The sequence below is a fragment of the Dermacentor variabilis genome, chromosome 5 (assembly GCF_050947875.1).
Source record: "Dermacentor variabilis isolate Ectoservices chromosome 5, ASM5094787v1, whole genome shotgun sequence".
NCBI classification, from domain to species: Eukaryota; Metazoa; Arthropoda; class Arachnida; order Ixodida; family Ixodidae; genus Dermacentor; species Dermacentor variabilis.
Genome location: NC_134572.1, coordinates 28,767,473 through 28,839,561, shown reverse-complemented (window position 1 = coordinate 28,839,561; position 72,089 = coordinate 28,767,473). Strand labels below are relative to the sequence as shown.

General features: G+C 44.6%; 1 protein-coding gene across 1 annotated transcript; it reads left to right on the top strand.

Annotated features, from left to right (window-relative positions):
• The first annotated feature begins 32,455 nt into the window (after positions 1–32,455).
• LOC142583472 (acetylcholinesterase-1-like) lies at positions 32,456–70,081 on the top strand. The gene is made up of 3 exons (XM_075693960.1): positions 32,456–32,884; positions 66,695–68,190; positions 69,940–70,081. The coding sequence occupies exons 1-3, from the start codon at positions 32,456–32,458 to the stop codon at positions 70,079–70,081; spliced, it is 2,067 nt and encodes a 688-aa protein (XP_075550075.1).
• The last annotated feature ends 2,008 nt before the right edge of the window (positions 70,082–72,089 follow it).

Genomic DNA, 72,089 nt, shown 5'->3' with positions numbered 1-72,089 from the left:
GGCCTCTTAATTGAATACCCTATGATATTCAACGGCCTCTTTTACCTTTCTTTTATTATTTGGGCTTCCCCATTCTTGGAGCCCCTGGATATGTGCCACTGGGTACACACGCCTATTTTCGACCAATCCTCCAGCACGGGTGTGTACAACTATGACAAAAGGCGTATACAAAGCTTACATGTGTTAGACATGCGTCGTACTCCTGTGCGGATACACCTCTCATCCCCATCCTTCCCTGGATAAGCGCCATATATCGCCCTCGTTCTCGTAACATCACAGCATCGACGTTACACACTGTGCATCCGCCTGATTTGGTGTTGGCATTTTGGAGTCGCTTCTGAACGGTGTACGGCATAAAAATAACAATTGCGGTAGAATAATCTTATGACCTGTGAGGCACAACACGATGACGTTTGTTCGCCAAAGTACAAGAAAACAGTCGTCAAGCCATCGCCAGCACAGTCACCTCGGTGATGTCGTCACACACGCGCGCACGTCACACACGCCATTTTCTCGTCTTACTCAAACGTGTTGTCTCATAATGCTTTGCAGAGGCCCAAATTGCCAAGGAGATGCTGGCCAATCAGCTGCGTACCTGCAAAGTGCTTCGCTTAACATCGATTGTCACAGTGCGTGAAATCAGCATATTTTTTGCGCATTTCGAGGGTTCCACCTCAGGCCTTCTCGCGAGCTTATCATGCAAGCTCTGCAGTGTACTTTCATTGTATGCCTAACTTAAAATTGAAAAGAGCGCACGGATGTAACATATGCCGCCTCTTCATTTTTATAAGCCGCATCAATATAACCACGATATTATTGAGAAACGTACAATCTGCACTATTGCACAACGGATAACGCACGTTCATCTCCTTATTTCCTTGCGCAGTAATATACGTAGCTATCATCTTTCTTCGTCTAAAGTTTTCACTACAGTGAAGACAATTGATTCCCGGGACACACCCAAAGTGCTTGCTTTGTTCATGGTGGGCCACTACTCAAAAAACATAAACATTATGTGTTCTCTTCTAGGTCTTACTAAATAGGCGGTGCTCCCCTACTTTCGATAAGTGCACACTTACCGCCTTATATTGTTGCGGTAATGTTAAGGTGATTACGTTTCAGCTAATGCTCTGTAATCGTGTCGTGCACGAAGGGACTGACTGATTCAATCTACGAGATTTCTCCAATAGCGGCTCTCTCTATGTCTGCGTCACCAGCTGCAGAACTTGTCCACATATCCAGTATCAACCCATATGACTCGAACGGGCAAACATTGGGCAGCACCGGGCGGTGCTTTTGTGTTCGATAGTTTATGCCATGGTATGGTCTGCACCATGACGTTGAAGAGGACGAAGACCAATAGGGTTTGAATTGTGTGCACGTGCTACTTTGACCTTTTCTGGAGCGTTTATAAGTACGCCAGAGTTGTTGCTCTTGCACACCAAAGCAATATAACTACCAGCTTCTCACATTCGTACGTCGCACCTCCTATAAAGAATGGAACCATTGTTCTTGCAGAGAAAGTGTTGCTTTTCTCCATGATTAGCGCTTTAGAGCAAAAAAAAAGTGAGCCAGAATGTTTTTGACAGGCCCATCAGGTAATCTGCTATGTCTCCGAAGTGCTAATTTTCTATTGTAAAAAAAACTGCGAGTTTGACGGGCTACCTTGTCCACCTAATACGTATATAAACATCACACTGCTGTAATAAATTGCTATGATATCTAAGCAAAACTCAGTTTCTCCTAGCGGTACGCTGTGCAAGAATTTTTTTTTTCAGAAACAGAGTCGTATGGCCGAGAAACATATGGCCGATTCAACCCCAGTTTTCTTTTTCACTTCGGCTTTAATTCCGCGGGAGTTGCAATAGTCTACATGAAGATCGTCAATAATGGAACGCTACTCTGGATGAACTGTTTATAATTAATGCAAAACTGCGTTTTCTATATACTTAGTTGATTATCGTAGCACTCGCTCCTCTCCTCATCTAATCATTATGCGTAAGTCTCCGGTGCCTTCCCACAATCTCGTAAAGACAATTCATATGTACAGGCGTTGTCCCATTATGAAAGGCCTCGGGCAAACTCTTCCGGTATCAGTACACAGATCAGTCAGAGGACCACGTGTATATCTGCAAAACTAGCAGTTGCCTGTCGAATAGTTTTGTTTTATTAAATCAGAGCAGTTTCTGCCGGTTTCCCAACTTCACTCATGTTCGCTGTTTCACGATTAGTCACGAATGGTCGGGGCTGTAGGGGCATGCGCGTACATTATGGCTAACCAGTGGCACGAGCCTGTGGCGCGCTGCTAGGGCGATCGGGTAGCTGCGCTGTCTATAGCCGTTGTAGTTGTTGCCTGGGCACGACATGGCATTGCGGTTCCCTTGTCGGCCTTGTGTTCGTATCCGCTGGGACCTCAGCTGGCAGTCTGGCTCCAGAGCCACGACATTGAGCCCACAGAGCTACAACCTCAATGGTGAGGTGATGGTGGCAATTTGGATAATAGCATCACTTGGAACGCGAGGCGGGTGCACACTTGGTCATAAGCGCGAGACCGGGCACCATCAATACGTAATGATGGGAGAGCAGTGAGATGAGACCGTGTTGCTTACGGGTGCAAACAAATTGTTTGAAAAACACGTCGTGCAGGACGAGTTCGATTCCGCGCGTATAGCTTGTGCGACAGACATTGGTTTCGGTCGGACGTGTCTGCGGTGTCGGAGCGCCGCCATGTTACCTTGAACGAGGGGTTTCCCGCTGAACACATGCGCAGCTTTGTCGTGGGCCGTATATTTGCAAATGGTCACTAAACAAAAACAAAGTTTCTCGCAAGCACTAAAGATAGCTTCGCTTAAACCAATTCCTACAGCGCATTGGAACCGCATAGTTCTTGTTTATTAAGGATCCGAACTAATGTGAATCAGCGACTGCGTATTTATATTCGTTTATCCATTCATTGTATTCTGTAGGAAATAATTCTCCTTCATTTTATTTATGTTATCTTATTCTGTTTTGTAAGAGGAATGCGTATTTGCTTTTATTCTCACCAATCTACGTATACGCTGACCTGATTCCTTCAAAAGCCTGCGCTGTAGAATTACATTAAATTAGTGTGCATAAGTTTTTATCAGTATACGGTACATATTTTGGAGATTAACAATTCCATAGCGATCAGATACAACGTGGAAACGTTCGCACTAATAGCCTTTGCCTGATGCTTCGCTTGTTATTTTGAGGCTTGCTGTATAAGTGCATTGCACCTGCGTGCCCAGACAATAAAAAAAGTGTTTCTACCTGTTTTTCTTTGTTTTTCTCGCGCTGCCTCTCTTTCTCCGCTTTCACACTTTCCTTCGGACATGCCATTGATGCTTATCGCAGCCATACTAAATAAAGCCCAAGTAAGCTCGCAGTCTTCTTTTTTTCAGTCTATTTGTTTTTTTCCCTCTCTCTGGCTCTCGGAGGCGAAAGGCTGGATACGTTATCTGGAGAATGAAATTATCTCTGAAGAAGAAATAAACTAAACCTGTCTTGAGCGTCAGGTGCTACTAATATGGCGAAAGTTTTCGCCAGAAGAGAAATAATTTGTTCGCAAGAATTGATTTCGCTCCGATGCAACAGCTCCACCTTAGGTAGAGTGTCAGAATTCTAATTGGTCGGGAAACAAAATAAATGAACATCGTTTAATATATGCCTCACGGCTTATCGATACCTCCGGCTCACGCGATATCAATTTTCTCAAACCAAGCTCAATCACAGGCTTCGTTTGGTTGCCTGTTTTTTGCTGGAGTATAAAGTAGAGACACGTTGACCTCAAAAACAACGGCACTCAGCTTTACGAGCCACAAACGAATTTCGGCAAACAAGATGGTCGTATTATTTATTTTAGAGGTACGGTAAGTGACTGGGTTGGTGCGCGGCTGGGCTACGCTTCTTTCGTTTCACAATTTTTTTTTCTTACTCTCTCGGTACGCGGCACACGGTGTTCTATTCAGCGCCATAGAGGCTTCCTCCTAACCAGGTTACCGGGAAAATTGGATTGTCATGGTCTCTGGAATCGAGGGCGCCGGTAGGGAACAAAGTGCTTGCTGAATGGAGGCACGGCAAGAATGTCCTGCTGGATTTCCGCTAAGCCAATCGTACCTCGCTTGCACTGACACCTGATAAAGAAAAATTTTTGCCTTTCACGAGGAGCGCGATGTGTCGGGCGTTTAACGAAAATAAGCGGGAAATGTAACGTCATCGTGTGAAGGCCGCCATGCCTTTGCAGGTGCATGAAATATAAGGAGAGCGTTCTGAACGCTTCCGAGGGCGACTGAAAAAGAAATGAGTACATCACCTTCAAACTAACTTCGTTTTCTTCCTTGAGAAGGATGGATAGTGTGTGGGGCAGTAAACTGTCCAAACAATACAGACGCCCTCGTCTGTGATGATTACTGCTATTATTATTTTCGTTATGTATGAAAAAGAGGGTGTACTCGTAATTCAGCTATTACGTAAAAACACGCTCTTCTTGGTAAAAAACCAAGCTAATTGAGCCGGATAGAAAACTAAATAACTGCTGTAAGCAATTCACGCGTAACGTTATTGCATAAAGCCAACTTAGCTTACGCTGAAGTGCCTCTTTCATCTTGTCAAGCTGTGCTTTGGCAAAAACTATTCTATCGCCTGTCGACGTTGTTTATATTTCAGCTTTCGTGCATTGTTTCTTTCTTTCTTTCCTTTTTTCATCCTTTCTTTCTCTCCTTTCTTTCTTTCTTTCTTTCTTTCTTTCTTTCGTTCGTACGTTCGTTCTTTCTTCCGTTCATTCTTTCTCAGCGCATAAAAGCTCTGGAAACTTTCTTGACGATAGTTGTTTTTAGCGGCTCAAAGAATTGCGTGCGCTTCACTGAATATGTTAATGGTGATTTCATAAGTGTTTTTATGTTAAATTAAAAGCACCATTTCGACACCGAAAGTATCCAAGCCGCACGTGCCTTCCATAGCCACACATATTTGCTGAAACGTATTTCAGGAGGACTGATTGCTGTGGTGTTATGGTGGATAGACACAAACACACCAACAAAACAGGCGAGGACGGGCGGTGAAATTCATTAAAATTTTTTTAAAGCGGCGCTATTTGATGGAATTATAAACAGCCTCAAGACATTTCTTTAAGCATCTTAGGTTTACAGCTAAGACCACAACCAACATTAAACCCTGTCTGCCACTCTTAATCGAAGGCTCCTCCAGGTCTGAAATCGCTTTCTCCGGAACCTTGAGACGCCTAATCGCGTTCAATCTTTGTATTGTTTTCTGCAAAGCATCTTTTTTTGTTAATTTACTGATATTGTTTAGCGTATTTAGTCATTGATGAAGATTGTCAAGTATAGTTTCCATCTTACGTAACCGCAGGGAGCAGTTCAAATTTGATTTTTGATGTTCACATAGACGCCACTACATCCGACTGTGCGGCCTACGATGCGCCAAACCTGGTTGTCCTCAGCGACCAGCAGCGCGCTCAGCCAGCAGATTCGTCGCAGCACCCCGCCCCGACAGGGGGTATCTACTCTACGTTGCAGACCGCAGCTACATGCACCTATAGTGTGCATGCGCAGCGTTTGCTGTGTGAACGACAAGGCTTGATGCGTGTTCGCGCTCATATGCTCCAGTCTGGCCGTGCTACGTGGTGAGGAACAGCTTTTTGCTGCACCAACTCGACCTACGGATGGTAGCTACATCCAACTTGCGCTTTTGAAGCGATATCCATAGCTCAATGCGAAGCGAAGTCTGCCAAGGCGTCTAACTAGGAGCGGCCAGAAGTGAGCGTGCGCTGGCAAGCATAAGTGTGGTCTGACCTTAAGTTACATGTGGGTCGAAGCTATTTGAGTATTCGAGACAAGTCGAAATCAGCGAGACCCAACGGCTACGACACCGATAAGCAGGGTGGCCACAGTTTAATTCCTACGCAGGCGGCCGCGGCCGAGCATGAGAGCACACGATAGTCGGCTTCTTCCGGAAGTACGAATTTATTATCGAAATTCGAAAGCAGAATTTCTCTTACTTCAACCTTATATTAAACTGCGTCAATAAATACACGCAGTAACAGTAGGAAGTGCCCTGATCCAAACACCCTTCTCGATTGATGCCATCTATTGTCTAATAGCAGCCGCGTATGGAAATCTATAAAGAGTCCAGAAAGGAGTAAGGAGCAGGCTTTTTGTTAAAGAGAGAGCGTTTGAGAAAAAGTGACCTCGCGCTCGGCTTGCGATCTCCACACCTCGCTCACGACTCCAAAATTTCAGTGAGATTTGCACAACAGCGTATGCTATCCGCGAACTGTGTTTTTACACCAAGCCCGAGGGGTGGTTCAGGACCCCTTCAATAGCTCTGGCAATACCATCATTATATTGTTGGACCGAAATGGCAGCCTTTACGTCTAGTGATGTGTATTAATAAATGTGAACTATGCAGTCCAAGTTGGTGGTAATGAGGAGTTTCATAGTATTTGACACGCGCCGTGACCATGCTTACGTTTTAATAACTTGGTCGAACTCGCACAATGCAGGAGTCTTATAACTGATAAAGCCTTTCATTACCATATTTACTGCCGTTTGTGTACGTCGAGAGCACGCCAAGTGCCGCATTTTAATAGTTAGAACTGTAAACAGCAAATACTACATGAATACCATGGGTATGACGCCTTATGTTAATGCTCCCAAAGTAAGAAATTCACCTATCACACGAGGGGTGTTTTAGACACTCGTTAGTCACCTTTGCTAGATTTACTACAGCGAGACGCGTTTTACAGTCAAGTATTCGTGTCACGCTTTGAGTTTGAGCCTATACGAACGAACAACAAACTTGATCTTTCGCGATTCTCAGTCTACACAAGCCTTGGAAAAATTCGTCTCTATTACAGAAAGCCGTGAGAACCTTTGTGCACTTTTTGAAAATGACTGGCCCAAGCAAACGTCTTTTAATGCACAGTGAACGTTATGAGTCCGCGTGCACTAGTGGTTACCTCTTTCTTTCCTTCTTTCCTTTTTCTTCCAGTTTCACCTCTTGCAGTGTGGGGTAGCAAACCGAGTTCCACCTGGTTGACCTCCCTGCCTTTCATTTTCTCTCTCTCGCGCGTAGCGTTGCACTCCATCAGTCTACCAGTCACTGAACGCCCCGATTGGAAGCTATCGAAACAATTAACAAGATGCCATGCTCCAAATACACAGGCTCACCGTGCAATCACCGGCACTGTTTACTGGATAATTGAAAGATCAGAGGCCGAGAAATCACTACTGGTTTCTGTATCCCCCCCCTCTACAAAGAATGTCTGGAACCCGCATTAGTGGCGATCAACCCAAACTGTTGAACACTATGTTGAAACTGACGCAGTCTAAAAACTAGGAACAGCATGGCAAGAGTAAAGGAGCCGATTTACTCTTCAAAGTATTGTTTTACTCTCGCAAAATGCCGAGTGGAGTGAAATGCATTGCTCACTCCGTCAGCAAGGCGAGAGTGAAATGCTCTTTTCCCTGGTGAAAGAGAGTAGAATGCCCGTTCAACTCTTGCGCCAACAGAGAACAAAGCATAGCGTAAGCTCCTGCTTCAACTGTAGGAGGCTGGCCCTGAGCACGGCGATGTATGACTCACGCAAGCTGAGCAAAGAGCCAACCGTTTTGCTTCTAAGAGAACAGGCAGCCACAATGCAAAGGAAAGCAGAGCCGGCGCGCTACTTTTTCACTCGGAGTTGCCCCACCACGTGCGCGCAAATCGCGGAACAGCACAGCACCGGAGAAAGACGATCCGTCCAGTGGGAAGGACCCAAGGCCTTCCAAGGTAGATAGTGTGTCAGCGATCTCGCGTCGACGCGAGAACAGGACAGTCGTTCGTCATTCGTCGGATATACCAACAAATCCTCCACGGTAAGTGAATTCTAACTTAGGTGCACATTCTGCGCATATGACATGCTGTCGCCAGCCTAGTCGTCGCGACGTTTAGCCGACGCGATTGACAACGGAATAAGCAAGTACGCTGCGTCTCTCGATGTTAATCGAAATAGCCAGTCGTCGCGATAACTGCATGTGATTTTATCCCTTGCCGCTATCCGTAAGAGCTTTGAAAATCGCAAACGCTGCCTGAACCATGGTATGTTCAATAAGACCTGAGGCGAGGGGTCGCATAAAGAAGTTTTGTTTACCAGCCCACGATTCCGAGCCTATGCGGAGCATGCTTAGCGTGCGTTTTATGTGTTCGAATTTATTAAATTTGGCAGTCTACTGTGTACGGGACGCTCTTGAAGTAAGGAGTCACATAAAATAAGGTGTCATTTTGCTGGAGGAATGCTTTCGTTATAATAAGCCGCGCGCTTAACGATGTCTTTCGCCAATAGGTAATCTGCGACCACTGAAGTTACTTGCAGCGCCAGTGCTAGTTAGAAGCATTGCCGCAGGCATTCAGCTGCATGCTGCGTGAGGTCAGTTGGGCGCGTAATCTCGAACTTACTGAAAACGTATGAGGAATTCATATTTTAGGCTGAATAAGACTGAGCTGTTTTTGCTCATGTATTGAAATGATGTGATTTATGTCCGATTTTGTTTCGGGTTGCGGTTTTCGAGCATGGTGCGAATGTGAAAGGGTGCTAATGTGCACAAACTCGCTGAATTGTCAAGCGGCGAACTATGCATCGGAATTGAATATAACGGTTACTGAGTGAAATTACAGTTCCAGGGGCGTTTTGCATATACTTACTGTTTTGGGCATGCCTGCGCACTTGCTGGTATGAGTTGGCGCTTCATAGTTAAGTCCTATGAACAGTTAAATCGCCATTCCTCGGGGGGTTACAAGCATAATCTGTGCATTCTTCTATTGCATGGAAGATCAAAATGTGTTTATCACTTTATTATTTTCAGTGCATAAATAAAGGATCAAGATGAAACTATACCCCTATTCTGTTACTAGTCGTCAGCCGTACACAAAACAAAGAGTTGTTCTAATAAGCTCATAACTGTGGTCTAACTGCAACTTTTACATGCTTTCAAGAATGTAAAATGCTAGATTTGAAACTGCAGCAATAATCAAGTCTGTCAAAAATGAACTCCCCCTCCATCCCCCCCCCCCCCATTGCGTACCTTATAAATTAAAGTAAGTTCATGCCTGTTAGTAAGCTTAGATGCAGGCCGCAGTGAACTGTTTCTTGTTGGTCTTGAAATGTGGGTAGCTTGCCATAACAAGCATTGTTGCCCATTCTTACAGGCACGCCCAGTAATACCCATTGAGCTGAAGGACCATATTTCCATCCCTACTGAGCCTCATGTTTGCAGATATGATCCTCAAATTATGGCTTCAGAAGTGGCACAACCAAAGATAGTGTGAGGGGCACACTGGGCACGTGCGTAGGATTTGTCACAAGTGGCGGTTGTGACACACCAGACTAATGACAGACTTATGACATATGACAATGGCCAATATTCTATTTATTGGTAGGAGTATTCTAACATTGGTGCGGAACGAGGGTGAACTGTTGGTTATTTCTTTTGCTTTTTAAATGTAAAAACTGAAGTTAGTTTAGCAGTTGACTATTGCAGTCATTTAGATGTTTCGCATGCATTTCAGTAGGAAGACTAAGAGCTAAGACTTCCTTTTACTGCAATTACCTTATTTCTTCACTGTCTTGATGTAGTTTTAAGGATGTCCTCAGATTGACTTCTAGACACGATATTTTTCAGGCACCTGCTTTATATAACGCAGCAAGGCAGCTGCAAAGGACACAAGGATGTCAAGAGCCAGCCCAGTATGGCTCCACATGTTGCAGAGGAGCGCACAGCAAAGCACCTAATGCATTGCCATGCGATTTAGGTGACAAAACTAGAATGTGGGTATACTGGAGCTGTCTGTTAGATACTGTCTGTAAAGACAGTATCTTACATCAAGATGAAGATTCTTACGCGCTCTTGGCAGTCACCTTGACATAGAACTCTTTTCTAATGTTTCTGATAGGAAAGTCAAGAATAAGCATGCTCTCAGGAGACAAACACATAGGAGCAAGTTTCATTGAAATGTTGGAAATATGTTTTAAAGAAAAGCTGATTAGTTTTTTGAGAAGTGACGGCTTTTTGTCTTGCCTATCAATATATATATTCATGTGGCAAAAAAGTAGTGGTACAATCACATTGATTTGCTTATTGGCGTAATACATACCTGCAGTGAGCACGGTGCCTGTGTTGACTATAAAAAGCAGCAGCTCATGCTTGGTTAGCTACTGCCATAATTTACCAACACGTAAATGCAAGGGTGCACAAACAAACCACTGTCATTCTGTATTGTAAACGCTGATATGAAGCAGACAGATTTTGATGTCTTCCCTTTTATTTGTTTTTTACACCTAATTTTGGAAGTATGGCTTCTTGTTACGTTCCAGAAAGGGAAAGCATTGAGGGGTAGAGTACCCCAGTTTTAAGAAGTCATTATCGTTTATGCGCATGCTCACGGAACCAGTTCATTAGAACCGCTCGCGGCTTCGTTAGTGAGAGCAAGGAGCAAGGCCTCTAACAGCTGTGTACACCGTGGTATGCACGCACCCTACGTTAATTAGGAGCCACAGAGTCCCTTGTAATTAATAACTTAACTTGGAACATGTAAAATTGGGTTTCTCCTGTGAAATATTCTTATGTGTGCTTCTGGCAGATATTTGCGATTTTGATTAGGGTGACTAAATCTACTTGTCATACAAATATGCTAGTGGAGGCAGGAATGTGTTCAATGCAGAGAACTGTGAAAGCATCTGCGTGGAACACTTGCTCATCAATTGGCGTTTGTGAGCATACAGTGTTAATCAAGCAAAATCCCCTTAGAATGATGGGTTCTGCAGACATAATTTTTGTAAGGCAAAATAAAATTAAAGCATTTTTGCACATAGTAAATTTCTGGACTTAATGTAAGTGCACAGTGAGGCACTGTACTAGTCTTCGCAGACACATATATTCTGGTTTTGAGACGAAGACAAGATTCTGTGAAGTGCGATAATTTTGCTTACTTTAGTGTACCTTAACCACTTCAGTAGGAAAAAAGCTTCGGCTTCAGGTGGTTGGTTCATTGTGCAAGTATATGCACAGCCGCAGGCAATACCCACGGGCATGGAAGGGATATGTAGAACAGGACGCTGCCTTTCCCAATTTATGATTTACTTCTTTGTTTGTCTTTTTCGTGCAGTGCCCTGCCTGTAGTTATGCCTATGTCGCCTTTTATGCTTCACATTCATCACATCTGAAGCCATGCTATACTTCAGTTAGACTGAATTTTCAACTAGTCACGATAGTTGATCATGTAATTATCCAAGCTGCTCCTCAGAAGTATAGCGTTCATACCGTAATGTGGAACAAAAGACTACCATATATGGCAAGAAATTTGATGCGCAAGATTTTAATGCCATTGCTCCTTCCAGTTTTATACTCATTTTGATACATTAAATATTGTAAGTTTAATTTTAGTTATTTGTGAGAAAGTGCAAGGCTCAATCTCAACAGCACCAGGAGTCTACTTTCGTGAGGACGCCAACTGAATAGGAAATATGACAGGCTTCCGTACCGCTTTGAGACCTGGTGGGATATTGATGCAGGACCACTACAACATACATACTCAGAAACAATGAGGTGCAGCCCATACATGAATAAATATTTGTAACCAAAACTAGACCTGCGGCCTCATATGAGAATGTACGACACATTTCTAAATGCACTGTACTCTTATTAGTCAGCAACATCCTTACGTTGTACAGGACGTTATCAAATGAGCTGCTGTCTTAGATTATGACACGAAAAACAGTTTCTTGCCCAATTAATCTGCATTACCAACCTCATGCTTAGCAGCTCATGTGGTAACCTCTGCCATATAAGTGTATGCATTTTGTGCTAGAAATGTGTTTACTGGCTAGCAATGTGGCGTATATTTCTCGTCGATCGTAGTGTCAATATTTCGCGAGTTTGCGCACGTTTTTTTCTATGTTTAACTTTGCAGTTCATACTTTATTTTTGAAACGATAAAGCCAATTGAAAAATAAGGGCTGTTTTTACACTGCAATACTGATGAAACTTTAGAAAATATATTTACTTTTTATGTCAAGATATGTAGTTAAGTTTATGGACATCATCGTAACCTGATTTTATGTGTGTGTATTAGTATGTTTCTCGAAATATTATTCAGTTTGTCTTGTGACTGATCAGTAAAGATATTGAGCTTTTAAGAGAAAAAAATGTTTCATTTGGGTAACTCAGCGACAGCAGAATAAATTAAATTCATCAAGCAGAAGTGCAGGATCTGCTTATGAAAGAATCAAATATTCCCCATATGTAACTATTGGGAATCCCTTCTAACGTGACCATGGCTCTACATCGTGAGTGCTTTCACACTATTGGGAAGAATAGTAGCACTCTGCTGTGAAGGAGTACAATCTCTCTGTTAAGAGTACAAGCACTCTGTTTGGGGGAGTAGAAACATTCGGTTTGGAGGAGTCGAAGCACTCGGTCTGGGGGAGTACTGTATCTCCTGTGAGGGAGAGTATTAGCACTCTGCGGAAGCGTGCTAGCACTCACTTGCGGTGGACTAATAAAATTCCGTCGAGGTGAGTTATTCTGCTCTCTCTCTAAAAGGGGTTGATGTGCTCTGGAAAAGGGAATTAATTATGGAACAAGCAGATAGTCCCTCAAAGAGAATTCCCGGAATTCTCTTTCTTTTTAGAGTGCACTAAAAAGGTATGTGCTATTTTTACAACAAATTTGTTTACCCCTGTGTTTGATTCGACACTATGTGGGACTAAGCACATTAGATTGGAATTGTCTGGGAGATCAGAGCATGGGGTTATAAGCAGGTAGTTCCTGCTCCTGCATTTTATGTCAATAGGAGCTAGTGCGCTGTAAGCGATGAGTACTAAACAAGTAACCGAGCTGACGCAACAGTGCAACCCAACATAACAATTGCAAAAGTCTAATTTAATGCAACGGTGTCCCCGTTTTGATTATGTGAACAGTGTCATTTCTCTGGCTATTACGTATAATGTGACACGCGCTAACTCGGTATAATTTACGGATGCGGATATTAAACTTCTGGAGCCTGTGTGTCCTTGCATTGCTTTCTTTCTATATTTATTGTATGCAAGAAGCCTTCAATTATTCTATGGTGTGTGAGCTGTGCTCAAGAAAACCTGACAATTCCAGGACTTCAGAAAAAGTCAGACTTACTGCCATCTGCACTCAAGCAACTTAGTTGACTCCTCTTTTACAAGAGGAGTCAACTTTTGTGCTCTCTGAGAACGCCTGGCTTGTACAAGCGCCTTTGATTCTGTAGCACTTTTCGTGCACGTTTCTATACCCCCTTTCTCTCTGCCTTCTTTCGCTTTCTCTTCTCCCTTCCCCCAGCGTAGGTTAGCCGACCGAACTCTTGACTGGTTAATATCTCTGCCTTCCTTATATACCTCTCTCTCTCTCTCTCTCGCACGTGCGCGTGCACTTAAAGGCCTACAGCCCCTTTGGCAGCATTCAGGCTTCTCAACAAAGACGGCGTTGAGATCTTCTGCAGCCACGGCCCCAACGACGCATCCTCTTCGGGACGCGTGAGACAGCGATCGATTGACACTGCGTCGGCTCCTAAGATTGCTATCGAAACTGCACGCAAGGGAGTGCTGTGTTCCTGCGATGCTAGATCAGAGAGGCATCTAAATTTATCCGGCAGAAAAGGGTATGTAAGAGACAGTTACGCATTTATAAAACGGCGAAAAATCCGTTGGGATAGCTTCCTGGGATGCTTTGAAGCTGCAAGCCAGCTTTTCAAAGGCAATCCCTAGAGTATGGGAACGCAGAGTAGCACCTTTGTCTTCTACTGCCTGGTTTGACGCTTTTACTCAAAGATATCGCAATGCTTCTTAAAGAGCATCGAAGGGTAACACATCATGCACTTGTTTTTTTTTTGTAATTTTTCTCTCATCTTTGTTTCCTGGTGCGCGCAGCTTTAGAGAAATCAGGTTCAAGGTGATAAATGCTGAGGCAGTATGAAGGTCTAGTAAACGTCAAGAACAGATAAGAAGTGGCCTATAAGACTCTCACTGCGATATATAAATTTATTGTTGTGTTTCGCTTGTCTGTTTATTTGTTTGCTTGCTTGTTTGTTTGTTTGTTTGTTTGTTTGTTTGTTTGTTTGTTCGTTGATACCGTGGAAGCGCGTTTCAATTTCGTTGAGATGTTAATTCTTTCAGTATGAAGTAAGCCACAAAAGAAGAGATGATAACAAAAAAGATAAGGAGGAAAGCTCTCTATAAAGACATAACGACATGAAATCTTCATACCAAGTTTTTCTCATATCTTGGTACTGTGGAATCAGTTACCCCCCATCCTACTGTGATACTGTTGTACTTGGAACTTGTGAATCAATTGCCCTTCATAAAAATAGCCCGCTCTGTCAAAGGCCCTCGGCGGCACCCCTCTCCTTATTTCCTGCGTCTTGGTCTCTCGTTATCATTCATCCACTGCATGGTGTGGGCGTGCGTACAATGAATTTATTGATAGGCAAATCCCATTGGTACATTCATTTTAAAGGTTGGCGGAACACGTTGACTGTTCAACTTACGTCGTAATAATAGTCACCCCTAATAGCAATAAAGCAACAGCAGTAACAGTTATTTTGTCACCACTCTTTAGCCTACTTCAGTGCTGCTGCAGCCCAAACGACTTTGCCAGAGCTCTCCAATTGCACCTGTCCTGCATGAAGTCTTGTGCACCCAATGCTTACAACATTCTTTTGATCATCACTCTATCTGAGTATCTGTCGCTTTCAAGTTATAACTTCTCTGTCCTTAGCGCTCATTCCCTGATCCTGGTGTGTCGTCAATTTTAAGCATTACGTGACCTGCCCAGCTACGGTTCTTATTCTTTATATAAACCAAAACAATATGTAGCTCACATTCACTCCATTTCATCCTGGCTACTTTCATCCTCTCTTGGAACGTTGCGCCTCTACAAGGGCAGAGTTCATAATGCGATGGCCGATTTCACAGAATTGTTCGTTTGTTACAAACGTTTGTCATTGACCGTCCACTTTCGTATGCTTGCGATGCTGATTTCCTGTCTATTTGCTGCAAAACGCTTTCGCGTTGGATGATAGTGTCCGGGAAGAATTGGTGGCTTCGACTGAATCGCACGTTGAAGGTTCAACACCAGCAGTTTATGACTGTCCACGGAGGTAGCCTTGCGGGCTTCTTGGTAACGCATCTTGAATAGGTTTGTGGTAGCGAGATTAAAAGACAGCACAAAAGAAGACATAAAGAGACACGCACAGCGCTACTGTGTCTTCTTGTTTTCAAAGCTCCTGCATAAAGGAACCCGATGTTCTAGAAATAAAGTTCACGAGGGTTGCAATGTGGGCTTGTTGGTAGCGCAGCTTGAATAGTTTGAATAGCGCGATTAAAAGACACGGCAAAAGAAGGCACACAGGGACACACAGCGCTGTGCGCGGCCCTGTGTGTCTTTTTTTGTCCTGTCTTTTAATCGCGCTACCGTAAACCTATTTATTAGGAGTGTCGTTCACAATTACAACAAATAGAGGTTGCGCTGAGTTCTGGTTACTAACTTAAGAGAACACTGGCCACCACCGACACTGAACCCTCGAGAAGCGATAAAGAATAACCGGAAAAGAACTAAGAGAAATCAAGGTCAGCACGATTCAAAGATTGCACAGACCTGACTAAGATATAAGAAAAAGACGCTGAACGACCAGGCAGAAGGGCGCCGATGTGGTCATTTGATCATCGTGTGTTGCAACAAGCTTGTCTATTCTAGATCCAGGAAACCGTCCTTCGGTGAGCAGAATGTCCCTTCTAATTGATACCGAGGCGAATGCTGACGCAAGCGACTTCATGGGAATATTAGGACGAACTATCCTCTAATGGCCTTGACCAAATGTTCATTCTTTTTTTCACTTCATGTTTAGCAGTCGTGTCCCTTACGATCGACAGCACTACAATGCCATCAGTCACTGCTAATGAGCCAGCGACAGGATACCAAGATTTACTGAAGAAGGAAAGGAAATAACAGTACATGGGGCCATGATGAACGTTTGGTCCCAGATTGGCGTTACTTGCTTGTGGTGCGAACAGTATGCCCATTCCTCTGGGAAGAGTGATCGGACCGAGCACGATGCAATGTTTCCTATATCTGACAAAGAATAGGAAAGCTATTGATCTGCTTCTTTATTTTTAGCACTCTGCATTCTTCTTGGCATTCTTATGTTTCCTATATCACGAACATAGCACGTTTGGAATCTCACGATCGTTTGTCGAGTACTGCGCAATATGCAATGCCCCACAGGCATCTCATTTCTGTGATCTTCGAGTTAACTTATAAGCAAACTGAATAAATCTAGCATTGTTATAGCAGTGAATGTTAGCTACGAAAGTCACAACCAGTGCTGACTACTAATATCCGAAAAGCTAATGCTCCAGCGGGTAAACTGTGGTAGAAATCACGATGTACAAAGTTCCTTGTAAATGAGGCCTCCTTGCGACTGGCCGGCCGCTTTCGCTAATAATGTGTCCAGCATCACGAGTGTCTGAAAGTTTTTTCTCCCGAACAATGCTAGCGCAAGAACGTTTTGGTAATTAGGCGCCAGGGATCGAACTCACGAAGCTTTTCGTTCGCAAGTGCGCTTTGTCATTGGCTGCCCGCCTTCGCCAATGATAAGTCCAGCACCAGGATTGCCTGTAGTTTTCCCTTACGAACAATTCTTGCGTAAGAAGTGTTTGTGAATATGGGCCCAGATGCTTTTTCTCGAGGAAACTGTACTATTTCTTTGTTTCTTGACTTCAATTTATTTGCCACCGCATTTGGAGCGAAGCTTTCTTTCGGAATTCTCCCAGGGTTACATGACCATGGCTGCTGCTTGCTGCTGCTGTCTCCCCGAGTAGCTCATACTTAAAAAAAAACAATTGTAATACGTTCCCTGTGGCGTGATTGAACCTCTGTCACGTAGCAGAGCACCCAGAGACTTTAACCAGTAGTCCGGAATCACTCGTGCGCTTCTATCGCGCCAACACGCCGACAACTAGTTCATTGATATGATCGCTGCGAGTGTCACATTGCGTAGCACGTGTGCCCGAGAGCGCATATACGCGCACCAGTTTCTTTTTTACGCCAATGACGCAGAAATTAAAAGTGTTTGAGTAAGCATGTCGCGAAATGTTCGCTTCACATCGATTATGGTATTTTCCTTTGGATTTGTGTATTTTTGTATCATAAAATAAAAAAAACAAGAGAAAAACAAAACGACAGAGCAACAAATATTGTAACCGAATTTGAGAGCCCGGAGAAGCGATGAGTAAGTTTGTGTTTTTTTCGATTTGACTAGCCACGTGTTTCGAAGGGTTTCTTTGGAGTGGATTCGAGGAGTTGACGCAGAGGACCAATTTTAGGTTGCAAGTTCACCGTGCACAGTTATATAGTTGTATGAATTCTGCTTGGAGGCTCATTTCTTGTACGCTAAGCCCGAAAACGCTGGGCATATTCTGGCGCAGACGCGCAGCATTGCACAAAGCAGCGTCTTCCACGAGGCTCTATTGGTTTTTCCGCGCAAGTTACTTGAAACTAGGTTTCAGCCCGAGTGGAGCTGCATGTTGAGAAGAATGTGCGAGCATTCCATGAGAACGATGCAACAGCTGATTATGCAAGCTCGGTTCCCAATGCGAATGGAGCAACGTGCGTTCCAATTTTTTGGTCGGAGACGTCTTTCGCGTGAGGAGCTTTGCGAACAGCGCAGCGGCGCATTGCTAACGTATGTAGAAGAACGTCGGAGGACAATATTCGAGACGGATTCTAAGAAAACGGGTTTGTGGCGCGTTCCAAACATAAGCTGACTGAGCAAAAAAAAAAAAAAGCGAAGAGGAGCAAGATCAGACGAACTTAAATTGCGCCAGAACCAATATTAGAAAAGTGTGTCCTGAACATCATGAGGATTGTTTGTACCTAAGATATTATACAGGGTGTTTTCGTTAGCTGTACCACTCTTTTTTAAAGATTTCCTATGGCAGATAGCATAATTCTAACCCTCGATGTAAATTACTCGATCAGGCGGCCATTACTTCTACGATAAACCAAGATGTTCCATTGAATAATTAACAGAATTAGGCTAACTACCTTTTTAATAAATTACTTTACGCAACATATTTAAATGTACGAGGTACAGCACCTGAGTTCGCCCGGCGTGTCCACTTGGAACGAATTCTCTGGACAGCACGAATTCCGAGCTCTGCAGCGCAGTCTTAAACTTAGTTGAAATTGCCGAGGAACCGCCTGAAGACCGTCTAAAACAAATAAGCCGGATATATTTGCGTCCTACGCTAAAACTCGATTTCGTACCCGACGCGTGCGGCTCATGCCATACGAGCTAAGTGCATCGCAATAGATTGCGTTTTCCTAAATTCCAAGTGCCCGTGTAGCCGGAACATGTGGTATTCGTAAATCAGGCACAAGTGTATAATGTTGTCGCGTAGGCAAGTGTGGAAGAGCTTCCTAGCGCGAATTAGCGAGCGCCGAGTTTTGTCCCTCCCCTGCGGCGGAAGGAGACAAATCTTACGACGCCACTTATAAAGGGCGCCTCATAAGAGAGCGAAAGGTATCTACGCTCCTTCCTCGCTCCTTCATATTGTTTTATTTTTTAAGAGAGAGAGAGAGAGAGAGAGAGAGAGAGAGAGAGAGAGAGAGAGAGAGAAAGAGGCTCCTTAATGAATACTGGAGTGGTTTGCCTAGCGATGCTCTAAGCATGCTACTCCAGACGGGAACGACGACAAATGAGATGACGTCTACGCACACACCACGAAACAGACACATAACATACACTAAACACACCCCAAAACACAGCATAAGGAATCAAAATATCCCGTTAAGGCTAATGTCTCCCAGAAAGGTTATAAGGCTAATGCATCCAACAATTCGATAATCGTGCATTGCGGGGCATCGAAATTGCGAAATTGCGTGCTTCAGTGCATGATACAACGTTTTGTTAACAAATTAACTGGAGCGCCAATGCATTTCTCCGCAATGTTCCGGAATTAATATAACGAAACTGGTGTCATGCTAAAAATTCCTTCCAAGTGAATCCGCCTGGCGAACTCCACGGCTATACTTTGTAAATTGCAATATGCGCCATAATGTAATTGGTTAAACACTTAATTACTGAATGTTTATTAATTAGTCGATTTTGCATTCAACTTTTTGTGCAAGTATTGTCCGCCGCTTCGAGTAGACCAGCTCATGAAGTAGAATTGTGATGTCTACCACAGGCAACCTTGAAACATTTTCGAAAGTGTCGCTGAAACACACTGTATATGTGGAGTAACGTCCTAACATAAAACGAGTTGCTTTATTGGAGCACTTACAATTTCGGGATAAGATACAATTGATGATGGCTCCATATAGACCAAGTATATTTTATTTTTGAGTATATAATGGAAGCTTAGGCAAAAAGTTTCGTGTTTTTGTTAGCGCGACCCGCCGTGGTTGCTTAGTGGCTATGGCGTTGGGCTGCTGAGCACGAGATCGCGGTATCGAATCCCGGCCACAGCGGCGCATTTCAATGGGGGCGAAATGCGAAAACACACATGTGCTTAGATTTAGGTGCACGTTAAAGAACCCCTTGTGGTCCAAATTTCCAGAGTACCCCACTACGGTGTGCGTCATAATCAGAAAGTAATTTCGGCACGCAAAACCCCATAATTTCTTTTTCGTTAGCGCGAGGCAAGGAAAAACTAATGAATTCAAACTTTCGACAGTTATTAGAAATATAATGTCTGCATGCACTATTCTATGAAAGGTTTCCAGGTAAATGTACTCCAAAGTAACTTTGAAAAATCGACTGCCTGTGTAGGCTCAGAGAGAGAGGGAGAATAAACATCTTTATTATGTAAATGTAGCTTTGGAGAGGCATCCTCATTTCAGAACGCCCTGAGCTCGGGCCGCGTCTTGTGCTCTCGCGATCAGCTGTTGCTGATCCTCGAGGCCGGAGCTGGCCAAGGCTTTCTCCCAAAGCTCGTTGGTGCGATAAAGGTCCGGAAGATTTAGTGATGCCCATCTGCTGCCCCATACTATGCGCCTAGTGGACCCGGGTTTTCCCCAGAAGCGGCATTGGGCCGAGAATTGTGTAGGGACTATGAGATGATTTGTGGTTGGATGGAGGAATGTATTATCTTGTAGAGGTCAGAGGAATCTCTCCTGCTCTATATGTAGTGACGTGTGTGTGTGTGTGTGTGTGTGTGTGTGTGTGTGTGTGTGTGTGTGTGTGTGTGTGTGTGTGTGTGTGTGTGTGTGTGTGTGTGTGTGTGTGTGTGTGTGTGTGTGTGTGTGTGTGTGTGTGTGTGTGTGTGTGTGTGTGTGTGTGTGTGTGTGTGTGGTAGGTTCCGTGGGTTAGCTTTTAATGTTGTGTGATGTCTTGGTACGAGACTACTGGGTGCGTGCGCTCGGGTGCGTGGCTTCCTCGGCTTCCGCTTGGCGTGTCAAATCTTGAGCCGCGAAGTTGGCGATATCGTTGCCTGTAATGTCCTGGTGAGCTGGCGCCCAGATGACCATGACTGGTCTCTTTGGCGTCTTTTACAACGAAGCTGTTAACCTCTGTTGCCCGTATGCATCCCCCGAATGCGTTCCCAGGGGGAAGGGGGGGAGGAGGGAGGCTGGCTTACGTTCGTCCCACGGCGTATGGATGGCGCATGCGTTGGCCGATTCCGGAGATAGTACAATACCGCACTGACCCTCAGCGGACGAAAAGCAAGCTTCAAGCACTCTGCCGACTTCCAAAAATAAGTATAATATCTTGGGTTTAAATAGAACCACATAAATTCGGCGTTGTAAGAGAGACACTATATATATTATAAGAAAGCTCGAGAATTCGAGAGATCTTTATTTTGCATAATAATAAGGTTACAAATGGGCATTATACATGCATACATAAGGGCACTTAACTTGGCAAGTTGGCCTTCGTGCGCTTTATTGATTTTAAATCCTGTTTGACGAATAATGAGAGAGGGAATGAGTGTGATGACGACGCCTGTGCACGTGGCCTGCGCTTCTGTGGTTATAACGTGACGCGCGTCGGAGGCGCCGGCGCGGCTGCAGCAGCGGTGGCGGCAGGCGGTATGGGAGGTGGTGCGGTGACCGCGGCGATGCTTGTGTCGGGGTAGTGAGGTGCCATATTTACATTTTTGTATGATTTCATAACGTATGCAGCCCATGTATGCAGCCCATCTATGTAGCCTAAGCAACTTCGCTGATAATCCGTCCCAATAGGAATGTTGTGGTGCCACAAATACTTATCGATGATTCTGAGCAATAATTCTGCCACTTGCGAAGCTGCGACACGCCTGTTGAAAGTCGGTCACTTTGACTTCAACCCCTGTTTGGGAGAGCGCGAGGGCTATAGCCACTTCCTCGGCTTGGAGGTGATTGTTTCGGGGGAGTGAAACGCTGCTCCGATGTTCTTCGTTCACGATTGCGGCCGCTGTTTGGGCAGCTCGCCCGGGCTAAGACGCCGCATCCGTGTAGGCTGTAGTAGGTTGACTCCCGTATTGCTTGTGTATGGCCCGGGCCTCCCTTCGCTGCGCGTGGTGCACCGGGCGCATGTAGGCTTGGAATCTATGGTATATGCATAAGAAGATATTCGTGTGCTAAATCTCGCGAGTTCGGTTTTTGTCTGCGTTCATTTTCATTTGCAATTGAGCTCACCGTTTATTCAGCTAATCCAGGTCACTTTATATTGTTAGATGGTCACTAGGAAGAATTATAGGCCGATAGATGACACAATTGGCTGCGAAAGCTTAAGATGTTGAATTCCTGTCGATGCAAATTTTGTTTACATAGCGCAAAAACAATCAGACCCTTGCGGAACACCGGATATGACAGATTGAAAGGAGGATTCATCTTTTCCTGTAATGACGATCGCACGTCTACTCTTCAGGCGTTCTTCAACCCACTGAATAATGTTTATTCATTAGTGTTTTTTTAATTCATCTTTTAAGTGACACGCGAGGAACTGCCCTCGCGAAATGTGCGACAATGACGTCACATTGTTGAGCTTTATGTAGGTATTGATGAATGATTGTTGTTAATTCAAATAGCTGTTCATTCATTCAATTGTTTGTTAGTTCACTTTCCATAGCTCTTCTAAATGTCAGCATAATTAGATCATGGTTTTGGCACACAAAACACCATAAATTAATTTAGCTAAATCTCGAAGAGTTCTGTTTTATAGTAACGACCATATTGGAATTCATGTTTATTAGTAAAGAAAATGTTATTACTTGCAATGTAATTGATAACCTGCGATGATGAGATATTTTTGAGAACTTAGAGACAACTGATGGTAGTGATAGAGGTCGGTAGTTACTTAGTTCATTTCTATCTTTGGCGTACTTGCTCTAGTATCGTTCAAATCATATTAGCTACCGTTAGGTACAGTTAAACACTTTAAAACACTAGTAAGCCAAATCAACTAATTAGCGCAGTATCACTTCGCAGTGAGTATAAACAGGTTATAAAGTGCCTGTTCAAAAAAACATTTCACTTTCCAAAGCTGCTTCTTGTGATCCCAGTGGAACGACAATCTGACACCTTGTATGCTATCGCGACTATCACAAACGCGCAGCGATATCTTCAGTAGCCGGTCTCACGAAACGTCTCGTTCGATGGGCAAAAACAAAATTAATCAGGCAACGTGATTGTGCGAGAAATGTCAAAGCGTTGGTACTCTTATCAAAAATTTATAGCAATCGTAAACTGACAGTGGGGAGCCTTCATCAAGGCTGTTCTTGTTATTTATCTTTATTAAGTCGCAGGCTGCAGGTCATCACAGGTATACGATTAATGTTACGCCTTTTATGCCGATCGACGCAGAATATTGTAACCGCTTTCTTATGCCGGATACTACTTTGTTTTCTATGTTCTCTTGTCGAAAAAACTTTTCAAGCACTTGTAAATTGCTTTAAACTTCTAGATTTTTCTCCCGAAAGCACACGAAAAGGATGAAATTAGCATCTTAGAGGACAGTGTTTTCATTGGTGATGCTCCTGGCTCTTGAGACCTGTACTATATACCCACAAGAGGTCTTGTACTTTACCCTTACGGCTGCAAAGACAAACTTATTCTTCGACTGACGTCTACAAGAGCTCCTCAAGACGGCTGAAATCCTACATTCTTGAGAACGAATAAATTCAGGGAAATATGGCCTAATGAAAACCTACAACAATGCAAAGATGAAGGCTTGCTCACAACAAAGAACGGAGCCCTCGTACCTACTTTTGTGTGTGTTTCCTCGCCTCCTGCGCTTCTCTTTCTGCTTGCATTTTCTTACAAGGACACTGTGCAGATCCCAGGAAGTGCAAGAGTTCGGCGAAAAAGCTTTCTTGGAAACAAAAAGAACCTGCAAATGACAACAGTGCCCTTCACAAAAACAAATATTCTAACATCGTCTTCCGGCAATTGTCTCCGGGGGTCGCAATGTAGAAAGCTTCGGTCAACCGTCATCAATTCTGGGGGAAAGTGTCCTAACCTCCTCCAGCAGATACAGCATACTTTCGCTCAATTTCTTTTTTTGTTTTCTTTTTGTCTTTTTTCATTTCTCGGCGTCAGCACATAGTGCAGGGATGTGCCCAGGATAAGTGTGCGCAGCTGCTTTCTCCTCCTTCAGCTACACATTTTCTTTTAAGCGCCTTCGCAAAGTTGTGACGAGGTCCTTATGCCCTCATACGACCAGTACAAGACAAAAATCCTGTTTCTTTTATTGTTATCCTTCACTTCTTGCTGTGCAAAAATTGTCGTCGTCGTAGTTGTCGTTGTCGTTGTTGTTTTCCGCGCCGTTCAAACCCTTTCATTTGGTTTTATTTAACTCAGTAATAGTTTTCTTCTTTTGTTTTTATCTACAGACATAAATTGCCTCCTGATGCCACAGCAAGCCATAGGCTACTCATATCCTTGGACCTGCGCCCAAGTCTAGAGGTCCTATGTCGCGCTAAAGTGCCCATACTGCCTTGAAAAGAGGTCGCGCCCACTCTTTTTATCTTTTTTTGCTGTTTTATTCTTCCTTTCTTTGAGTACATACTTCTCCCAACCTAAAGGCCGTGTACGACTCGTTTTCGGCTGTATGTGATATCAAGCAAGCACTTCTTCGTATACTCTCTTTTGGACACCGTGTGTGAAGCAGCCACGATGCCTGTTGTTGTTCCATACCGCAAACAAAGTAGAAAACGGCGATGCAAGAAGGGTCGGCTGTGCAGGCGAGCGCCTAATTGCTTTTTCGGCCATGTCCGTCCGGACGCAGCGCTGAGTAGGCTGGACGTGCAGCCAGCGACCTCTGCTGACGTTGGAACCAAAGGGCAAGAGTCGGTGCCACAAAATGTTCGCTTGAATGGCCATCGTCATAGTTAGCCAGTTTTGGTCCAGAAACAACGAAAGTGGTCATTCACGCCCAAGGCGTCAGCACAGTGTTTTGCCAGCACGTTCTGCAAGAAAAAAAAGGAAAATAAAAATCACAGGTCGTTGAGTATTATTGCAAACACACTTTGCCTTCGTATGGTCATATGGCCTAATCCATACGGTTAAGCCGTATACAGTTGACGACATCCGCCACGCGAGTCATTCGCTACAGCTGCAAATTGAAGGTGCTAACTGTAAATTGCGACGCATGGTTTCGAAACAATTTATTTTCAACTATTCTACTAATGTGTTCGTTGTCAACAAGTTTACTTCAATCAGGCATCGCAAGAGCACTAACACTCTTGCGTCAGAGTCTTCATTTGTTCCAGGCACGTACAGTCTTTGTTGATAGTATAAGTGCTATGTTGCCTGCCACCGCCATGCATACTATGTAGGCCGCTTAAAGTTATTTCTGTGGCATGCCGTAAGTATAAACACGCTGGAGTATAAAAAAGAATTTTAGTACTCAACACCCGGAAGTATGAAGGGTCAGTAGAGCCACGGGAACTATATATTTCACGCAGCCGAAGGAAATATGTGAGAAAGGCGCAGAGTACCCGGCATAGTTTCGACAAAGGCTGTACATGGCATGAAAAATAAAGAAAGCCAATTTATCGCGGCTTGACGAAGCTCCTAGCTCCCGAAAAAAGGTCTTGTTGTGGTGTACAGCCAGATGATTCATTCGACAAGTGTATAACAAACCATACTTACAGGTAATACGACTAGAATACGAACAGATTAAGCGTAAATGCAAAATGAACCTAAAAACAGCTTTTGGTAAATAATATTGTATTTAATGCCGAAAATGCAATCGCAGAAAGGTTAGGACATAAATGCAGGAAACAGCTCATCCTGTGTTTATGCCCGCCCCTCTCTGCGATCGTGTTTTTAGCACTAAATCCATTAGGGTGAAAGCTTAAGTGGCTCGTTGTGCAATGACCTTTAAAAAAACGCGGCGTTTAGTCGAGTGATACAGAAAAAGAACCAGGTGACCTTCTCCGAGCGTGCGGCGGGTAGACAGGGAGAACGAGCGGTGCGTCCAGACATAAAAAAAAAAGAAAGGTGTTGCGTCGCGTTGTTGCCGCGCCGGCGGCGGCGGCGGTGATGGTTGTGGCGACAGTCGACTGCGAAGTGAGAGAGATGGCCGTGGAGGCAGTGTTTCCAGGTCGGACAAAGCAGCGTAGCCGAAAGCTACAGAAATTGTAGCCCAAATGTAGCCAAGCACAAGAACAAGCAAAAAAAAAGATGTAGCCAAATATAGTAATTTTTGTTTGCAGTTTTGTCTATTTATGCATTTTCACATTCCACTACGGCGATCTCTTTTTGCACAGCCTGTCGTAACGAAATGTCTGTGACGCCATGACTGTCGACCCTTTACATCAACAACAGCGACATCATGCTTGCACACAGAACCCTTTTTGGTTGGCCCCGGAAACTCAAGTTCCAGCGAATCGTTCTTCTCGAACGTAGGTACGAGCAAAAAAACTTGGAAGACGCTTAAAGGGACTGACAACGGGTGAGGATGTGCTGTGAGACGTTGATGGAAAGGAAATGACAATAATTTATAGTGATAGAATCCAGCATGGATGTTCGCGATTTAAGTAGGCATGATCATTCTAAATTGCCAAATAAGATCTCAGAAACCAGCAAGTGGCGAAAACTGGTGGTGAAATCTCGGTACTTCGGATGTAGTCTATGAGATCCCTCTACGTGAGTCGGTTTTCATTAAGTACAACATTTCTATTGGTTAAAAATTCAGTTGCTATAATATTCGACACATGCGCTTTACTCTATGCTTCGGTAATCAAAAGCGCACGCATGGGTACGGAAACACTCTGAACTGCGTAAAAAAGCGTCGTTTCGTTTTCGATTTGATTGGTTCGTTTGGCTGGTTAAATACCAAAGCGTTTGGACAGGAAACCACGAAAACCCGTAGCTATTATCGCAGAAATAGTTTAACAGGTCGGAAAACATTATTCGCCGGAACATCGACTTGATAAAGAAAATAATATTTTCTCACAGTTACGGCCGCCCTTGTCGTCCGCCTCTCACTAATGCCGGCGTATAATTGCGATCGTGCTCTCCTATCACCATTTTCAACATGCTTCCATAGAACGACTACATCCTGACTCCAGATCGAAATATTGGGATAGTAAATGTTCCACGGTGTTTTCCGCGTTACCACTTCATGGTTAGACACTGACCGGTAAGCTTTCCACTGCATTAAAAAAATAGGTACCATGAAAATTGGTTGTCAGTGCCTATAAGCTCCGCCTTTAAGAGGGGAACACAATAGCATTAAAAGATCCCTGACTGCTTCGCACGCTTCCCAGCAACTGCAGCTTATGTAGCCGTAATGTGTACCTGCAAACGCTGGCGATAAAAGCTATGCACGAAGGCGATCTTTCTGGTGCTTTTCTTTCTTTTCCCCGCACTGCGGGCGCCATCGCTGCCGTGCAAGCGAGCTTCATCTCGATGGTGTTGCAAGGAACCGAGCTGGGCGCGCCGTTTCCTTTAAGACAGACCTCAAACGCCAGCTGGAAAAGGAATTCGCGTTTGAATTCCGCATAACAGGAATGTGTTCTCTCGTATACTCAAATTACAATCCACGCCTATGTGCCAGGCGTAGTTCGGTATAATTTTTCTCATACAGACAACGGCGGTGACACTGTTCACCCACACCGGATATTCTGCGACACGGGGCCCTTAACGTTCTCGCGTTAAAATTCATCTCGCAGGTAAAGGAAGGGAAGGAAGGAAGTAAAATGTGGAGAAGGAAAAAGAAAGGCAGGGAGGTTAACCAGTTTAGCTCAACTGGTTTGCTACCCTACGCATGGGAGCGGGATGGGGGGGGGGATGAAAGATGGGGAGGAGAGAGAGAGAAAGAGCACATAGCGCAGCACACACATCGTCAGTTACAGTCCGTCATACTTGCGTGGTACGTGCCATCACTGTCACAGCCGCTTGTCCAAGCCCGCCTCTTTCAAAAGCCGAAGTAGTCCCTTCGTCGCCTTCAGCTGCGATGTCTTCGGTTGGCGACATGTGAAAAGCGTTTCAACTGACAATGTTCTACTGTCAAGGTGCACCACAAGGGACGCCAGGGACTGTCTCTGAACATTATATTAAGGACAGTCGCACAGAATGTGTTCTAGCGTCTCCTCGCAAGGACAGGCATTGCAGAGAGCGTTGTCGGCCATTCCAATGCGAAATGAGTAAGATTTCATGAATGCCACCCCTAGCCATAAGTGATAAAGCAGAGTGGCTTCTCCCGTGTGTCCATGGCCATGGACACACTGGAGCGTGTCGTCTACCCGTGCTTCTCTTCTTTCATGCCGGCGCCCCGATCGTCCGACCCTATTTTATTGTTCTCGGTTTCTGAGCATAGCAATGTCAGTAGTGTACCGTGAAACACCCTCTACTTCCATGCTCATCCCGATGCCGGCCTGCGTATCCACTGAAACCGATAAGACGTAGAGGATATTATCATATCAGCATGGTGAAGCGCAGTGTAAGTTGAAGTGCTTTAAGGGCATCAAAGATCGAAGCCATCAGCTCAAACACTTGCGCACTGAGGGGACGGGGAGAGGCATTTCGCGTACGCACACACGCATAGCCGCGGTGCCGGTTTAGCCAGCCAAAACATAGCCTAAGAGATTTGTTTCCACTAGATGAGAGCCACCACTGAAGCGTGGATTAGGGCGCCACTTATAAGCCAAACAAAGCCAAGTCGCAAATTTTCAGTAGAACAAATATAGCCACATAGCAAACTCGCCCAAGTAGACGCCGAAAATTTTTCTTCTGCAGCCCAATTTGGATATATAGCCAAACCTGGCAACACTGGATGGAAGACGCTCACCCGGGGCCTACCGGATTGCACGATAGGTTTTGAAAGTACTCTACAGCTGAGGATGCTCACCACGAGAAAAACGAGGTGCGACGTGCGAAGCGGTGAGGGCAGGGCGTTCAACCGTGAGTGCTGTTTTCTCCTCCTGCGAGGATGCAAAGTAATTGTCTTCGGCTTGTGTTACACATTTGTAATACTTACTGGCGACAAGCATGCTGTACCTTTAGGTGGTGCATTAAGTGATCGCACGTGTCGTTGAGGAGGTCGACCTAATACACGACACGTGTACTTCACACTGCGGCTCGTTATGTCTTGCAAGAAGTCTCACCCCTCCGATCGTATAGCTAATGCATTAGCAAGTGTACAGCAGGCTCTCGCCTCCACTTGTTACAGGGGAGTAACATGCTGCTGGACATTTTATTTAAGATGCACCAACTAGCCAACCGCAAGTACAACTATAGGTACTGCTTTTTTGTACATGCGTTTTTTTCCATCAATTTCAAAAAAGAACAGTATTTGAATGGCGCTGTTATTTTTGAAACCTGTACGATTGATCGTCTACCTTCCTAATAGTCAATTAGTGCTTTCGTAGAATATTCGGGCGACCACTGAACTCACTATTGGTTTCTTTTTCCAAAATCACGTGAGCGAAATGTATCCAATTCGCAGCTTACTCGCGTGCAATTACTTTCCCCTCTACCGAGCGAGTAACTTTCCATGCAGCAGCAGAGGAGACAGGGGGCTGTAAACTTTTTCTGGCTTACACCGAGTTCGGGAACTGCAATTACGAAAACGTGCAGCCTCGATGAATGACAGAGAAAAGCAAAATGATCGTGGTTTTATAAATGCATGTTTCTCTTCAGTATAGATTTCTGCGTTCTATCGTTTCACTAAACAGACACCAAAAGCAAGGGCCTTCTGCAAACTGAATTCTCTTTTGTCTGTTTGAGGTGATGCTTCTCTCCATAAATGCAAGCCACCCTTTGATCGATTAATTGATTAAAGGCGGGAGACTAACCAGGTCAAACATTTTAGCTGACGCCCATCCACTTTATTTTCCGGGGGGTAAGAAGCGTGACGCGTGCAATACAGCGAGCTTGTAGGCTCGACAATATACATAGTTTCGCTAGAGAAATATAAAACATCCTGATTAGCGTCAATGTAGCTGAGTGCAACGAGATAACGGAATAGCTTTAACCGAAAGCAGCGGTGTTGATCTTTTTCGGAAATGAACCTTGCTAGAGAATATTGTTGTGATGATTTTGACGGCGAATGACAATTACGAAAGCGGATAAGTGTTCTATTACAGCGCAGCCCACAAGATTTGATGCTGTAGGTATATAGTCGTGAGACATACAGAAGGCAACAGCGATTTCTTTGTTTTTTAACGACGATAACGGTAATGCATGCGTTCACATCTAGGAACTTGATACATAACAATTAGTTTTCCTCTGGAGCATTTAGTGTCATTGAACCCTTTTCTGAAGGGCATGTGTGTTTAGCCGCCACCCGATGTCTGAAAAAAAATATTAATGTGCCCTTGCATACTGTTGACGGCTGTATGTGGAATAAATTATAGTGCTGGCTGCTTTCATTATACTTCTCAAAATACCTATCCTTTTGGAGCTGCCCACTGGCCGCCAAAACGCAGCTACAACTATCCGTGAAGACCAGTAAATTTTTATCCTTGAATTTTGAAGTGACGCAAAATAACATTCCAATGTATGCGCTTATTGATATGTAACAACCAGATAACATGTCTGGTTATTATACTAATGCAGTTTAGTGTTTGGTAGATATCCAGTGGGACGTCACAGATTCCATACTGAAGGTTTTCGCATTAATTTCTACTATTTCGTGTTTAAGGTTGCTTTTGAAATGTGACTGTTTAGTACGCTTACGAAGCCCTGCATTGTAGCGTAAGTGCAGTACTCTTCACCGGCACGCGCCTACAGCATTGGATCAGTTCAGGACGGCATAACGACGCCGGCCTGTGTCGAACGAACCTAGAGAACTGCGTCAATTATTTCGCGGAAAACGTTCGTAGGGTGAACCGGTCTGCTTCATTATTGTTGCAGCAGTAGGTGCTGCCTGAAGACTATTCCAAAAAATATTCCTTGTCGAAAATTCAAGGATGCTGCCGTAGCGTAAGCCTAAACTCAATAATAGTACATTACAGGAGGCTACGTGACACACGTCCTGTCCATAAATTTCGATGGTTCGCTACAGTGATCATGATCCAACAAGATCGGATGAAACCGCCGTTGACGTGCCAAAGATTTGTGGGCAACCACTCCAAACACTACCTTTCCAAGCGAAGCGTTCGGAAGATAAGACTACAGAAATTGAGCTGTAGATTCGAAGCAGAGCTTTCTCTAAATGATTCTCAGAGAAACTCATAAAGAAAAGAAAAGCCTTGGCTCCACTGTTCTAGTTCTGTGCGAGCAGACGCAAAGCTGAAAACTTCGTCTGCGTCAACGCGTGGAAACGCGCGCGATGCGTTTATAGGAGGGTGGGTGCCTCGAACGCCATGCGTTGCCGTTGCATCCGTTCGTGACTAATGGACGGGGACCGCGCGGGAACACCCGGTAAGGCTGCCGCTCGGAGGGAGTGAGACCAGATAGCGGAATCGGGCGGCCGATGTTGGATGTGGCATGGCGCACCGACGCAAGTAAAAAATAACGGCTTGTCGCGGAAACGGGGCTCAAGCCGAGCTCATTGCTGCGCCCTAGCCCGGGCGGGGCGTGTGGGGTTGTCCGCGCTCCGTGACCGGATTCGACTCGCGCCGGGTTTGACACCCGCTCTCGCAGTCAGCATTATTTAAGGGGACGCTATGCGTAATATCAGCCGGGCTCCAGCTCAGGCGAAACGAAGAGGTGCCCTCTTAAGGGAAGCGCAGAAATGGCTAGAATTTGCTGAACTTGAAGCGTCAACTGCTGCTCCTCTGTTTGAATGTTTTCTTTTTCCTTTATGTTTCGGAATTCAGGAACCGGCTTCTCGAAGCTTTAGCGTTCGTTACCATTGTCAGGCCGCCCGTGGATAATTATATGTCCAACATAACTCTTGCATGCCAGCTGGTCTTAGGAATTATGCGGTAATAACTTTTTTGATGAATTTTAACATTGCTTTTTTCGACAAAGGTCTTAAAGCCGAGGAATAAACTTTTATTTTTAAAACAGTATCCCGGGGTAAGCCCCGGTTCTACTCTCGGTGGGAGGTCTCCTCATTCCAGCAACCCTGTGGCCTTCACTGCCTCCTTGGCCCTGGCTTAAAAAAATGTTTTTGATAGAAGCCTCTAAATTTCTTAACTCACTCTACAAGAGCGGAACCATATTCTTACAATATAGTTCAGGTTTAAACACTATATAAGCCACCGAAAATAATGTTTCATTTAATTGCTGAGAAAAAAATACTTTCAACTGCAAGAGTTTTAGGAGCACGGCGATATTTAAAGCATTCTTTTTTCGTATCGCAACCAACGTGTCCTGTCTGAAATTGAAACATACGCCAAATAAATCGTTGAGATGCCGCGACATGCCACACATAAATATTTAGTCGGTGAGAAAAGCCGCGCGAAAATTAAATCTTTTCGCGACTTCCATGCTATTGCAGCCGTACACGAGTATTTCCATGTACGTTCCTTATCTGTTCTCTTTTTTTCTTTCTCCGATTGCACTTATGTTAAACGTCCTTTAGATTTTCTGAAATCATCACAGCACTTATGCGAAGAAAACAGGCAATGACGCCAGAGAAAGCATAAGGGCATCAAAGAGAGAACCGTCGTGAGGCTCGTCGAGGCCTTCACGATCAGCCACGTCGCGTACGTGGCGGCATTCGACAACCAGAATCACTAGAACGAGACTGAGAAAGACAAGGTCGATGCGCTCATTAGAAAATCGTACAGAAAAGAACTGGGTCTCCCGCAATACACAAGAAATGAAAAGCTACGACAACTCGGGCTACAAAACGCGCTCGACCAAATCGCGAAGCACAAAGGATAGCGCAACTCGAAAGACTCTCCGGGACCAAAGCGGACGGAGAAATCATGGAAAAAATCGGCATAAACTACTAACTAATGAAGCGCCCCAAGACGCAGATTCACCCTGACGTCCAAGCGAAAATAAACACGAAAAACATCCCGAAGAACATGCACACCGTGAACAATGTCGAGCGAGGACAATGCCGCTCGAAAACGATCCTCAAAAAACACGCCACGTGGAAGGGGGTGCTCTTCGTAGACGCCGCCCGGTACCCCCGAAACCGGGACGATAATGGTGGTGTCAGCGGTGACGAGGGTGCCTCTCTCTTCGCAATGGCGATAGCAGACACGAGAGGACAGACCGTGACTGCAGACTCCGTAAGGACCAAATTGTCGGAGGCAGCGGAAGAAATGACAATCGCATTGGCTGTAATCAAAGGTCGGCAACAAGACAGGACAATAATCAGCAACTCCAAAACTGTCATTAGCAACTTCACAAAGGCGTGGGTCTCTACCAAGGAGGCGAAAATCCTGAACCACAGGGCAGAAGACTTCAAGAACGGCAAAATCGCACCCAAGTACTTCAAGTGGATCCCGGTACATATGGGAGAAGCAACTACAGAATGCCCCTCCCAACCTCAACGACAAGGCCCACCGAGCCGCGCGAGAACTAACCCACCACGGCTCGGACAGTGAGGGCCCAGCAGCCCGCACCCCCCGCGGAGAGGGGGAGGAGTGCGGCGAAGGCAGTGGAGAACACGAAGGAGGCGACAACGACGAAGCAGCGATAGGACAAGGACAGACTGGTCCCGTACCAAGACATACTGGCACACTATACGAAACAAAGAGAAGCATACCCACAACCACACAAACAACTCGACAGGTCTCAAGAAACAGACTGGAGTAGGTTGCAAACCAGAACATTCCGAAACCCAGCACACTTAAACAGAGTAAATTCCAGATAATATCCAGACGCGAGCTGCACGCTCTGCGAGCACGAAAACGCAGACATGGCACACATATGAAAATGCACAGAGATCAGAGCAATATACGTAGAGGGCAACATAGAACCGAACCTTCTCGAGGAGCGATGACCAAGCGCTCTGACTAGCTCGGATCTACACGACCAACTATATATGGGCAATCCAGCTGGCTCGGGCAGCGGTGAAAAGGCTACGCCTCACCGCAACAAATGCCCGGATGGCCTGAGCGTGGAATTGCAACCTCGCAGGTGCTTTTCTCAATAAAGTTTTTTCCGTCCGTCCACAGGAGAAATTATTAACTCTTAAGTTTTAACTGCAATACACAATAATAATGAGAAGGTAAAAGTGGACGAAAAGAGAAGTTGCAGCAGGTTGGAACCAAACCCACGCCTTCCGCACGGCACTTTCTGTGCATGCATTACCAAATAAGCTGCTGCTGCGGCAGCCATCTTCCCATCCACTTTTCTTGGTGTTTGTGCGGAAAGTTCTCTTTTCATTTGCTTTTATTCCCGTTAACGTGATTTTATATTCCAACTGAACGAAACATTTAATTTCCCCTATGCTTTTTTGGCTTGATTGCCTGTTTTCTTCGCATGATTGTAACTAACAAAAAAGGACTTCAAATTTCCTTGTTCTCCAAGCTAACTACAACATTTTATGTTATTCTGCTGTCTTTCATATTCAACCATTCTCACAAACCAAGCACCGTCTGAGTGAGTTAGCGCACTGGACAAATGGCAAAATTTTCAAAATTTCCAGTCTAAACTTCCCGCAAAGTGCGTGTTCACATGCATTCGCCAGCGAAGTGCGAAAAAAGAAGGAAAAGATTGGGCAAGAGTAAGATCTTACGCAGAGTGCCTAATGCGTTTCCTGGTGAGAATATATGGCTCGCGCTCCCAGACCACGTTTAACTCTCCGGCACGAGCAAAATGCAAAAAAAGGTCTCAGTGGTGACGCAAACGGAAATAATACAAGCCATGTGCTTTTAGTCTTCGACGTCTCACACTGGTAAAAATATAAGCACTCAAGGATGAAATCTGCTCAAGAGGCGTAAGAATTACTTGAAGCCGGTTTACGCAAAGACAAAGTATCGCGAAGAAGAGAAGAAAAAAGCGAAAGTGGAAAATAGTGCAGAGCTACATAGAGAATGGGCGATATAATTGGTCTCTGGAGCAAACGGCGCCTTAAAGACGTTGCCTTTTCTGTGCCGTACCGCACTCATTATGATCGTGATAGTTTTGTTTTTATTAGTATATGTTTTTGTGGGCCTCCTGTAAGGCATTTTGAATGAGATAAGAAACGTCCCTGGGAGTTCAAAGAAAGCTCTTACGGTTTAGCAACGCTCTTTGTAACGGTCTTCTGGCCTCCTTAATTTATTGTATCTGACATCACCCACGCAGAGTGATGACGTATTCATTTTTATTGCTTTTATTTTTTTTAGTAGCACAGCTCTTGGGTGAAATTAATCTTGTCTCTGAGAAGCAAGACGTGTTATTCTCTAAAAAACGTGCCTGTATAGTTGGTTCATTTAACAAGGACTCTGAAAATTTGCTGTCAATAAAACTACAATTAAATTCCATTATTTCTGGTCGCACCATTACCAATACATACATATACAGAGCACCAAGCTGCGGTTAGATGGTTTGTGTGCAGTTGTCAGGAGTCACTCTGCAATTCAAACTTCTTTCGGGATATTTTCAGACATTTAATTAATTGTCGATACCCTTAAAGGCAAAACAACGCATAGCGGTTTCCCTTGCATCAAATCATTTTGTCATCGCCAGCATTTGGATGGCCCTTCCCAACACTTGTGATAGCGAGCAGTGTGAAAACCCTAAGGTAGTCCGGCAATAGCCGATAGTCGCGAAGGGCTGGGGTGTAAGAGAACTTTCGCCACTATGGGTCCTGAAAATCTCATGCAGGAAAGTTCGGAGCACTAGACGTTCTTGTCAAATTACTGAACTTGTAGTATTATTGCTTCTGAACACGATGTGAATTACTTCTCCATTATTCAGTGTGTGCTTAACGATCTTCGATACCATGCTTGAAGCCTGACGCTGCTGTTTTATTTTTATTTTATTTTTTTTAATGTAGACGTGACATGTGCTATCATGGGCATGAGAAATATGACGCGTTCGCTTTAATACAAACACCCGTATCCAGAAGATTCTTCCTTTCTTTCTCTTTCTTTCCCTGTTTTTTTTTCTGTTTACTGCACCTGCATGTACTATAGTTAAAATAATGTGTGCGCGCCTTCTTTCCAAATAAGCTGCGTAAGTGGCCTATGGGACTTATTGGCAATATGTTAACTCTTTGTAGTCTGTGGGCTGGTTTGTCCATATCCCGGCACATCTGAGAACCTTTGAGAAGCAATTTACAAGCTGCGAAGAACGGTGCATCAAGCGCATAGTGTTTAGCCAATCACACCAATGTTGCTGATCTGGCCCAGTAATCACAAAAAGAGAACTGTTCGCAAGAAAAGATGCCAGCCCAGGATAACATTTGGTATATCATTAGCGAAAGCTGCCGGCGAATGGCAGAAAAAAAAACGTTTACGACCGGAAAGCTTTGTGAATTTGGCCCTTATTCACGTGTTCCCAAAACGTCACTCACGTAAATGCCGCTCTTTATAACAGCGATCACAAACATGACTGCAGGCTGGCCCTCGAACGCTGGCCTTTAGTCCGTTCGCCCTTAACTTTAGTGATATTTATACGATTACTTCGGCTTTCTTGGTACCAGGGTCGTGTTTAGATGGTGTTTATAGTATTATAATGTGAGAACAGTACCACCGCCGGGTTGCCTATAGCTGAAAAAAAGGGCGAGGTGGTTTCAATCTGCGGTCCGCCAAGGTTCGTAGCAAGATTTTGTTTTACTTGCTGTAAGTGAGCAAATATAAACGCAGGACATATTTACAAGAAAACCAGTAGTCGTTGTGAAGACTTCGTTTCAAAAGAATATTTACTTGATCAGGCGTGCCATGTTTCTTGACAAACGAAGTTCAGGCAAGGGTGTATTTTGAATAGTCAGAGTTTCTTTTACGTCGCTTCGTAAGTGACTACGCTTGCCAATCACCCAAATGCACTATATTTGACCAGGGAGCCTCAGTGACGCCCCACGCTTTTAGTTGTAGCAAATAGCATAAAACTTTTAATGCAAGAAATAAAGAACACCAAACCTCCGACTGAAAGGAAGCTTCGTCTTCATTTTCTTTTTGAATCCACCCATCCCACTCTACGGAGCCATACTTCTGGCTCCAATGTTCAATAATCGCCCTAAAATGTTCGTTTCAACGTGGCTCTTCAAGGCGCAGACGTGAGTCACTCATCGACCTCCCTGCAAGCGCCGAAAATGAATATATATATATATATATATATATATATATATATATATACACACACACACACACACACATATATATATATATATATATATATATATATATATATATATATATATATATATATATATATATATATATATATATATATGTATATATAAGAACCATGAACCTTTCTTTTTTATGCTTTTCACATCATAGCAAAGTGGCTGATCGGGCGTGCATGCGTGTGTGTGGGGGGGAAGGGGTTCTGCGGGCGTCACCGAGTGTGCGCACATACCACATGTGCAGTAGCTAAAACATGCGATAAGAGCGGGGAAACAAAAGGTTGCGGTTTTAAATGGAGAAGCACGACGAAAATATAAAAGGAAAGGGGGAAAGCAGCATTGTCGCTGAGAATTTGTGAGAAGCTGATGCCAAGACACGCCATAAACAATGGGGACGTAACGAAAGCTCGCGATAAGGAAAAAAAAAGAAAGCGCAACTCTGAAACGCTCCATCGCTTCACTGGTTTTGCGCCTCTCCGCAGCCCTCGATCGCTTCCACAAGAGCACGCTTCCGCGCGCAGCTCGCGTGTCGCACATCCTCTGTATGCTCCTTAGCGTGCTGTGGATACATATCGTGACATTGTAATTGGCGATTGCTGAGGGAGTATCTTCCTTGTAACTTCTTGTAGTGGCCTAGCTGCTGCTTTAGTGTTTCTGCCGCATCGCGCAGCCAAGAAAGGAAATTCCGTACAGTAGAGCGTATTTCTAAACCAAATGCATGCTTTTGCCAAATTAATTGCTAAAGCAAATCTTCCCTCGCCAGAGGGAAGAGACCTGGAAACGTTCGCATTGACTTTGGAGCGTTGGACACGATTGCTTTGCTTTTCCCAATGACACCATTTTTTTGCTCAAACGCTATTCACTAAGGTGAAGCTGATGATCTCCGTGCATTTTATCAAGAACAGCAGCACCACACGCCATATAAACAGCAAGTATCCCTGCCACAAAGCTGCTGTGCTGCGACGTTGTCGCCACACCGACTCCATGCTGAGGCAGCCAGTTATGTTTCCTGCAGCGCCTCTTCTACACTGCTCTTTGTGTGCTGCACTACTGGCAGGGAATCAGCACCTCTATTCACGAGGAGTTCTTACGCTACGACTGTTCGTAAGAGTGGATGCCACCCTAACGGGATGCTGCGCGTATAATTATTGAATGTGAATGGTCCTTGGCAAAGGGCACTTACGAATAAAAAGTTTTGCGGACTTGGCCCCTGGGTCGCATTTTAGCCGCCGTGTTGCCAATATAAACCCTTTTGCCAGTCCGGCCGCAGTTCATTAGTTTGTAGCGTATCTTAGTTTTTACGCTTGTTTATCGTTTGAGTTTGTAAGAGTCCGGCAAATACAAACGTGCACGAAAATTAAACGTTCCGATCATGAGATTGAAGCGGTTTAATTGGTGAGCAAATGTTTCGCACATCTAGTAAGCCTATGTATGACAAGCAATTCGCTCCACTCATTACTTATTCGTTGCGCACTTTCCACTACCATAGAAAGACAGCGAATGCCAACAAATCGATCTCTCTTTTACACTGTGTGGATAGTGTCACGCTTTCATAGTGCCACCGTCACTGCCCCATTCTGGCTCTTTCGATTTCTGTTTTCGTAACGCGACGGAGTGGTACTGCAGTTAGAAACGGTAACTTACCTGATTGATATCGTTCTCTCAGACGCTGCCACAGATAACTTCGAACAGGTGCCGAATCAGTTTGTGAAGAAAGCGAGCAGGAAAAGACCGATGCCGCTGTATATCTAAAATAAGTACTAAAGGAAATTATTTGAAAAGAACCGTCTGCAATCATTGTATCTTACCGGGGCTAACATAGGGGGCAGAAACGTGAAGGGTAAGAAAGAACTGAGGTTTTTAGCACATGAAAAGGGACGAGAGACAGAGGCAAGACGTGAACACAGTCTTGCCTCTGTCTCTCGTCCCTTTTCGTGCGCTAAAAACCTCAGTTATGGAATACCAACACGCCCTAACCTACGCTCTTTAAGAAAGAAGCTTGGGAACAAGTTAAGAACCCCGCAAAGAGTGATGGAACGAAAAATGTTAGGCGTGACATTAAGGGCGGGAAGAGAACGGTGTGGATGGGAATGGAGAGCGAATGGGGATAGCCGATATTCTAGTTGACATTAACATTTAAAATGTCAAAAAATGGAGCTGCGTGGGCCATGTAATGCGTGGGTAGATAACTAGTCGACCATTATAGTTACAGAACGGGTGCCAAGGGAACAGACGTGCAATTAAGGATGGCAGAAAATTAGGTGGGTTGGCGAAATTAGGAAATTCGCAGGAGCACGTTGAAATCAGCTAGCGCAAGGCAGGGATAAATGGAGATCGTTGGAAGAGGCGTTCATCGTGCAGTGCACAATAAAAATGGCTGATGATTAAAGGAAAGTACTAAGTTGAGCTAGATAGAAAGATTAGGCTTCTGTAATAACAAATTCATAATTAATAGGGAGAACGCAGTTTTTTAAGCGATAACATGACAAAAAGGAGAAATTGGACTGGCGCCCCTTGTTGTCAATTATGGTACCTCTCACTTGACATCAGCACTGGCTTATTCATTGACAGTGTCATATAAAAATGTCACGTGGAGAGTGCCTGAACTCGTCCATTTTGGCGTGGGCCATTCAAGTTGGGGAGCGGCAGTGGGACCTTCGGCGACAATTTTCTACGCAAAGGAATAATATATTGGCATGCAGAAAAGGATGATAGACTTTTAGGTGAATAATCTATCTATTTGTCCTAATATTTTTCTTTAGTGTCCCTTTAAGCACGTAGGGACCTTCGGTAATCACACATCCATACGCTAGTCATTGTGGCCATACTACGGACAAGACCCACTCTATACGCATACGCTTTCGTTCTTTTTACAAGACTACACCATCTAATTTTTTCAGAAGGGAGGTCTACAATTGCAAACATAAGCATAGAGCCATTCTTCGAAGTGCAATGACTCCGTCCTCTATTACGCAAGCTCCAATTACCTTTACACCAGTGACACTGTAACGAAATGGACAAATATAGTATTTGATTTATTAACTGCTTCATCAAACCACATATGTTCCAAGATGTGCGTTGGATTTATTTTTTATGTATTTATTTATATATTTTTTTGCTTTAGGCTATGCCAAGTTGGGGAGAGAACCCTGTACGAGGCGTGAAACAATAGTGGCATTGATGAACGCCTCTGAAGTAATCTAAATAATGCATAATACGCTTTAACTGATGTATAAAATCCCGCAGTTACGTTGTCATGGTACGGCCAGTATATGCTAATTGAGGGCAAGTTTGCATTAAAAGCCCTCTTTTATAAAGACTATCCACTTTAGGTTCTTTGTCATTTTTGCTGAAGCTGCGGTCTAGTTACACGAGCGCCAGTAGTTCAACCCTCGCCACTGGGCTCACTAAACAACGCTGGCGTGGCAACCTTATAATTCAGGTATTGTGGGAATAGAAGTGAACAGCAGACCCATGTTCTCTATGTCATCGATTAGGAAGAAATTGGTAGCAGAAAGTACAACGCCGTCTTTCCGGAAAGGCGCGGGCCTTAATTCTTTTCATTCTCGGCTCTCTTTGTGCACGTAACTACGCCTATTATTTGGAAAGAGCATCAAGAGTCAGATATTTCTTTAATGTCTTACCGATACAAGAAACTAAACAGGCGAAACAGATTTTTTTAAATAGGTGTGGATAAGGAAGGGGACGAACAGACGAGGATACTATTCAACCACAGGAAGCGAATTTAGTTGAGCCCAGTGAGAGTAGCTTAGCAGACAAAGTTGGCAGAATAGGGGTACAGGCATTCTTCTGCCCAACCTTCTTCATCCCAGCGTGCATGCCGATAGGCCGTCGGCACTACTTACAAAGAACGTACCGGCGTAGCAAAACAGGACAATCATAATAAATGCAGTGCTATATTGCAGGACACATTCTTCGATTGTGCGCCTATTCAGAAGACGCGCCGTGCGTTTTCAATAGCTCTAAAATGTGCTATTTTCTCCCTTCTTTCTTCTTTCCACCACGGAGAAACTTCCACTTCTTTCTTCTTTCCACAATCGCTACCTATCATGTTTTTGCTTAAACGATGCGTTCTTTTCTTTCTTTTCCCCGTAGTTCTCTTCCCCAAGCTTCACGGGTAGGCCATAGTATTGCCACGTTAGCAGGCTTTCCGCACCTTATTCGTTGTCATTCAAGCGCGATTCAATATTGACGGGTTGATTCTCTTCTCGCAGGATTTTTTTTTTTTTTGCAACGGTTCCTTTAAGGGAATACGGGCTCATTTAAAATTCAAGCGCAGCTAAATAAATGTTCTGCAAAAGAAGTTATACCTATCAATCAGAACAAAGCAACTGAATAACAGTGTTCAGTTCACGTTCATCTTCCAAAGAGAACATAAGCTTTTGAAACGGGCATACCCGGTCAAAACGCTTTCGGACAACTTGGTGTAAGGCGAAGATAATGCTATAAGGGGCTTCAGCAAGGGGCGAATTATGATTTTCTTATTGAAATTTACGTGAAACTCACAAATAAGCTCGCTAAGAAATTGCTTAACCGACTGCAGAGAAATGTAATGTTTCTGTGAAGAGTCCCCAGGAAAGATTTAGTTTGTTTTCATTATATTGGGAACGTGCCACACGTATTCTTTGTTTAGTTCACAGTGGTATATGACAAAGAAGTTTTGTCGGCTGCAGACGTTCTAATAAACTAGCCTGCCTAATATCAATGTGTGTTTTCATTTGAGCATTTTCTCAGATGAAGATTTCATGCTTTTCTTTTCTTAACAGCAGCTTTATAAAAACTATAAAGCAGTAGTGGGACAATGCGCTCTTTGTCACTTGCAAGTTGACTTGCGCGCTCCGCAATGGCTATAGCAGTTACAACATTCTTCTGTGAGTGCAAGGTCGCTGGTTCAACTACAGAGCGTAACGGACGCACTTTTTAACCTGTATCGTACAATATCAGCTCTGAGATGGCACGAACTGACACGGAGATGGTCCATATTCACAAAAACGTTCGTATGCTAAAACATTTCGTAACAGCATATTCCAGCCCATACGGACGCTGGGCTATTATTAGTGAAGGTAGCCAATCGATGGATCGACATACAAATGAGAAAACTTGGGAATTCTGCCACAGTTCTGTGCGTTTTGCACGTGAACAGCACGGAAAACTCAACTATCGTGGCATTATTGCAATTCATGAGGGAAAAGGAAACAAGGGCAAATTAAGTAATATAAAAGCAGTTTACCAACATAGGCTTCTTGGTGTTTGGGAATTTGACGTCAGGGGCGTTGTCACCAATGCTTTTTCCTTGATAAGAACTGCGTCACTTAGCGGTTGCCTTCGCAAACAGGCTTACTTTCTCGACTGTGCAGTGTACGCTCTTGTATATGAAAGACTCTATTGCAGAAAACTGCGTTGTTACTGCGGCGCCAGTAGACAAATCTATGAAACTTCTCTCTCGTAGGAACACCTCACGATATTATTAATGCCCTTCACAACCTTTATACACCACGTTCCACACTCCTATGAGCCTAATTTGCAATGGCGGCATGCTCAATAGATGCGCACGGAAATATTATGTAAACAAATATTTGTAACTCCAAAATACGCACTTACAGGAAGCATCAGTATAGAAGCTGTAGGATTTGTTGCGCACGAGCACACGGAAGTGCGCGATGTTGAACGCTGATTCAAGGCTTGTCCATTATAAGATAGCAGCGCTCTCGTTTGCAGCCCTTTTAGCCCCACTCGCAGCATGTATCACGTCTTAGTTAAGCCAACAGACCCCCTAATCAACTTCGGCGGCGCTCCTTTCTGAAATAGCTGCCTACAAGTTCATAGCGACATAGATCGGTCGAGTGGAAGGCTCCTCTTTCAGAATGCACAACCTTTGCAGGAATGTGTGGGAGAGCCGACAGCTGCTCCTGCAGGCCCTTTGAAGCTTCGCGACTCATATGCGCTTCAGATTGGGTTTATAATCACACCGTGTAAAAGCTGTCTTTTACATGGTGCCGGAGCGCAACGTTAGACTCCTCAAATACTTGAGGGTTAATTTTCTTGTAATTTGGCAGTTTCGCCCGAAGGGCGATGTACTGGCAGCGATAGCAAGGTCTAGCGTTTCGCTTTGACTCTTGAAACAGTACAGTCGGCGCCACCCTTGTGTAGAGCGCGGGAACGGCGGCCTCCGTGGCCCTCAGGAGCCAGCCAGCGACGTCTAACGGTAGCTGCCGGGCCCAAACGTGCCCAAGAGCTACCATTAGATGTCGTGCCCAGCAGCTCGCGATCCATTGGCATTGGCGTTCCAGTTACTTGTGTGCTTCAGTGCATGAAACGACATTTGTTAACAAATGAACTGGAACGCCAATGCATTTCTCCGCAATGTTCCGGAATTTATATCTCGAAAGTGGTGTCATATTGGAAATTCGTTCCAAATGGATGCGCCTTGCGAACTCCACGGCTAGAATTTGTAATTTGCAATATGGGGCATAATGGAATTAGTTAAAACTTAGTTAGTGAATTTTTTAACTAGTCAATTTTGCATCTCAAATTTTTGTGCAAGTACTGTCCGCCGCTTCAAGTAGACCAGCTCATGAAGTACAATTGTGATATCTGCCACAGGGCAACCTTTAAAGATTTTGGAAAGTGTCCGTTGAAACATCCCGTATGTATGTATATATATATATATATATATATATATATATATATATATATATATATATATAGTGCAGCTGCCGGTTGCCTTCTCTGAACCTGCCTCATTGCTGCACTTAGCACTGTGGTGAGCAAACGTGGTTTACGTCATAGATCCGGGCTCTCAATGGGGCGGGACATAATTCTCACGCATTTTTTATTCTTGAATTTGCCGCTCAATCGTCATTGAATTCTTTTACGGTCAAACGCACTCCGCGTCTTTGAATACCATCTAACCTGACGTGCGGGAACGTACCGCGCATGCGCTGTCGAGCGATACAACTTGATAACGGTGCTAGCAACGGCAACGGTGGCACCAAAGGCGTTTTTTGCGCTCCTATCCGTGCATTCTCTATCGGCATCACACTTGGCTGTTTCGCTTGAAGAGTGAGTGAGTTAGAAATTTATTTAGGCCCTGAGGGGAAAGAAAATCAAGCCGGCGGCTCCACCCAGGTCGGGGCCGGTAGACAGAGTCCTTCGGCGACGGTCCGGGCCCTCTGGACAGTCTTGAGCTGAGCGATGAGCTCTGTGCTTCTAAGCGCTGAGTCCCAGGAAGGCTGGTCGGGAAAGTCCGTGCTCGCGTTGGCAGGGCGCAGCCAGAGCATGTGTTCGAAGTTGTTGTATTCGTGGCCGCAGTGTGGGCATTCAGTAGGAAGGTCAGGATTGATCCTGCTTAGTGTTGTTGGTGTGATGTATGTCCTAGTCTGCAACTGTCTGTAAGTGATGGCCTTCGCTTGTGGCCACGGGTTGAAGAATAAAGCAATGAAAGTGATAGAAAGGTTTAGCGTTGCTCTAGCATAGTGTTCCGAAATAACCGGTGGCCACATGTTATCGCGGTGCAGCACGTTGGGCAACATTTGTTGTGCAGCGTAAACAGCGTGCTGGCACTGGTACGATGAGGAGTGCCGCGAACGGCATTGTAGATGTCGCAACTCGGCGATGCACGAGACTAATGGAAGACCGTCGACTTCGTAGTATAACGTTGGTTGGTATAGCTTGAACTTTGCCGTCTAATTTCCGCTCAGGACACTGTACACAGTCGTACAGCAGGTACGTCACTGTTTCTGCTCACAACACTCAAGCCAGCAGCGGAAGGTGCAATCCTGCCCTGGCTCAGCCAATTGGGCAGACGTTGGCGGTGCGTGCACTTTGCTTCGTCATTTTTTTTTGTCAAACTAACTATGTGTCTGTGGCACGCCGCTGGAGACCTTCTAACCCCTCGTGCGTGAGCCACACATCCGCCGTCGGTACCATCACAGCAGGGCGGCAATGACGACAATGACGAAAGCGCGCCATGAGCGTCGGTGTATAATTCCTATCGCTATGAAAGGGGATCACATATGCTCGGTATGCTTAAGAAACGAGCCACGCGATTGGGTTACCACCCGATGCGTTCGTCGGTGGTTGCATAAGTTTGACGTCAGGAAATTGGAATAAAAACGGATTGGAATATATTTTTACCTTATAGGGCCCCAGGGGTAGAAGCAGGACTCGATGGCAACCAAAGACCAGTGGGACGTCTCGCACTGGGCGCTCACGGGAAGACTAAAAATGACACTGTGCAGGGTGATATGGGCTGGACAAGTTTTGAAATGAGGGAAGCTCACCGTAATATTGGTTGTGAAGAACGACTGAGGAATATGGAAGAAATTAAATCGGCTGGAAGAGTTTTCAGGTACTTTTACAGGTAAAACATTGATTCACAGTGGAGGAAAAGATCTAGGAAGCTTACCAGCAAGTATGCGTCCTGTAGGGTAGGCAACACAGTAACAAAGAACGTCGACCGGAAAGTCAGAGAGGCTGAAATAATGTCATGGGTGGCCGCAATAGAAAAGAAACCTGCTATGAGTAACTACTTAAGAGGAAATAACGAAATCAGGAAAAAAAAAATTGATAACTCAAAGGGAAGCTCATTACTTTTCGAAGCGAGATCAGTATGCCTTAGAACACGCGCTTACAAAGCGATATACGAGAAGGAAGAAGCATGTACTTGCTGCGATAGAGCTAGGGAAACGGTGAAGCATGTTTTATTAGAATGTGAAGCCCAGCGGTCGATTTAGGCACCTCTGGCCTCCTTGAAGTCCTTGCGATCAGCGAGATCAAGGGGACAGTAAACATATGTCCGCAATAGAGATTAGTAAGAGGCAATTGAAAGATAGGTGGAAGAAAAGTACAGAAAAGGCGTACAAAGAAAAAGACGTGCAAAAACAAAGTTCCCAATATGGGTTCAGGAAGTTTGGTTCTGGGAATTTGTCGTGCGTTCTTTTTTTCCGTCTCTTTTTTTTTTAACATAGGACATTAGGCAATATGATAACGAGAGCTTGGTGGCGCATTCCACCACCCTGTTACAAAGGAGACGCTCACAGCATCCATCCATTCATTCACTGCGCGTTCGCGCCGAGAGCCTCGACAGCCTCTAAAGTTCCTAGCTGTTCTGAAAAATATCTTGGGACTTTAACGGCGCCATAGGAGCGTCTTTGTGTTCTCTTGAGGCGCAATTGTAGATGCGGTAATTGCTGCTACAAAAAATTACAGTGACGTTTCACTTCATGAACACTGGTTACGTGCAAGCGTATGGACACCACGAACATGTCCAGCGAGCACCACGGCGTTGACAACACCGCCGATTTGAAGAGCTGGCTAGTTACGTTTGCGCGTGGAATCTCTGCAAAGCAATGGCCTCGTTCTTTCCAAATTCAAACAAAAGCCTGCAATCGCTCGACAAACTGGGTTTAACCGCGCTCAACCACGGCAATTTTATTACCAGCGAGCCCGCCGCCAGAAGCTCGCCGTCACGGGCGTATTCGTGCAAATGGTATTTTCTCCCATTTACTTCCCTGTCATTGATTTGCTTCAGCAACCTGACCCATTTCACGCTTCATCACTTACGCTTCTATTTAGCGCGGGCCGCATACCATAAAATGCACGCCTTCCTTCTACGTTTACACTGACTTTACGTTTAACGAAATGCGCGTGGTGCTGCCTAATAAGGCGTCTTTTCAAGAAATGTAGCTGTTCATTAGAGTTGTTGACGACGATGAGATCTCTTTTTCTGACATTACTCAAATGAATAACAAACCAAATGAAATGTTATTTTATTAAAATAGGACTCTATGATGACTACTGTGACGCGGTTCATGGCATACCGTTAAAGAAGCGTGTAACTTGGAAGCGTCGTAAAAGCGTGGTTGTTTATATTCCGTTCAACACATAGCAGTGAACGCCGTGGAGGCTACTCAAGGAGTTCGGTCAAAAAAAGTTACCACTCTGCGCATTCACTCTGTGCATCGCTGGGCGTTTCATCCATGCTTCGCTGCGCACCAACCGCACTCGCTCGCACGAGCATGCACGTGAGGCTCCTCGCGACGGCTTGAAAATAATAAAATTCGAAAAGAGCAACAAAAAGAAAAATAATCTAATACAACGCATTAGCAGCCGTATACCACAGCGTGTTCGTTTCTAAAGATTAAAACTTGTTTCATTCAATACTGAGCCTATATCAAAGACAGCTGCGCACAATTACAGTAAAAAAACATCCAACTATCCTAGTATGAACGAAGCCTGAATGGAACGGAATGGAACGGAATTATAGTATACTGTCAAGGCCGTCAGCCAAACAATAGTGGTTATGAGTGTCACAATTGTTTTGTTGCGATAGGAATTATAAGGACACTTGAAGTTTGTTTGCGCCGTCGTCGTTGGACTTTGTCGTGCTTTTACAGTATTCATGCGTACAGGAGCGCCCTGCGCGTGTACAATTGGAATATCTCCAGAGTAGCGCAGTGCGTTTGGCTGCAAACTCGATGCACGATCGTGTTGCGCTCAATCGTCTCTACCTGAAAGCGTTCTGGCTTCTGCTGCTGGCATGAGCGCTGTGGGTACACACTTTAACATCCCTGTTGAGCAGCGGAGTGCAAACCACACCGTCTTTCATACACTGGTCTCAGCTGAACGTCAAGGTATAAATCTATCTAATTCTTTCCTTGGGCGCTAAGGAACGCAGATGGTTTTCCTTCGGTCTCATTTCGTGCACCATCGAGGTGCGACGTTTGCGACGCCGTTGGCGGTGTTCCTCATCCCGGCAGCTTCCTGAGAAGCCTGCAGTACGACACCAGACATTGCTGTCGCTTTCAGTGCTTCGCCACAAGGTGAAAATGCGAATTTCTATGCGTGAATTGTTTCCTTCCGAAACGATTTGGCGAGGCTAAGTTAGACCTACAGAGAATATAGGTACATGTTCGGCGACGTCATTACTTCAAACCTCGAAGCACGCCCTCTTCTTGTATAGATATTTGATTCCTCATTAATGTATACTTGTCACTCTAATAAACGTGAATGTCATAATTACACAATTTTCCCATGCGTGGTCGTTTAGATGTTTCTTATATTGGCGATAGCAATTATATGGACACTCCAGGCATGTCCTTGCCGTCGCCGTTGGCGTCGTCGTGATGTCCTATATAAGGTCCAAGGGCGATAACACCGTGGCCGCGCGTCGTATGCTGCGTGTGCGAGTGAAATCACGCGAGGGAAGCCGACGATCGCGGTTCAATCTGGTGCGCGCGAAGGAAGAAAGCGGGGAGCAAACGCGCCGTCTTCCGTCGCGCGAAAGGCCGTGGGGGGATGGCTGGAAGGAAGGGCGGCGTTGTGCTCCGGCAGCAACTGCGAATTTCGCAACCAGGTGCAAAGAAAACTGACGATCGCGGCTCAATCTGGCGTGCCTATATGGAGGAAAGCGAGGAGGCAGCGAGGGAGGGGGAGGGGCGGCTTTGACTGCGCCAACAAGTGCTTGCTTTGCACAGCCGCGCGCGGTTGCGGCCGTGCGCGTGTGCGGGGCGCCCTTTGGGACGAAACTGAGCCTTCTTAAATTTATGCGAAAACATTATATGCCCTATTGCGTTAAAAATCCGTCGGTATAGTCAGCCTGGCCGAAAGATGGTACCAAAAATTGCCGATGGTGCAAAGAGTATAAACACGTCAAAAATGCTCGGATTGTCCATTTTCTCTGGGTGGTTCCTGTAAACAAAGTGAAACAATGAGTTCGAAAAGAAAAGTTGGTCAATTTCGATCAAGATGGAAATCAAGCCCCACCCTCCGGGACGCGCGACGACCGCGCTACCCCGACGCCACGGCGGCTCCACGGTTCTTGTTGACTAAATGTATACCCAATGCTTGCGTCATTGCACATGTCACGTCGAAGTGTGTTACCTAGTGCGTGCGTCATTCGGTACGTGATGGCGCAGCCAATGGGGAGGAGGGGGCGTCACGTCATGAGCGTATAAAATGAGTGTATAAAACAAAAAGTCGTCGCCCCGTCCAGTCCGAGAAGATGGTCAAACAGCGATCCCTGTGCTAGTTGCACCGAGTGTCACACCATGCAAGTCCAACTTTGTAAATAGTCTATATTGCAAATCCTTGTTTCACCATTCTTTCACCTCATTTTCCCTTTTGCGTGCTTCGCGTGGTGCGCATGCTTTAGGAGCGCTTTTTGTGTGTGTGTGTGTGTGGTATATCTGTCGTGGAATCAGACATCGCTGGCGCGCAGCTCGGGGTCGGCCCTACGATGACGAGCCCGTTCACGAGCCAACTCTCGCTGATGCTCGCGGTAGACAGCTTCTTTCTCAGGGGTAAGCACTACTCGTGGCCTTCCCATAGTTGTAGCTGTGGTGGAATGTGCGGAACCACTAATCCAAAGCTCCGTATATTGAGGGCAAGGCCCACCACTGCAGATGCGCGCGCTGCAATCATTTTGACGATTGGCTTGATTAGTTTGGCAATTGACGCGGGTGCCGGCACTTCTTGCTGGCGCGAATCAGTCGTCGATAAATTCGATGCCGCTCTGCCTCGATCAATGAAAACGCGCCGTGTGACAGTGAGTGACGGCACTTCTTGCTGGCGCAAGGAGTGCCGGCAGACACGCAGTCCTGGCATCGCGTCTCAACCGCTGGGCGCTGTTCGTTGGCCGCAAACCGCCAGCATAACATTTGTTTCTTTCGCGGCAGGGTGGAACAACTGTCGATGAATTGATCTGCCTCGACCGCCGAAAATGCACCGTGTGACAACCGTATAAGATTCGCGTATAAGACAAGGCTTGTATAAGATAGCATTCTCATAGGGGGAAAGGGCTCACTCCAACCCCTTTCCCCTTGTTGAGCTCGTCTTTTCCTCTCCCGCTAGGTCCCGTGGCATCCTTTAGCGAAGTCCGACAACGGCGGCACAGGGTCCACATAAACAACTTCGCTGTAAAAGCAATAGATGTCTTATTCTACGTCACGGAGCGGTCGTTCGAGTTAAGAAGACTTCGCGGGCGAGCGAGCAGGTTGAAATGCTTGGCGCATTTTGATTTGGCCTTACCGAGACGCAGTTAGGACGCATGCGATGGCTTGCGCGGAGAAGGAACGCGCGGAGAAACATTTCACCAAAGGGACTATAATGCTTTCGCATTCCCACGCGTCAGCACTCTTAAGTGTCTCTGCGGAAATTAATTTTATTCCAACAAAGACATCAATTGAACTCGAGAGAATCTTCAGCAAATTTCGCTTGAATTAGCGGATATTTTCGTGCTATCCACCTCATAAGGTCCTCAATCTTTTTATGCTTTGAGGAAAAGAGGAAGTTCTTCCTTCTATGGAACGTCACTGTGACTTTTCTTTCACCTGCATGAACACATACATGTAAATATATGTAAAACATTTAAAGCTAGGATTTGTATTAAAATCAACTTTACTTACGGAAGAACCACCGAAATACTGGCCAATGATGAAACGATCTGGGTGAGAGCAGCTTAGTGATAAAATCTCTGAGGTCGCGTTTTGCATTTCCCTTCTTTTTTACCCTTCACCATTGGCCTGCACAAAAAAACGTCCCCACAATCGCTAGAATCGGTCACTCATCGGAATCTATTATAAGTGAATATATATATATAGAATCGAAATAACCGAATTCATGCATTATACTACCCCTGTTGTACGTACTTGGCCCTGTTTATTACGCTACCGCTAAGCTAATACTGCAAAATAAAAACTTCCGGAATGACAACAATGGTGAAATATATTTTAGTGTGTCACAAAAAGGGGGAAAAACCAGGGACGAAGTAAAAAAATAAGGACCCACCGGTGCTTAAATCAAATTATCACAAAATTGTTGATCAATGTATGTTGACGCCACTTAACCACCGCATGAAGTGTATAGATTGATGCAACGGTTGTAGGAGATGTTTTTGACGGGGAGAAACATTTGAATATATTTACGTGCCGCACATAGATTTTGTGATTTTCTTCTCAAAACGACATCTTCGGATAAATTTGTATGTATATTTTGAGACCCTCTTGAGTGTCTCATTTTCCCTATCTTTACTTTTGAACAAATGTTATGAAAAACACCGCATTAAATATTTCATTTCTCTACATGTGCAACACGCAGCAAAAAATTAAGTCATACCATCTGACTCGAATTTATTTCTACGTATTATTTCCTTAGCGTAGATTGAGGTTTTACATTTCGCTTGCATGTTTGAACCACCTGACATCTACAGAGCGCTACCCTGTTCACACCGTGCGTCCCAGCTCGAGCTCACGTACTGCGGTTGTTTGACGGAAGGATGGACCCGTATGTCTACACTGCCCACAATTTCGACGGCAACCGCGCGCGACGCAGTCACGTCACGAACAGCGCCAGCGCACATCGCCGGCAAGAGATGGACGTTTGCGCGGAGAGCAGGCGAAACAAACGCCGGTGGCTGCCGTACAAACACTGTCCGGGCTAATTTCCCTAAATGGGTTAATGACCACGGGCCGTGTTCGGCAGCGCTGTCGCTTGCGAGAAGTCACACGCTATACGTCTATACTGTAGAAGCACGTTCGGTACAGGTCTCAATGCACGCCTACATCTATGCACAAACAAGCACACAAGGGCGTACGAAAAGGAGAGAACCGCAGCCGTACACAGCGAGTCTCAGCCCACCCTCTGCAGGTCTCGGTTTCGGTTCAGCCACTCCTCGGTAAAGAGCGCGGGCACTGTTTTCTGAGGTGAAGCGTTGGCACTATTTCTTTTTTTTTTCTTTTTTGGAGGACCCGCCCAGAGGGAGGAGTGCGGGCAATAAACGGAGTGGCTCTGTCGGCGCATGGCGGGTGGGCCTTGTCGTTGCCGCGCTCATCGTTTGCCGTACGTGACGGTGGCGGCAGTGGTGCATGTCCGCCCAACCGGCTGCACCTCTTTCTTCACTCTCGCCGCCGCGTTTCCCGTCTTCGCTCTTTAGATTAACGCGATGCATAAAAGCACACGACCGCGCTTTCACTGCACAATCGTTCGCCCAGCTTGTTTTTGGGGCGGGGGCTGAGAGATACGCGGTGCGAATGCCTGCGCACTGTGTATGCACATCTTCTCTCCAAAACCGTGCAGCGCGAGAAAAGCTCTTGTGCCTGAGTCAGCTAATCGCGGCCCAAATTAGTGAGGCTGTTCTTCTCTCGTGGGATCGCTTCGTTTAGGGCCGAGACCTGTAACATTGCGATTTTGACCGTCGTCGCAACCGTGGTGACGTGCATGCGCAGGAGACAGCTGTGAAATCTCTCTTTGACCGCCGTATTCGTGAATTCTGTCTTTGACGAGTTGGAGGGATCTTTAACTGCCTCAGCAGGTGATGTTCCCTCCCTCTCTTTTTTTTTTCGAAGATGTAACAAATTATGGGGTTTTAGGTGTCAAAACCATTTCCTGATTATGAGGCACGCCATAGCGGAGGACTCCGGATGTTTCGACCACCTGGGGTTCTTTAACGCGAACCTAAATCTACGTACACTGATGTGTTCGCATCTCGCCCCCATCGAAATGCGGCCGTCGTGGCCGGGATTCGATCCCGCGACCTCGTGCTCAGCAGCCTAACGCCATAGCCACTGAGCAACCACGGCTGGTGTTTGAAAATTTAGCGCGTCATCTGGCGACATTTACGTATAAGGCCTTTATTTGTCTGATATATTTTAGTAAATGGCATAGTCATTTCGGCGTCAGAACAACTACACACCGGGTTATCACTTTTACGTATCATGGGATGTTTAGAAATGGTCCGTTGCAGGTAACATAATTGTGTTCCTTGAGCTGGATTGTTCAGAGAAGTGGACATTACTTGCAAGAGAAATTAAAACACAAATTCAAATGGTTTACAAGTATCCACAAATTGTATTTTGAATTATTTACTTTACGGCATATATTGCAGTTTACGAATTATAGCCGGTGCGTTTGCAAGGCGTATCCACATTGAATGAATTTAAAGAATGACGCCAGTTTGGAGAGATGCTCCATCAAAGTTGCCGTAAAAAACACACTGTTTTTCCACTCAATTCTTTAACAAAACGCTCATTTATGCTTTGAAGCACAAGATTAAGTGGAACGCCTATCTATTTCGCCCCACACTTTGGGAAATAACATCTCGGCACTGGTATGGTATGGTATGAAGAACTTTATTTAGGTCCTGAGGGATCAGTCTGGGACTGATGCGGGCCGCTCCCACGTCGGTACAGAGAGGCCGAGCCCCTCTGCCATCACACGGGCCCTCTGGATAGCCCTGAGTTGGTCCGCCAGCACTTCACTGTGCAGCATTCGTTGCCACCACTGTTCACCTCGAGAACCATCACCGGCCAACGCCAAGCAGCGCCACAGCATGTGTTGTAAATCGAGCAAACCCCCACACTTACTACAATAGACTGAAACCCCGCAGTCCGGATTAATTTTATTCATGATGACCGGGTTAGGGTATGTCCGTGTCTGCAGAAGCCTTAATGTAACCGCCTGCGGCCTACTTAATTTAGGATGTGGCAACGGGAATGCCCTGCGCCCTAAGTAATAGTGTCATGCTGTAAATTAATTTCAAGTGGAGACGCCGTGTAATTTACCGGCTACATTTCGTAAATTTCAGTGGGTGTCGTACAGTAATTAATTACGAACTTAATTAGGGAATTTTGTTACTTAGTTGAACATGTGTTTCAATTTACCGTGCTTGTAATGTCCACCTCTTCGAATAATCCAACTCAAGGACAAGAATTACGATATCTGCCACAGGAAAACTTATAGATGTCATAGAATTTAAAAAGGATCAGCCTACGTACAATGTGTATGTTTTTATTGACACTAATAGCCGTGTTAGGTCATCAATAAAATTATAATGAGTAAGGAGGCATTCTGTAGGCATATGTAAGACAACATAAGGTGAAAGGAATGGCCCCACTAGCGGTGAAACGCAGGAGACTCGCAGCTGGCGGTACAAAGTGAGCGCGTATAACAGGCAAGCAGCAAAATTTTTCTACGATCAGTACATAGAATGCTTCTCGCAGCTATTGATTACGCCGCCCATTGAAGTGACCATTGAGAAGCGACCGATACATTCGTAGCAGTGGTCTTCCCTGCAAGAAACTACTGCCCTCTTACAGCTCCTTCAGGAATCGACGCTAATTCGAGCCCCAGTGATTCCATCACGGGGCAAACCAACCACGTGACTTACATGGGCCAATAGGGTCATGCCGATGCAGGCGCATTTTGATGGCAATGGTTTGCCACCCGCCTCTTTCCACTAGTGCCGTCGTACCACAAAAGTATTTCCGCGAGTCCGATATATTAAATTAACTATTAAGCTATTAAGAAGAAACGTTCGACGGCTACATACAGGGTTAATTGCAAAAATCATTGCGAACAAAAAAGCTTTGTGAATCTACGAAACAGTGTTTTTACTTATGAAGATACGCATTTAAATTTTTTCATAGTTATGCGCTATTTCTTAAGAGCAGTCGGGAATTAAATTTTCTGAAAGACTAGAAGAGAACGACTCTTTTTGCCAAAAAGATACGTTTGAAGGAAGACGCCGCAAACACGGGCGGTTTAAATGACTATAGAAAGCTCCAAGATTGGTGCGAACGACAGCTGAATTCTTTTTAAAACGACTCGGAGAGAAAGCTATCACACCAGAAACTAATACCGCAAGTTCAGCTCTTCTACAGCTAAAATGTCACGCCCTCTCACAGAAGTAAAAGTTCGCAAGAACGATGAAAAGGCGGGCTTATTGCTGGCGAATAATAACGTGAAGTGAGATAAAGAAGCTCGACACGTGAATGCATTTAGCATAATGAAACGAAAAAAAAATCTGCGACGAGCGACAGCTTGATCTGCTACAAGGGACTGACGCTAAGTTCCTCGCAGCTCCCAGATATGGCACGAAATGCTAGCCACTTTCCGGGATTTCTTTTTTTGTTTCATATTACTTACAAATTTCACGCGAGACGTGCTAGAAGGCAAAATAATAGATCTGATGACTCTCCGCGCATGCAGTAAGCCTTACCGTCTTAAAGATCATTCCATGATGTAGCCTCAGGCACCCGGATTTTCCAGAACAATGGCCTTCGATTTTCTCCATGACTCGCAGGTGCAAAAAAGAAAAAGAAAGAAAGGAAGGAAGAAAACATGAAAGGATTACGCTATACGTGTGGTTGAAGTATGGTTTCAAACACGACACCACGAAATCATTTTCGTGCGCTTTCCAGGAAACAAAAAAAAAAGTACAGTACGTTTCCGCGCCGGTCATTACGGGCAACATCGGCGATCTCTTTCCGACCCCGTCGCTCACTGCCTCTTTCTCAAGTCCCGAGATCCAACATGCTGCCCCCCCTCCGTTCCAGAAAAATAAAAAAATAAATCTCAAAAATTATTTCGCTTTTTCCAAATCGCTGATCGACCGCAATTTGTTATTTTTCTTGAAACACGCGATATTTACGGGCTCCGGCCACGTTTCGAAAGCGTGTGGTGTGATACCCTTTGCTCGGAGAGTTCACCTCTGCTACGGCTTCGCAAGGGAGCGTTGCATTCTCACTCTCTTCAGTCTCTGCCTTCTCGCTCGAGGTAATCAACCATGTCGCAATCTCGCGTGTGCCGCGGGGCAGGAGCAGGCAGCCAGCGGAGCGACTAAACAACGCTGCATGACATTGCAACATCCGCGACACATCATGGAGTGCCCCCCCCCCCCCCCGACACCCCGACGATTTGACTTTTTCCTGTTCTTTGGATGCTACAGGGAGGAATAATGTATGCGTGACGGGCCAGGCGAAACGTGTTGAGTTTGCTGCTGCGGCTTTCGTAAAGTGCGCCTTCCGCAACAACTTGACGGATGAAAACCACGTCGTTATTTATCAGCAGAGCGTTCGCATTCATACGGGAATAGCTGACGTGGATCCTGAAGTACTTTTTTCTTGAAGCCAATAAATTCTGATTCGGTCGGGGCATTTGTGATTCCGGTCTTCACCCAGTCGACAGAGCGCAACCAATTTGTCACTTTGCTGGCGGCTATTCCCGTGACTGTGATTGGGAGTGGGCTTCACTGTCACAAAAAAAAGAAAACGTCGTTTCTGACTTTCATGCTCTGTGACGCAACTGAAAGCGTCTTAGCACTCCAGAATCGACAAATGGATATAAGGCTGAAATAAAAGTAATAAAGGATACGAGTTTCATCCCACCTCAAAGCTGTCTAATCCATTTGCGATTCTTGTTTGAAAAAAATAGCACGCTTTATTATTATTTTTTTTAGATGTAACGACGGAAGTATAGACAAATCTGCGTACTCGCCCGCTGTTAGTAATATATGGTGTCCCATATAACGTCAGCCAGGACGTTCAACGAAAAAAGTAAATAAATAAATTATGGTGCAAGGTACAATTATCAAACCTACAGTGCACGTGTTAGGTCGTCGGAGGTGTGACGATCGAACACCATAGTTCTTAAAATAGTATCTTGCAGCATATTTTTATCATTCTTTTTGTATTTTTGAACAGCTTGGCTAACGTTGCTAATAGCTAACGTTGCTTGGCTAACAGCTTGGCTAAACATAGAGCTCTTTGGGGCCACAATAAATGTTAGGTGGTCCGTGGAATCCAGAAAAGCGTAATGGGGCCAGCGCTAACGTTCGCAAATGCGATTCTGTGCTTCAAATCGGATATCCTGTCGGGGCTAGAAGTCAACCAAAGATCGGTAGGCCGGTTGGCTTTGGCAGCCTACGGCAAAACCACAAGTGAGGCCACTGCAGGGTGACATGGGGTGGACATCATTTGGAAGTAGGGACGCGCAGAAAAGAATTAGTTTGGATAAAAACTCCGGAACATGGATCAAAATGAATGGGCGGCTAAAGTGCACAGGTATCTGCACCTAAACAACTTGGACACAGAATGGAGGAAGAGGTCAAGAAAGTTGGCAGCCAAGGACAAGGTTTTGTATATAGGCAAACAGGAGTCATCAAAAAGCAAGTGATAGAAACAAAGACAGTGCATTGGATGCAACGAATGGAAACAAAAATATCACGGAGATTTAGAAGAATACGAAGAAAGAAATGAGAGGGGAAAATCTGTACGATAACTCGAAGTGGCTTGCTTTTTGACGTTCTAGCTGGTTGCCTAAGAAGAAATAGATCAGGCATGTGCACGCTATAGCAAAAATTCGGAGACCTTTCAGCACATCCCAATGGAATCCGGAGGGTTTCAACAAGTGAGACCCGTAGGTAACGTACACCTTCCAGAAGCGCTTGGATTTAAAGTGCACAGAAGCATCAACCGGTCAGCAGTCGAGATAATCAAGAGACGTTTGCAGTGTTGGCGAAAAAGGAGCAGGGAAGAGGTTCATATGACTGGATCCATTACAGGCATAGATAGCGGTACAAGGTAGATAGAGAACTTCTGAGGAATAGAAAAAAGATTAAAGAAATGTATACCAACATGCTGGAATTAAAAGCATACATAGCATACATGAGAAACTCAAGCAGGCTAGGTGACTATATGTCACCCCCCCCCCCCCCATTTGAAAGGGGATGCCATTAAGTCATCATCATCATCACTGCGGCAGCGGTGGCGCCAGCCGTGCCGGTGAAAGAAAGAAAAGAACCAATAAGCTCGTCTTCCCGCATAACATTCGCAGCAAACGTTTCCCGGCAAAGATTACGCTTGCATAAGCTGCAGTTGCCGGGAAGCGGTAAGTGTAGTATACGCAGCAGGGAGTGACCTAACTACACTTTCGTATATAAAATAACAACCAACCTCGTAATTTGAGTTGTGACAGAGTGCATAGAAGGCGCGGCGAATTTCTGTTCTCTCTGGTCTATTATATTATAGGTGCATGAAGTAGCAGCGCAAGCCAAGTCGCAGACTGCGTTGAAACGTCTTGGGCTAATAAATAAGTCAAGTACTTGTGAATTTCGTCTGAATAATTTAAAGCTACGTCGCAATGGGTAATCGTTCTAATTACCGTTTACAGCTTCGCTGTTCAGCCACATTCACAGTGTGATTGGAGACCAATTTTTTTTTTTTCAAATTGCGATAATGTTGGTGAGTTGTGCGTAGTGAGCTATAAAACAAGGACGTTCTGACATTCGCTGCTGCCATCTGCACATGAAACACTGAAGCAGGTCCCGTCTTTCTACATAAATGTTATGTTTACGCCATTCCTCTTATGCGCGAATTTCGCAACGTCGCATTCGAAAAAAACTTGCGATTTTGCTGCTCTACAGGATATTTCGTAGTTTGGCCGCATTGGCTATAACACACAGTATTAAAATACTGCATAGAAAATCGCTACGAGCCCTTGACAATGACAAAATACCAAGAATATACTAGAACTTGTATGAAATCTGAAAATTACATATATATTACTTTTATTTCGCATCTGAGCCGCGATAAACATGTATTTCAAGTGATTCCCTTCTATTATGTTATTGGTATAAGAGGAAATTCAGTCATATAGTACCTCGAGGCGCTCCTGCATTTCTCTATATTTTATAGAAAAAATACAGTTCAACAATATTACTGCTGCTACTACTACTACTACTACTACTAATAATAATAATAACAATAATAATAATAATAATAATAATAATTATTATTATTATTATTATTATTATTATTATTACTATTATTATTACTATTATATAATTATTAATTATACATATATATATATATATATATATATATATATATATATACACAGTTCCCAGGCCATTGCTGAGCAATGGCCTTGCTCCAGCATCGGCCATCTCATTAGCATTGAGCCCACAGTGTTCCGGGATCCATTGGAACACTATGCGGTGGTGTTTTTCTTGAGCGCATGAAAGTAGCTCGGTGATCATCTGCAGTGCCAGAACTTGATATGCGGTGTGGCGCAGGAAGCATCCCAAAATTTGCAGCGCGGGTTTTGAGTCCGTGAAAATGCACCACTCTTGAGGTCTTTCCCCGCAGATGTGGCGAATCGCTTCCCGAATACCCACAAGCTCTGCAGTGGTTCATGTAGAATTATGATCTATAATGAAACCTCAAGTCATCCGTTGGGCTGGTATCACCACAGCTGCTGTCGATGCGTTTGGTGACGCGGAGCCGTCTGTGTAAACATGAACATATGTCTGGTATTCTGACCAGATGTATGCCAGAGCAAGTTATTGTAGTCCGCTAACAGAAACCAATGATTTCTTTAGTATGCCGGGGACATGCACGCATACTGAAGGTTGAACCATCACCCACGGTGGTTTGACGGGGTGATATAGAAGGGCATAGCCTGATGTTATGTGGGGTAGATGGTAGCAGAGTGCACTTGTGAAACTGCTGTCCCGCCGCTCATGTAGAATTGACGTCAATGGATGGCAATGGTGTCGTGTAAGTAAGCGTAAATATACACGAAGTGGTTCGTGGGACAGGTATACCGATAATGGGCATACGCGGGCTTTCTCAATGTGCCTTTGTTGGAGGCACGCCGTGGCAAGCCAAGGCATAATTTGAGTGCCAGCGCTTGAACGCTCTCTAATGTTCGTAAGAAGGAAATGCTCAAGTTTGAGAGTATCGGGAAGCTGTATCGAATGTAGCCTACGAATAGAGATTGATAAAGTCGTAGTAATCAGCCTTCTGTGGGACCCCATTTCATGCCTGCTACGAAGTGAAGAACATGGCAAAACAGATTAAGTTTTTGCTTAAACATATTACCATGCCTCCACCAATGCAAACCGCGGTCAATGATAATGCCCAACAATCTGTGGTGGGAGACATAAGGTATTATATCGCCGTTAATTGAGATCGGGTAGCGGCAGACGGATTTGCGCGTGAATGCAACCACAGCACATTTTTCAGCAGCTAAGAGCAAACCCTGATGCTGTATGTATTGTGAAGTAGATGACACAGCACGTTGTAATTTCGCACGTAGTTGTGGGCGTGTTGTACCAGAAGCCCAGATGCAGATGTCATCTGCATATGCACTGATGTGGATGTGAGCTGGAAGTTCGCTCCCTAGGCCAATCAGTGCCACATTAAATCATGTTTGGCTGAGAACTCCTCCTCAAAGAACTCCGCGGCATACCTGATGACGATTAGTCTCTCCGTCAGGCGTGGACATGTAAACGAAACAGCCGCTGAGGTAGCTCACAATCCACAGGTAGAGCCGGCCGCCAATACCCAAGTCATCTAGGACATCGACAATGGCTTCATGAAGGATGTTGTCGTAGATGTCTTTGATCTCTAAAAAAACGGCGGTGACGAGTTGACGTCGACGTTTTTCATGTTCCACTGTCGTAATGAGGTGAGTGACGCTGTCAATCGAAGAACGACCCCGCCGAAAACCTGTCATCATGTTCGGATAAAGATCATTTCTCTCCAGAAACCATTCGAGCCTCGCCAGGACCATTCGTTCCATAACTTTTCCAACACAGCTGGCTAATGCAACTGGCCAGTATGAGGTAAGCTCATAAGGAGTCTTTCCAGGCTTCAAGAGAGCAACCAGATGGCTGATCTTCCACTGCTCCGGAACAATACCGGAGACCCATGTGTCAATGTAATAATTGAGCAGCGCACTGCGACCAGCCCTGCCAAGGTGAGAGAGAGACGAGTACGAGATCCCGTCAGGGCCAGGGCAAATGTATGCCGACACAACGCAGGAGCAGCCTCCTTTTCAGGCATCGTAAAGGGTAATCCGTAGTGGCCACTGGGGGAGGGTGGCGCAAAAACTTCGAATTGGATTGTGGCTGGCTGAGTTGTGCCCACAACCATTCTGCAGAAGTCGTCCGCTACCTCTACATCAGTGCGGCGTTGGTAAAGGTCAAGAGTGCTGAAAGGGTACCTTTCTTGAGGGGGAAAACGTAGGCTCCTAACTACCTGCAAAATACGTGACAGCGGCTTGCGAGGATCCAGTGATGAGCAGAACTTTCTCCAGCGCTTCTTTCCTAATTTCTCAAGATGGCGCTTTATTTATCGTTGAGCTCGTCGACAAAGGGTGAGATCATACGGGGATTTCGTCCTTCTGTATTTCTTATCAGCGCGCCGTCCGACTGCGCGTAACCTCTCGAATTCCACGTCGATACCAAATACTTCCACTAAACTCCCCATTCTTGACCAATCCTCCATAACACGTTAGAGCCATTGCCGATCTCGTCAACATCTGCAATACCACTCTCGATTGCTGCCATTTATCCTATCATCGAAGAAGCATCGTATAACAAGCAAAACACAGTGCAATTGTCTAGCTTCGGGTGGTGTTCCTATGGCCTTTACCTCTCGTATTTTTTCGTCAAACTGTACAAACAGGGGGCTTCAATCTGCCGTTCACATCAATATCGGTTATAGTCTCATGTTATTTTTCCCCTCGTTTTTTTATATTATTTTTTGCTCGGCCATCATACTCTAGCACGCCGCAATATATGTTTTTGTATTTTCTTCGATATCAGGGAAGTTGCAATGTCGCAATAGATGAAACACGAGATAAGTCACAAGAAATTTACTTTTTGTCCCAATTTATGTGACTGATATGAAATAATTACTATAGTGACTATTAATTCTTATTCATTTTTATTTATTAGATACTGCGGAGTCAAGACAAAAGCAGGGGGATCATAGAATTGAAATTCGAACAGCAATAAACAAGAAAAGTGAACAACCGTGATGTAGGTGCAGTAATGTTAACTCGAAGTCTGGCTATCTGATTCAGTGAAACAATTCCATTCATGTATTGCTCTTGTGAAAAGAAAGCGAACTTTAACAGGTAAGTACGTGAAAAATATGGCGTTAGTGCGCTTCGTTGATGGTGTCTGGTGCGCCTGATAGTTGAAGTTAATAAAAGTGGGGATGAATCTAGAGCTAGTTTGCTATTCTAAAGTTGGAAGAGAAATTCAAACCCATATGTTTGCATTCGTACTTGTAATACCTGCATGTCGCTAGCTTCCATTAATTTAGAGCGTGAGTCTCAAGTGGCACATTTGCTAAACATAAACCTTACAGCCTTCCTTTTAATACTTTCAAGAGTACACCCGTTAGATTTAGTACAGGGGTCCTGTACAATGCAGGCATACTTTAGTTTTCGCCTCAAAGGAGAAGTGTAGCAGAGAGGTTTAACGTCAGCGGGAGCCGTTCTAAGTTTTCGTCTCAGGACACAGAGCTTGCGGAAGGCAGGCGAGCAAATGTTAGTAGTGTGAAGATTTCAAGATAGGTTAGTAGTCAGTTTCACGCCGTGATATTTGTAGTGACTTACTTTTTCTATTTGTACGTTTATGGTAAGTATATGAAAGCAGATTTTTTTTTTTTTTGCGAGTGAAGGAAGTCAGACGCATATCCTCGTGTTTAGTGCCCTTCCCTATTGTTTACACGATTCCTCTATATTATCATAACTAGTGTTGAAGTAATTATAGTCCTTAGTGCAAGTAATTTTTCTAAATGAGACACAATCGTCACACATTTTAATTTGTGCACCAAGGTTAATAGCATCGACAATACCATTATTATGCAAAAGGAACAGACACGGCCTAGCGCACTGCCCTGAGGTACACCAGAAGTGACTGGAAAACAATCCGAGTGTTGACCGCCCTATTTATACGTAATGTTTGCGATTAGTTAAGCTGAAATCAGACAAATAAAAATTTGTTGAATACATATGATTCTGAGTTTTAAAACTGGTTTATCGTGAAGAACATTGTCAAAAGCCTCACGGAAATCTGAAAAAGAAACATATCTTTCTGACCATGTCTATCGTGGAATAATGCAAGACAATGAAACAGAGGGACAAGTTGCGTTACGGTTTAATATCCTTTCCTAAATCGATATTGAAACTTGATATGGAGTGCTCTTTCAGGAACTCATTTATGCTAGTAGCTACAATAAGTTTAATAATTTTAGAACATGATGAAGTTAGTGAAATGAGACGGTAATTTTCTAGTGTCAGGCGGTCTCCCTATTTAAAGATAAGCACAACTCGAATTGTCCTCTAGTCGCCGGACAACACGGAAGTCAACAAAGAAGCACTAAAATAACAATAAAAAATTTCGCAAGGCACAGAGCATATCGTCGCAGAAACACGTCTGGAACATCGTCTAGACTAGATGTTACTTTAATTCTCAAGTTCAGGTGCATGGATACCACAACATGACATGAAATAAGTGTACATGAACATTTGGAAAGACCATCGGACTACATGCGCCATTTGAATCAAAAGTGGCAAACACGCTACGAAAATATTAATTGATATTGATTGAATATTGATGCAGGGTAGTGTTTATCAGCTGTGCAGGTAAGCGAACATGTGACTCAGGCGAGATATTTTTTAATGTGCAGAGCACTGTGGAACAGATATGTGTACAGAGGTTGGAATTCGGTGGAGCGATTGTAGCGGGAATAAAAATGACACAAAGAACAGAAAGGACACCACAAGTACGCCTAGAATTATTTTCAAACATTCTAACCATAAATAATGAAAAACTCGAAGAAGGAGAGGGGAGATAACTTATTACAGGAAAGGCAGCGACATAATGGCGAGAATGGGAACAATGGATGTATGTGTAAAATAAACACCCAGAAGTGTGATTTCTTTAAAGTCTCGAGAGTCAAGTCCATCACTCTGCAAATTGTCCGTAGCAAGCCCTGGTGGCTGTTTCGGCGCATGTAGTCACACAATGAGGCCGAAATAGAGGCTTCCCACAATCCTTGCTTTCCGATGCCTGTCAGCGTACAAGTACTCTGCTTATGTATACTGCCTTCCTTTTTTGCTATGCTGAAGTTTTAATTTGGCTATAGCCAGTGTATCTCACACGTGAGGAGGAACACCGGCTGAGCCGTCGTTTATTACCATAAAGGAGTATAAGCGCCTATACGTGTTTTAAAGCACGTATAGGCGCCTAGACTGAGAACGTTATCGCTGTCACGGTTAAATGCATGGCAGTCACGAAGTTTCGCTTGTGTGTTATTTTGCGCTCACCAATAAGACACATAAAAAAGGCTTGTTGTCAAAGGCGTGAGCACACGTAGGCTTCGCCTACGCATGCATCGATGTTGGCACTGCCGATTGTGTGGATAATTTAGGCAGTTTAGGCAGCATCCTGGTTTCCCCTTTCTACATTTCGTTATTTATTTTTTACGGGGTACTTCTACACCTCGAAAATTGCTAAGTCATCAAAATTTGACGTTAACGAGTCTTGTACGTCTGATTCAAGAGAGAGAGAGAGAGAGAATGAAGAGGAAAGGCAGGGAGGTTAACCAGATATGAGTCTCCGGTTTGCTACCCTACACTGGGGATGGGGGATAGGGGTTAGAAAGATGACAGAGTGGAAAACGCTAAAAAAAAGGAAAAAAAAACACGCACACATGGAGGCACACACACAAAAGGCGTTCCAGTTAAAGTCGTTCACACAGGCCGGTAGATCGCAAAAAGCGCAATAGCGCTTGCACGGCCTTCTTCTGTGACGGTAGGTCCTTTCGATGTTGTAGAATTCTTTTTTCGGATAGCGCTTGGTCGTCCAGTTGGTCAAGTTCGTGGCGAAGGCATGCGCTCTGTGTACTGTACTGCAGGCAGGCACACAAAATATGGCCAATTGATTCTTCGTGGCCGCAGTGGTCACAGGTTGGGCTGTCGGTCATCCCTATGCGGAATTCAAATTTTGTTCTATAACGTTGCAGGATGTTTTATTGCATTTGTATACTGCTGCTTCACATATGCCTGGAGAATGGCGGCATTTTTTGCCCACAACCTGTTGCCGGAACTTCATTGTGTTTTCTTTATTATTTTTGCTACATATAATATTTTAACAATATTGCGGCAAACGGAACGCTAAAGACCACGCGAATATTACCACCCCCTCAGGAAAGGCAACGTCGTAATGGTCAAGTGATTACTTGAAGACAAGGTGTCACGGTGAACTAGTACATTTTGAGAAGGAAATCCAATGAGGTTAACAGCGGCAGTAACACGCATAGGCTGAACAATGAATGAGGCTGTATCTACTCCCACTATGCAAGGGGCCGTTATATTTCGGCGTACAGCTTCATATTTTTTTATCATGATCAAAGCAGAATACTGTATCTAATTGTATCTAACACTCTTTAATAACACTTGGATTAATCAGGAGGTTATTAAATACTTTCTGCTGCTATACACTGGCACGCCCCACTTGCAATCTCCTTATAGTGTTCTGGCTTCATGTTTCTTTCAGTGTATGTTGCCGCGAACTGTTAGAGGGGGAAAGGAGAGGAATGCGTATGGTATATTGGCGGTGAACGACGGCTTTCTACTGTGTTTCTTGGTTGCTGAATTCAGCAGGCTATTATGCACGAGCTAGTGAAAAAGCCCTGTAACGTTTATTTATCTTTGAAACTTTCGTGAACAACGATGGGGTATATTCATATGTTCTTGATTTTCTGTCGTGGTCACAGACTGCAATTTTTCCTGCAATTTTTTACTAAGTTTGCATAGACTTAAGCTGATACCTCCTCCTTCGTGATAGAAATTTCGATGCGCTTTTTTCACTGAACTTGGTTGATATGCCATACGATTTTCGCAAATCCGGAACCGTATCATCTGCGAAAAGATTATTTACGCTGGGACCGCTAGTAGGAACTCGGGCCAGTCAGCTGTGATATTGATCGCATTATTAGCGAAGGTAACCGGCTAGGGGCAAGCAACACCCACGCTTGAAAAGCTTCGCGAATTCGGCCCCCGAACATCTGATGTATCTAACGTAGATATTTTGTCGCTAAAGATAACACAGCGGGTAAGGATCGCAGAGGCACGTGAAACTGCGACACAACCTAGTAATGATTTAATCCCTTTAAATTATCGTGTGTGTGGAGCGAATGAAAACACCTTTGCTCTTTCACCTTCCACGCGCGAGCCATCCAGTACGATTCCACAAACACCTGCAGCACTTTCCAGCATTTAATGCTGGTAATTTTAGCCCAGTGATGGCTTTTTGTAAAAGCAAAAATGCAAGGGGAAAAAAGTAGAAAGAGCCTGTCGACAACAGGACTTGGTTTACCGGATGTGGTAATCTTTATTGAACTCTCGCTTACGGCTCTCCTGCCTACGTGCATCTCCAGAGCGTTTGCGTTCAACATGCGACTATAAATCGTGCAGTTTGGGCGACCCAAATGCATTCATCGGGCCAGGTATTATTCCTATACTGTGTGGTAATATTGCGGCGTGTTTAATTTTTATGTTTACTTTTCTTGGCTTAGTAGTTGAGGGTGCTTGTAGTTGCATTATCCTCCTTGTTTGTTCTCAAATATTTCGAATTTTTTTAAAGCTAAGTGACCATCAGTCTAGCGTTGGTTTGGTGATTTAAGATTTCAGATTTTTTGCGGCTGTACCCGGCTTTGTTTTTGTCACATCTGTCATTCTTTAACGGCTTCGAATAGTGGATCTCAATCTACAGCGCAGACGACGTAGATAGTAACACAGCTGATTGGGCCTGTCCACGACTGAAGTATGAGATCTTGATAAGCAATGACTATAATTCAATATAACCCAAAGCTTCAAGTTTTCAAGGTTTTCATGCCAATCCTATTTGTTCCACAAATAACTCAGAATATTTCGAACAATTATAAATACGAATTTATTGTGGAATAACTCTAGCTAAAATATCGCATGCCTAATATTCATATTTTTCATAACACTTCTAAAATATGATAAAAATTGATCATTGATGATACATTTGCACGTGAGGGTAAATGGAAATGGAAAGCAGCCGTTTGTGTCCGTGATTTTAAGAAAATTTGTTCAGCATTCGTTTACTTCGGACCAAAGCCAGGAAATACGTCTTTTGTCTCCAGTATAGTCAATATTTTGCTTCCTTGAGTAAAACATTTGCATCAATTTATCTGTCGTGAAGTTTTTAAACTAGTAAGATTCAGGACATTCCTTAATATTGTTTCACAGTATCACCTAAACCTTTCAGACTTCTATGTTTATTCTTCGATATGTATTTTCCTTGGTTGTAATACTTTACCTATAGCGTCTCATTTCACGGGTCAGCTCTAAAAGGGCTAAACGCATAAAGACGTATATATGGTCTGACGTAAACTTCTCACATTTGCAGATACTGTGCCAAAATATGGTGATATGGAGAGAGGCTGGTATTCCATTCTCGGCACTGCTAATATGGACTGCAGCATGTAGCGATGTGCTCGTCACCATACGTCAAGGACGAATACGTGGGCGCTCTGGCACAATACTTGGACGCCCTATTAACATATTTCTCGGAATACCGTATGCAAACCCCCCCGTAGGTAAGCTGAGGTTCCAAAAGCCTGAGCCCAAGACACCATGGACTGGTGTGCACGATGCAACCTTTCCCAAGAGCTCCTGCAGCCAGCCACGAGCTCCAACCAAATTTCCTATCCCAGCGCGTCTTTCGGAGGACTGTCTGTATCTAACTGTGTGGACACCCAGCACGACAGACTCTGGTAGGCGGCCTGTTCTGGTGTGGATGTATGGCGGCATTTTCATTCTCGGTTCATCGTACCAGGATATGTACAACGCCACAGTCCTGTCAGCTGTCAATGACCTCGTCGTCGTGAGTTTCGACTTTCGTTCGTCCGTATTCGGCTTCCTCGACTCCGACAACCCGGAAGGACCGGGTAACGTCGGCCTCTGGGACCAACGACTGGTGCTCGAGTGGGTTCGGGAAAACATCGTCTTTTTCGGGGGAGACCCCGAGACCGTCACAATGTCTGGCGTCAGTTCTGGCTCCATGATGGCCCACGCCCACATGATGTCGCCGCTCAGCAGGGGGCTCTTTAGGCGAGTGTTCTTGATGAGCGGCACGCTTAATACCGATACAACCGTAGACGCTGTGTCGGAAAGCATCGTCAAAGGAAATGAGGTTGCGAGGATTCTCGGCTGTGCCAGCTCTTTCCAGGATCTCACAACCCATACTGAGCGTGTCCTTGACTGCCTTCGAAAGGTGCCGGCCTGGCTCCTCGAAGGTGCGACAGTCCTGTCCATGTTACCGAAGTTTCTTTTTTTCATGCCCACTTTCAAGACCGAATTCATACCACTGCTCCCCTCAGCCGCAAGTGAAGCGGGAGCCTTCGCGCCCGTCGATGCTGTCGTTAGCGTCACGGCTAACGAAGGCACATTTCCTTTCGCATATCAGCCTGACAGCAGGCTGCTTGAGCCGGACCTAAGCGATGTGAGCATTGAATATTTGAGATCTGCAGTCGAGGAAATGTTCAACATGTGGGAAAAGGATAAAGTCGTTCCACTGGGCGTGGCTTATCTGGAACGCGCACCGCCAGATGACAAGTTGGCACTGAGGGAGACAGCGTGCGACTTTTTCGGAAAGCAGAACTCTTACTGCCCGAGTAGGTTCTTTGCTGAAGGTCACTCGAAGAAAGGGGCTAATGTGTATGGGCAAGTTTTTGCGCACAGGTCCAAAATGGCTAAAACTCCTGAATGGATGGGAGTCACGCACATGGACGATGTACCCTACAATTTCGGAATTCCTTTCTTGGATGTGGACAGCTACACCGACGAAGACAGAAATTTTAGTCTGGACGTAATGCGCAGCCTTGCTAACTTTGTTAGAAACGGGTAAGTGTGATTCCTTTGCTTGGCCAATTAGTTGCGTGAAGCTGTGCCAAAGGCTCTGACTTGCGGTGTAGAACCGAACCTGTAGTATAGCTGTACGTAGTGTAGCGTGTCATGGGAGTGAAATCTAAAAAAAAGACAGCTTTCACAAAATTCTAGAAAATCAATGCAGTAGGAGATAGCTTGCAAATGAATGTAAACAATGCCAGAAAAACTGTCAGCCAATAACGTAGAGTGTAACTGCACACCTTACACTTATTGTAAAATGAGTTTCGTCCTCCTTAGCACTATGCGCATATATGAGCGCACACCCAAAATAAGTAGAGAACAATACTTCGTGCAGCTACCCATGCACATGTTCAAAATCACATACTTATTCTTCATATTTGCAATCGTTACCTTCGGTTTGTTTCCGTATTGTGTTACATGAGATTCGTCCCCCTTTTGCACACGCCGTCTAGCGACTACTGATTACACACAAGAGAAATTCATACTTGTAGGTGTGTAGACTGTCAAAGCACCCTTCCTGCACTTTCATTTTTTGAAATTTTCAACAATGGGTGTATTTGTTAGCAGCCCAAGGTTACTGCACATTTGCCTTTTCTCAGGGTGCTAAATAGGTGTTGTGTGCCCATAATATACCTTAAGGCGTTTAAGAGAGCTCTGGTGTTTCAACTTTTCAAACAAGCGAGAAGCCGGAGCTTTTCTCGCACAGCTTTGCTCCAAAACTTCAGTACCTAGAGTAGGCTACGAATGTTATCCTGACGCTGCATGTATATGACGTTTAAGATATTCTTTCATGCACTGCCTCATCATTTTATTAGAAACATTAAGTAACAGGTATTATTTAGCCAGCTAATCACAAACGGTGCAGTGTCAGGGAAGTTGCATGTTATTAACTGCATTCCGGCCCAGAACGGCTTTTTTATGATTCACCTGTTCGTTCTCTATCGGTGGGTAAGAAATTCTTCAACATTCATATACAAGTGTAGTACATTTTGGAAGCTTCTGCCACTGTTCATTTTGAATCTTTTGAATAAGTTAGGGTGAAAGAGTGTAATTGCAGTAAAACGTCCTTTTCTATCGGTATAAGGGCATGAGTTACAGAACTTCCTTAAGAGTGCAATTTCTTTCATGCGCGCTTTTCATTTTTCTAGTCAAATTATAAGGGAGATGCCTCTAAGAATTCTTTTATGGATTTACTCTGGTTCGGAGCCGGAAAAAAAATAAAGACAAAGTCATTGGTTCGTCTATCTTCTTTTTTTGTGTGTGTTTCCATGCACAATGCCTATTTTCGTGCGTAAAGCTATCCCCCTTCTCTAGAAATCAGCTCTTGTGAGGCATCAGAACTAAGTTTACCATGGAGAATATCCCCTATAATACATTCTTTTATGCATACGGCTAAGTCAGAATGCTCCAACACATTATTTAATACTGTCCAGAATGCCTTGACAAATTATGGTTAAGCGCGCGAGCAAGCCAGTAAGTCAAGTAGGTTAATAAGTGAGCAAGCGGATTAGTTATGCACAGGCAAGCAAATCTTTGCATAAGTGATACGTTATCACTGTGCAGCCGGCATCACCTTACATATGTGCAAAATTAAGCTCGCTAACTCGACAGGATCTGGAACAGTCATGTAATGGATTTAATCACCTATGAACTTCTTGGTTTGGCTACTGCAAACTTATAAGAGACCACGTTTCGGGTGAACGTCCTTTAAAAACTGCACATACGTCTTATGTTCCTTCCCAGGACTCCTGGTCTGCCTGGATTCGAGAGCTGGCCTCAGTTTTCAGTGGATGATCCGAGTTTTGTGTGGCTCCAACCTGGCAACTACGGAATAGTGAATGACTTTTATAGCACAGGATGTGAGCTTTGGAGGAAGTTTCTCTGAGCTGAAGAACATAAATGGTTCTTCTGATGAATGCCTTCTGGTCGGTCGTTACCACCAGGGCAGGCAATTTTGTGAAACCAGTGGTCCAGTGAGTGCCTCAATAAGGCTTTCACGCTGTATGTGCAATACCCACTTGTGTGCCGAGGTATATTCACGTAATGTTGAATCCCTGATCGAAACTACAGTTCTCCCCCTGTAAATCTTTTTAAGCTGGCAGGTCAAACGTATGTGTCAATTTCACAATATTCACCAAGAAATAAGCAGGTATTTGCCAGAGTATCGTATAGCAAACGTAAATTGAATTATTATGCATCGATGCAGTAGATTGCATAATGTCGTAACATAAGAATACGACATGGCGTATTTTTATGCCATGCCTTAGCCATGCGCACCTTTACAGTGCACAAAATGGGGCGTTGCTGAGATGCACCAAAATTCGCAAGCTCATGTCTTCATATCTCTATCGCCTCAGCCTTATTTTAATGGTGTACTGACTTCGAAATTAAGTATCTTTTTTGTCTATTTTTGATTTCCTATATTATTTTTAGGAACTTCTGTAGCGTTTCTGGGCGTGCTTCGCTGATCTTCCTGCCCATTCACAAGCAGTACGTGCTTACGTGTGGCAGTGAATGCATATCGCTTGTGAAAAGCAATAAAAATATTATTACTATTATTTCTACAGACATAAAACTGCAGTCCTTGAGAAGACGTGCACGCGGACGTGCGTGGTTCATAATTGTTTCTGAGTTCGTACAAAATCACAAGTCTCACAAGCCCCATTATAGTGTTATAAAAGCAACAAAAATAAAGAGTACTTCTTCTCCCACTCTTAATGCACCGAGTACGCTCAGGAAGCGGACGGCACAAAATGTTTTTTTTTTTTGCTTGACTACATCTTGCAGTTAACCATCTGCAACACTTCAGAACATGCTTTACTGCAGAATATGTGTTGGTGCTTGGAAGACTCCACTCATTTTTCAGCCAAGCCCGTAGCTCAGTAGTGGGTAGCATTTACAATGACAGTGCTCTTGGCTCTAAAGTTGCCGAATTGGTGCACTTTTCGTGAACTGAAATCCGTTGTATGCCTTCGCAAATCTTTTTCGAAGGTCCGCATGCTGTAGGCGACGCTTGTGTGTATACTAATACATACAAACTTGTACGTTCGCTAGAAATACGTTCGCTATAGAACAGCGCATCACGCTGCTAACAAAAGCAAAATGAAAGCATAAAAGGACTCGGCGCGCTACTTAGCGGATTAAGGCTTATGTGCATCCATGTGAATTAGCAAAACGGACTGCTGGGCTAGTTGGGACAGCACGTAAAGAAACGATTGGACAGGTGCTATTGTCCCGCCGTCTTTCTTGTCCTGTTTTGTTCTTGTGCTCGATTTTGGTTATGAAGATTCATGTGCATAGTGCTTTTTTGCTTCAGTTTACTTGCAGTACAGTACAGTTAGTTGGAAGAGGCGTGTTAGGCGCGCAGATCCAAACCGCGAAAGTGTGATTGCAGATAGAGAAAAGTCAGGGAGCGTTAGCACATTGTGAACGTGATAACCCTGTAGACGTGCTGGTAGAGTGGGAAAGCGTTTCATGACATGTTGCATTTTAATCAATATCGCTTTAGGAGCAACACCACAGTGGCGCGATAATTATACATCTTACAAAACATTTCCTTAATGCAGTACAGGTCGTTTCATTTTCGTATAATATTTCCATCTCTATCGCTATAGAAACAACAAATCAGTGGCACGCACTTCAAAAATGTTTCAAGAACTTTTAATTCACAGTCAGTTGTCCGGTCTGACTAAAAATTCAATTGCGTCAGTAGCATAGGACATGTTGCCTCTTCATAGGATATGTCTATGGCTAGACAGGCCAACATTTACATCTTGTCTTGAATGACCTACCAAAGTGATCTTCCTCAGTACTGTTAGAAAAGCGCATTTACTGGCGTGCCTAAATAAAGCTAAAATAGAAAAATGGCTGTTCTTCCAGCGTTTACAGTATGT

Excerpts from the sequence above, each read along its gene's own strand:
- LOC142583472 (XM_075693960.1), top strand. The coding sequence starts at position 32,456 with ATGCACACCGTGAACAATGTCGAGCGAGGACAATGCCGCTCGAAAACG. Across the intron at positions 32,885-66,694 it reads AGTACTTCAAGTGGATCCCG|ATACTGTGCCAAAATATGGT; the intron begins GTACATATGGGA and ends TCACATTTGCAG. Across the intron at positions 68,191-69,939 it reads GCTAACTTTGTTAGAAACGG|GACTCCTGGTCTGCCTGGAT; the intron begins GTAAGTGTGATT and ends GTTCCTTCCCAG.